This window comes from Giraffa tippelskirchi, chromosome 9 (genome assembly GCF_054371585.1).
Source record: "Giraffa tippelskirchi isolate mGirTip1 chromosome 9, T2T-mGirTip1v1.2.pri, whole genome shotgun sequence".
In the NCBI taxonomy this organism is placed as follows: domain Eukaryota; kingdom Metazoa; phylum Chordata; class Mammalia; order Artiodactyla; family Giraffidae; genus Giraffa; species Giraffa tippelskirchi.
Genome location: NC_137283.1, coordinates 58,074,553 through 58,146,097, shown reverse-complemented (window position 1 = coordinate 58,146,097; position 71,545 = coordinate 58,074,553).

Here is a 71,545-nt window from a genome sequence, read left to right as displayed (position 1 = left end):
GATCCACCTGGCTTCTGTGTGTGAGTTTGTACTTGTGTGTGTGCGCTCTGTGTCTCTGGGTGAGTGTGTCTCTTTCCATGAACACAAGAATACATGGATGCCGTGTGTGTTGTCCGTGGCTCGTGGGTGCTGTGGGCACACTTCTCGGGGTAGATGTTGTCTGTGGCTTGTGGGTGGGGTCCCTGTGTTTATGGCCTGAACTCTGTGTGTGTATCTGGAACGTGCGTGTGTGTGGCTGAGGTGTCCCTAATCAGCAGTGCTTGAAGTATGTGTGTTTGCGTGTGCGGCACTGTTTCCACATGGGGACAGAGGCTCCTGCCTGGCAGCCCAGGCCCACCCCCCCCCTCCTGGGCATGCTTGCAGCTTCTGCAGACACCGTCAGACTGAGTGGTGAGGGTCCCTAGCAGAGCCTTCCTTGGGACCTTCTGGGCAGCCCCTACCCAAGTCCTCTCACCCATCGTGGGACCTCCAGGGCTTGTTCTTATAGGGCCACCCTGACATTTTACGGCTCGCCCACTGTTGTGAATGAAAATCACCACTGATGGTCACACAGGGCAAGGGGCACCAACCAGGGCGGTCTTGGGCACATTGGGCGACAGTCCCTCCTCTGTGTGCCCATCCAGTCCCCTGCCCCATCCCGGGATCGGCAGAAGCAGATGAGCTGGAACCTGTCCCTCTGGGTCTTTCCCTGGCCTCTCCCCTCCTCTGGAGGGTCCTGCCCCCAGCAAATGGCCCGCACAGGACCCCGTGGGCTCAGCCCCCAGGAGAGCCGCCAGCCGGCCCCCCACCATCGTTGCAGAGAGGAAGTAAGGAATGCATGCACTAGGGAGGGGTCTTCCCTGTGTGGCCTCTCCGTGAACCGCTGGGGGGGGTGGTGAGCCACGGCTGGGGGTCTCTACAACAGGGCTCACGAGAATTAGATGCAGGCGGGGTCTGGCTTCCTCTTCCGGAGGGAAGAGGGCTTGTACGCATATGCACGCCGTAACTGGGGACTCGACATGGTGGGCGTTGGCTTTAGGTTTCCTTTGGAGCCTGAGGCCCAGGTGCGAGGCCTTCTCCAAGGGCACGGACCCCACCCCAAACGTGGCACCTGCCACCGGCTCCCAGAAGGACGGCCCGGCCTTGAGCCCGCTGGGCGCTGTCCTTCCTTGAAAAGCCCTGTTGGGATCCTGTAGGCGTGCTGATGCAGGGAGGCGTGCTGATGCAGGGAGGCTCCTGCCGCCAAGCCGGCATGCGGAACAGACCGCGTGTCCCCGGGGCCAGCGGCCACCGCCGCGAGCAGGAGCAGAGGAGGCAGGGTCCTGGGGTGTGTTTGCTCAAGCCGCGTGTGGACAGACCCGGGCCGGGCGCGCGAGCAGCAGCACGCGGGCGTGGTCCCCAGCTGCCGCGGTTCTGCTGGGCCACCCTGGGCTAGAGGGCAGCCTGGAAGGAACTGGCCCCGAGCTGATGTGTGAGGACATGCAGGGTGTGCATGTGTGTGTGTGAACACACGTGCACACATGCACACCGCAGCCCCAATCGGAGGAGCCAGCTGTCAAGCAGTGTGTTTTAAAATGTGCTGATTTATTTGGCTGATTTGCGCCCTATCTCCTCGGCTGCCTTGATAAATATTTATCACTGTGGTTGCAGCGACGTGTCCTGGGGGGAGGGGAGAGAGGGAGGGGTGGAAGGGATGGCCCAGGGGAGCTGACCAGCTGAGGGCGCAGCGGTGGGGAAGGAGGGAGCCGGGCCCAGGGCCCAGGACCCAGGAGAAGGGACGGGAGACCGGGCCCGAGACTCAGCAGTGTGGTTCACGAGTGCACCAGGAGGAGGCAGGACTGTGAAAGCCAGATGCCTGCTGTGGAGTGACAAGGCCCTTCACCGTCCATGTCCAGGCCAAGCCGTTTTGCTCAGTTATGTCTGAGTTTTTTGCAAGCCCCTGGATTGCAGCCCTCCAAGCTCCTTGGTCCATGGAATTTTCGTGGCAAGAATACTAGAGTGGGTTGCATCTTCCTCCTCCAGGGGATCTTCCTGACCCAGGGATTGAACCCGCGTCTCCCGTACTGGCAGGCAGATTCTTTACTACCACGGCACCTGGGAAGCCCTCACCACCCCCGTAGTTGTTTATTAGAGACCAATAGTTAGCTTTGGCTTAACGTATGCCAGGCGCTGTTCTGAGTACTCACTTATTTAAATCTTACAAACAACTCTCTGATGAAGGGATTACTCTCCCCATTTTACAGACTAGGAAACAAAGGCCCTGAGATTGAGCCATATGCCCAGGTCATGCCGTCGTGCACAGAGCTGGAATCTGAACATACTCAGCTGATTGCAAAGCCCCAGCCCTCAGTCGCTGCTCTGTCTTCAGTACATGCAGTAAGCTCTCAACAAACGTCTCCTGCATGGATGGATGGGTGGATGGATGATGGTGGATGAATGGGTAATGGATGATGGATGGATGGATGGATAATGGATGGATGGATGATACATGATGGATGGATAATGGATGGATAGATGGATGGATGGATGATAGATGATGGATGGATGAATGGGTGATGGGTAGATGGATGATTGGATGGATGGTTGGATGGGTGATGGATGAATAATGGATGGATGGATCGATGGGTGATGGATGGATGAGGGATAATGGATGAATGGATGATTGGATGGATGATGGGATGGATGGATGGATGAATGGTGGATGGATGGATGCATGATGAATGGGTGATAGATGAATTGATGGATAATTGATGGATGCTGGATGAATAGATGCTGGATAGATGATTGATGGGTGATTGATGGATGATTGCTGGATGGATGGATGATGGATGGATGAATGGATGGATGGATAGATGCTTACATGCAACTTATATGCAGAGTACATCATGCGAAATACTGGGCTGGATGAAGCACAAGCTGGAATCAAGATTGTGGGAGAAATGTCAATAACCTCAGAAATGCAGATGACACTACCCTTATAGTAGAAAGCCAAGATGAACTAAAGAGCCTCTTGATGAAAGTGAAAGAGGAGAATGAAAAACTAGCTTAAAATTCAACATTCAAAAAACTACGATCATGGCGTCTGGTCCCATCACTTCATGGCAAATAAATGGGGAAACAATGGAAACAGTGACAGACTTTATTTTCTTGGGCCCCAAAATCACTGCGGATGGTGACTGCAGCCATGAAATTAAAACATGCTTGCTTCTCAGAAGAATAGTTATGACCAACATAGACAGCATATGAAAAAGCAGAGACATTACTTTGCCAACAAAGGTCCGTCTAGTCAAAGCTATGGTTTTTCCAGTAGTCATGTATGGATGTGAGAGTTGGACTATAAAGAAAGCTGAGTGTGTAAGAATTGATGCTTTTGAACTGTGGTGTTGGAGAAAACTCTTGAGAGTCCCTTGGACTGCAAGGAGATCCAACCAGTCCATCCTAAAGGAGATCAGTCCTGAGTGTTCATTGGAAGGACTGATGTTGAAGCTGAAACTCCAGTACTTTGGCCACCTGATGCAAAGAACTGACTTATTGGAAAAGACCCTGATGCTGGGGAAGATGAAGGCGGGAAGAGAAGGGGACGGCAGAGGATGAGATGGTTGGATGGCATCACTGACTGGATGGACATGAGTCTGAGCAAGCTCCAGGAGTTGGTGATGGACAGGGAGGCCTGGCATGCGTCCATGGGTCGCAGAGTTGAACATGACTGAACGACTGAACTGAATTGGATGGATAGATGGATGGGTGATTGATGGATGAATGGATGCTTGTAAGGTCCCAATCATTCGCTGCTCACTGTAACTTTGCTCACTGTGTAACTTTGGTCACTGTGTAGACTTGCTCACTGTGTAACTTTGGCCAACACGTGCCCCTTGTCACTCGAGGGTGGTGGGGATGTTCTGTAACATGGCAACCTGTTAGCCCAGGCATGAGTTTTGTTTGGCCCGCCCAGTGTTATAACATCGATAAAATATGGAAACTTTGTGTAAAGATCCGGATTCTAGCCGTATGTGAGAGAAGACGGTCCTCTTGCTCTGGGGGGCTGCTGTCTCTCTCTGGGGCTAACCTGGCTTCAGCAAGGGGGCTGCTACACCAGCCAGCCCTCCCCGTCCCCCCTGTCCTGGGGTTCGGGGGAGACCCTGCTCTAGAGTGTGCCCTCGAGGAGAGCTTTTCCTGAAAGAGAAGAGCGGACACTCGCTGAGTGCTCCCCATGAAGCTGAAGCTATGTGTTTCTTCACGCCTCTGGCCTGCCCATCAGTTCCCTGTGGTCAGCCAGGATGCTGGTGTCATGGGTCGAGGGACCAGTGATGGGCATGGTCTGCCAGTCTGATAAGGAGAGCCCAGCGCAGGTACAGTGGCCAAGACGGCCTTGCCTGTTTGTGGAAGGAGATGCTGAGGCCCCAGGGCTTGCCCAGCTTCACACTCGTGAGTGGCAGGGCTGGGCTCGGGTCCAGGTTGGCCTGACTCTCCACCCCCAGTATCAGCTGCCTTTGGTGAGGAGGCCTGGGCCCTTCGGGGAGTCCAGGCTGTTTCTGGCTCTGCATACGGGCCTCTCTGCCCTGCCTTCTACCAGAAGGCTCTGTGACTTGACTCCCTGTCGCTGACCCTTCATCGGGGAGCTCTGAAATGTTTAATCAAGGCGTTACACGCAGGGAGCAAGTCCCCACGTGTAAGTGGGCAGCTCAGAGCTGCTCACCCGGGTGGACTCCGGCACATGCTTGGGTCAAGGTGCTGAGCACATCTCACGGTGACTTTTGAGGCTGTGTGTGTGTGTTTAGTGTCTTTGGCTGTGTTAGGTCTTAGTTGTGGTGCGTGGCATCTTTAGTGGTGGCACGTGGAATCTAGTTCTCAGGCTGGGTCTCGAACCCCAGCCTCCTGCACTGGGCTCGCAAAGTCTTTGCCACTGGGTCACCAGGGAAGTCCGTGACCTTTGTGCTATTAGTATTATTTTAATTTGGTATGGGGTCTGTCGCCCATCTGTGCAGCTTTGTTTTATTTTATTTTTTGGCTGCACTGGGTCTTCCTTGCAGTGCGTGGGCTTAGTTGCCCCGTGGCCTGTGGGATCAGACCCATCCATTTCCCCTGCACTGGAAGGCGGATTCTTACCCACTGGACCACCAGGGAAGTCCCCCTTTGTGTTATTTTTAGATATTGCTGCCTATTGATAGTCCAGCTAGCTCTTTGTCCCTGTCACCTTGGGGGTGCCTGATCTCCTCCAAGAATGACCCTCAGTCCTATTTGAGCAAAGGTGTAGGAGCTCTCTTGGGGTCAGAGTGAGTCTCCAAGCGTCTGTGGGACGGTCCAGGGCAGGGGTGGACCGGGCCTGGGGTCTCTGATGGGGCCGCGGCAGGACCATTTCTTCCTTCAGTAGCTTCAACCAAACGTGCTTGTCTTTTGCTTGGACTTTCGGCGTGGACATGGTCAGCTAACACTGAAGCCCATTGACTGTTATCAAATCTGTGTTCAGAGGCTTCTCTGTGAACGGGGTGGCAGGGGGTACGTTGTCTGAAACACAGTCCCAGCAGCACAGGCTGTAAGATGCTGGAGGGGGTGAGCGTGTGGACATTGGCATAAGGGCTTCCTTGGGTTAAAGGTCGCTGAAGAAGGTTCGCGGATGGGCGGGGTGTCTATGACATCTGTCCGGTGGGTCCTTACACCCGGCGGGGCGGCAGGTGCATGCAGGGTCCTTCAGGAGGTGGGAGGCCGAGCACACGAGGGGGGTGTTGGGTAGTCAGAGAGCAAACTGGCCCCCTGATAACGTGGAACAATCCCAAAGTCAGCGCTTGGTGTGAAAAAGACAGCCTGACGCTCATGCATAGGGCTGTTCGCGTAAATTAAAATATCCCTGGACAGCAGCGCTCACTTTAGAAGCACGCACACAAGGCACACCCACTGAGCCAGGCGGGTCACCTTGGGTGGAGGAGGGACGCTAGAGAGGAGTCTCCCAGGGCCAGACGGTGCCAGAGTCAGCTACATGCAGACCGGGGTGGGGTTAACACAGGCCCCTTCCGCCAGTGCCCGAGGTCCAATCCCTGAAACAAAACGATTCCCAGAGTTGCTGCAGGATTTTGCCGTGAATTTAATAGACTCACTCTAAAATTTGTGTGCAGAGTGCGGTCGTTCAGACAGTGACGCTTATTTTCAGGAAGCAAAGCACAGAGGCCCGACTTGCTCCACAGGTTTTAGCCTGTCCAGACCAGCTAGGGGATGGCAGGACCTCTGCCCAGGGAAGCTGTCTTCTGCACCCTGCCTCCTGGCTCTGCACCCTCTGGGCTTCAGCCCCGTCCAGCCGGGCTTGGTGTGGTATGATGGCGATCACAGCTAACTGGTCTGTGCTTAGGGGCCCCCGGGGCAGGGGCAGGGATAGCCACACACATGCTTTCAAACCGTAATAATGAGCCATTACGAGACAGTGGGGGGCTTGGGGCAGGCAGTGGGGGAGGTAGTCCAGGAGGGCTTCCTGGAAGAGGTGGCATTTTCTTGTGAGCTGAGTTGTGAGCTGAGCTAGGTTGGGGTGGGAGGTGGAGGTGTTCCAAGGACAAGAGGAGCATGCTGGTCTTGTGTAGTGGGTGGGTGGGGATGGGTCTGGGGGGTGTGGTGGCCCCCACTTTGAGGAGGCCTTGCCTGCAGCTTGGGCAGGTGTCCTGAGGGCTGTGAGCCCCTATGTCCACATTTAATCCCCTCACCATCCTGTGGGATGGCCTTTCTCCCCACGGCTCCTCTAAGAACCGTCAACAAACTCACAGGGTTTCGGAGCCGCAGGCCTGTATTCCGGAGGAGAAGAGGTGGTTCTGTAGGGGGTGACACTGTGCCTGGGGCCCCCCAGGATTTCCGGCCCCCGATCATCCTCTCGGCGCCCGGCGGGTGGGACCCCAGACTCTTCCACCCTCAGGAGGGGCTGCCAGTTTAAGCAACACTGTTGAGTGTTTAAATGCCTGCATTGATTATCGTAAGTGGGCTTATGAGCCTTATCGGCTTAGATTTGTATCTGCGGGAGAGCCGTTTATCTTGAATAAATATGTTTTTAATAATCTCTGAGTATTTATGGAGCATAAAGCTGTCAGACGGAACGGAGGCGGAGGTTCCTGGAGCCGCTCGCTGGCTCCGCCCTGTGCCAAGCCGCCATCCAGACGCCCCCAGCGGAGTCGCCACCTTGGGCGTGGGGTCATCCTCCTCTGGTGTTCTAACGCTGCAGCGCCACTGATTACACTGTAGCAGCCACTCCATGAACACAACGAGTCGCCCCCAGGTTCAGAAACATTCCCTTTGCCCCGGCCCTCCCGGGACCCCCTGTGTCGCGAGGTTTGGATGGGAGGTCCCAGGGAGGGTGTGGTGTTCCAGCCCGTGCCGCAGTGGGCCTGGGTTGTCCAGGCCTCTGACTTGCGATGAGGGGGAGGTCTGGGGTCAAGATGGGGGCCTGGGTGGGGCAGGGGCCTGCCGGGGGCCCTGCTCTGCTTTGTGTCTTGGGCTGGGGTCCACGCCCCCCTCCCAGCAGAAAGGCGAGGTGACATCCAGGAGGACGGGTCTCAGGCTGGTCTGAGAGACCCACCGCGACCCCAGCACCCTGGGCTGGACCACCCCAACCCCCAGCACCCTGGGCTGGACCACCCCGACCCCAGCACCCTGGGCTGGACCACTCCGACCCCCAGTACCCTGGGCTGGACCACCCTGACCCGCAGCACCCTGGGCTGGACCACCCTGACCCCAGCATCCTGGACTGGACCACCCCGCCGCCCCACTGGCTGAAGCTCCTGCCCAGGCTGTCCTCCACCTCCCTCCTGCACAGCAAGCTGTCCCTGCTGCACACCCACCCCCTTGTCCTGGCTCAGACCCCAGTGATCTCAGAGAATGTTGTATAATCAGTGTGAAGTCGCCGCTGCTCCTAAACCCTCGCTGTCACCGAGGGTCTGCTGTGTGCCCGATGCCACTCTGAGCGCCCGACACAGGCCCACCCCGCATATCCTCCTCACCGACTGTGACACAGTGGACAGCGTTCTTAGTCCCACCCTCCAGGTCAGAGCCTGGCGACTGGCTGGGACTACACTCTGGCCTGAGCATCCCGAGTCCATGCGGCCACCCGCCTCCCGAGGCTGCCGACACTCTGTATCCCCCAAGAGAGCCCCAGTGGACCACTTAGGGGCCCCAAAGAGGCGCATGTCCACCCTGGAGCCCCCTGGCAACCCATGACACTGCAGGAAGATAGCATTAGAATTTTCTCATAAGGAGCAGCCTAAATTAAACTGTACGTTGACATTAGCACTTATACTGCTGCTCACATACTGATGGGCATGCTCCAATTTTTTATCTGCTGGGGAAGTGACACCAAATGTAATAGACATCAAGGAAATGTAAATTAAAACTAATGAGATACTGCCACACCCCAGATTGTTATCATTGTTGTTCAGTCACTCAGTTGTGTCCGACTCTTTGCAACCCCATGGACTGCAGCACTCCATGTGTCCCTGTCCTTCACCATCTCCTGGAGCTTGCTCAGACTCACATCCATTGAGTTGGTGATGCCATCCAACCATCTCATCCTCTGTTGTCAACTTCTCCTCCTGCCTTCAATCCTTCCCAGCATCAGGGTCTATTCCAATGAGTTGGCTCTTCTCAGCAGGTGACCAAAGTATTTGAGCTTCAGCATCAGTACTTCCAATGAATATTCAAAGTTGATTCCCTGTAGGATTGACTGGTTTCATCTTCTTGCAAAAAATAGCAAGAAGAGATAAGAAAGCCTTCCTAAGTGAACAATGCAAAGAAATAGAGGAAAACAATAGAATGGGAAAGACTAGAGATCTCTTCAAGAAAATTAGAGATACCAAGGGAATATTTCATGCAAAAATGGGCACAATAAAGGACAGAAATGGTATGAACCTAACAGAAGCAGAAGATATTAAGAAAAGGTGGCAAGAATAAACAGAAAAACTATACAAAAAAAGATCTTAATGACCTGGATAACCACGATGGTGTGGTCACTCACCTAGAGCCAGACGTCCTAGAGTGTGAAGTCAAGTGGACCTTAGGAAGCATTACTACCAACAGAGCTAGTGGAGGTGATGGAATTCCAGCTGAGCTATTTCAAGTCCTAAAAGATGATGCTGTTAAAATGCTGCACTCAATATGCCAGCAAATTTGGAAAACTCAGCAGTGGCCACAGGACTGGAAAAGTCAGTTTTCATTCCAATACCAAAGAAAGGCAATGCCAAAGAATTCTCAAACTACCACACAGTTGTGCTCATTTCACATGGCAGCAAGGTAATGCTCAAAATCCTTAAAGCTAGGCTTCAACACTACAGGAACAAAAAACTTCCAGATGTACAAGCTGGCTTTAGAAAATGTAGAGGATCCAGAGATCAAATTACCAACATCTGTTGGATCATAGAAAAAGCAGGAAAATTCCAGAAAAACAATCTACTTCTGCCTCATTGATTATCCTAATGCCTTTGACTGTGTGGATCACAGCAAGCTGTGGAACATTTTTAAAGAGATGGGAATACCAGACCACCTTACCTGTCTCCTGAGACAGGAAGAGGTCAAGAAGCAACAGTTAGAACTGAACATGGAACAACAGACTGGTTCCAAATTGGGAAAGGAGTACTTCAAGGCTGTATATTGCCACCCTGCTTATTTAACTTATATGCAGAGTACATCATGAGAAATGCCACACCCCAGAAGGATGGCTCATAGTAAAAGGATGTATCTGCTCTCTCCACTTTGGGTTGGAGGTTGGGCTCACTTTGAGTTGGGCTCAGTCTCTCAGCTTTGGGTTGGAGATTCTAGCCAGGGAAATAGGCAATAAAAACAAGGAAAGGAATCTAATTTGTAAAGGAAAAGCTAAAACTTCCTATCCGTAGACAGGTAGACAATGTGATCTCGAGTAGAGTAAACCCCAAGGAATCCCCAAAATGACTAAAGAAGTTCAGCACAGTTAAAAGATGCCAGATCAAATGTATTTTTCTTTGCTAGAAATGAACAATCCAAAAATGAAATGCATTAAGCAATTTGTTACAGTAGCATCAAAAAGAATAAAATGGTTAGGAATAAATTTAACTAAAGAAGTGCAAGTCCTGTACACTGAAAACCACTGAACATTGTTGAAACAAATTTATGAAGACCAAAATCAATGGAAGGACATCCCGTGTTCATGGCCTGGAGGACTTACTATTGTTCAGAGGGCAGTCCTCCCTAAATTGCTCTGTGGATCAAGCACATTCCTAAGGAAACCCTCACTGCCTTTTTGGAGAAGTTTACAGGCTGGTCCTAAAAGTCTGTCTTAGTCTGGGTTCTCCAGAGACACAGAACCAATAGGGTGCGTATCTATATCTATCTATCTGTCTGTCAGTCTATCTAGATAGGTGGGAAGGTAGGACTTGGCTCACGCGATCCTGGGGGCTGGCCAGTCTCCCCTCTGCAAGGCAGGCCCTCAGGCTGGAGACCCAGAGCAGAGCTGGTACTGTACCTTGAGTCCAGAGATATCTGGAAGTGATTCCTTCTTCCTCTGGGCCGTCTGTCTTTTTTCCTGAAGGCTTTCTACCCACTGGATGAGGCCCATCCATTTATGGAGAGTAATTTGCTTTACTCAAAGTCTAGTGATTTGAATGTTAACCTAAGACACATCCTCACAGCAACATCTCGTTTGGTGTTGGACCAAAACCTGGGTTGGACCAAAACCTGGGTACGGTGACTACTGTAGCCCAGTCAAGTTTACACATGAATTAACCACCACAAACTTATGGAAATGCTAGAGATCCTAATAGCCAAAGCAATCTTGAAAAGTTGGAAGGCTCACACTTCCCAATTTCAAAACTTACTGCAAAGCTGCAGTCATGAGGACCGCGTGGTGCAGGGTGAGGGAAGACGTACCGACCAACGGAATGAAGTTGGAAGTCCAGACACGAATCCTTGCATCTACAACAGACTGACCTTCCACGGAGATGTGAGCCCGTCTTTCCCAAACTATCCTGGGACGACAGCGGGAGGTCCACATGCAAAACACTGGAGCTGCCCCCCCCCCCCACCGCCGACAGCATGTGCGGAGACCACCTACAGGGCATGAGAGCCACGTGTACACAAGGCTGGGACTGACCTTAGACCTGGTGGTGGCTTCCGTTTGACAAAGCAGTCTCATTTGTTTTGGCTGCACTGTGCTCGGGCCTTCTCCGGGTGCAGAGAGTGGGGGCCACTCTCTGGTTGTGGTGAGCGGGCTTTTCACCGCAGCGGCTTCTCGTGTGGAGCTCCAGCTCTGGCGTGCGGGCTTCAGTAGTTGTGGCCCATGGGCTTTGTCGCTCTGAGGCATGTGGGATCTTCCCAGATGAGGGATCAAACCTGCGTTTCCTGCCTTGGCAACTGGATTCTTTATCACTGAGACACCAGGGAAGCCCCAATGTTTTCTTGTATATGACACCTAAAGCAAAAACAGCCAATGAAAAAGTAGGTGAGTTGCACTTCGTTGAAGTAACTTCTGAAGTTCAGAGCACATTATAAAGAAAGTGGAAAGACAGTCCACGAAATAGGAGAAAATATTTGCAAATCATGCATCTGATAAGGAACATGTATCTAAAATGTATTTAAAAAGCTCTTACCACTCAACTATAAAAACAGACAAATAACTCAATTTTAAAACGGGCAGAGGACTTCAACAGACATTTGTCTGAAGATGTCAGTTCAGTTCAGTTCAGTTCAGTCGCTCAGTCGTGTCCGACTCTCTGCGACACCATGAATTGCAGCACGCCAGGCCTCTCTGTCCATCACCAACTCCCGGAGTCTACCCAAACCCATGTTCATCGAGTCAGTGATGCCATCCAACCATCTCATCCTCTGTCGTCCCCTTCTCCTCCCGCCCCCAATCCTACCCGGCATTAGGGTCTTTTCCAATGAGTCAACCCTTCGCATGAGGTGGCCAAAGCATTGGAGCTTCAGCTTCAACATCAGACCTTCCAATGAACACCCAGGATTGATCTCTCTTAGGATGGATTGATTGGATCTCCTTGCAGTCCAAGGGACTCTCAAGAGTCTTCTCCAACACCACAGTTCAAAAGCATCAATTCTTCAGCGCTCAGCTTTCTTCACCGTCCAACTCTCACATCCATACATGACCACTGGAAAAACCATAGCCTTGACTAGACGGAATTTTGTTGGCAAAGTAATGTCTCAGCTTTTAAACATGCTATCCAGGTTGGCCATAACCTTCCTTCCAAGGAGTAAGCATCTTTTAATTTCATGGCTGCAATCACCATCAGCAGTGATTCTGGAGCCCAAAAAAGTAAAGTCTGACACTGTTTCCACTGTTTCCCCATCTATTTCCCATGGAGTGATGGGACCAGATGCCATGATCTTAGTTTTCTGAACGTTGAGCTTTAAGCCAACTTTTTCACTCTCCTCCTTCACCTTCATCAAGAGGCTCTTTAGTTCTTCTTCACTTTCTGCCATAAGGGTGGTGTCATCCGCATATCTGAGGTTATTGATATTTCTCCCGGCAATCTTGATTCCAGCTTGTGTTTCTTCCAGCCCAGTGTTTCTCATGATGTACTCTGCATATAAGTTAAATAAGCAGGATGACAATACACAGCCTTGACACACTCTTTTTCCTATTTGGAACAAATCTGTTGTTCCATGTCCAGTTCTAACTGTTGCTTCCTGACCTGCATACAGGTTTCTCAAGAGACAGGTCAGATGGTCTGGTATTCCCATCTCTTTCAGAATTTTCCACAGTTTATTGTGATCCACACAGTCAAAGGCTTTGGCATAGTCAATAAAGCAGAAATAGATGTTTTTCTGGAACTCTCTTGCTTTTTCGATGATCCAGCGGATATTGGCAATTTGATCTCTGGTTCCTCTGCCTTTTCTAAAACCAGCTTGAACATCTGGAAGTTCACGGTTCACGTATTGCTGAAGCCTGGCTTGGAGAATTTTGAGCATTACTTTACTAGCATGTGAGATGAGTGCAATTGTGCGGTAGTTTGAGCATTCTTTGGCATTGCCTTTCTTTGGGATTGGAACGAAAACTGACCTTTTCCAGTCCTGTGGCCACTGCTGAGTTTTCCCAATTTGCTGGCATATCGAGTGCAGCACTTTCACAGCATCACCTTTGAGGATTTGAAATAGCTCAACTGGAATTCCATCACCTCCACTAGCTTTACTCGTAGTGATGCTTTCTAAGGCCCACTTGACTTCACATTCCAGGATGTCTGGCTCTAGGTGAGTGATCACACCATCGTGATTATCTGGGTCGTGAAGATCTTTTTTGTACAGTTCTTCTGTGTATTCTTGCCACCTCTTCTTAATATCTTCTGCTTCTGTTAGGTCCATACCATTTCTGTCCTTTATCGAGCCTGTCTTTGCATTAAATGTTCCTTTGGTATCTCTAATTTTCTTGAAGAGGTCTCTAGTCTTTCCCAATCTGTTGTTTTCCTCTATTTGTTTGCACTGATCTCTGAGGAAGGCTTTCTTATCTCTCCTTGCTATTCTTTGGAACTCTGCATTCAGATGAGAATATCTTTCCTTTTCTCCTTTGCTTTTTGCTTCTCTTCTCTTCCCAGCTATCTGTAAGGCCTCCTCAGACAGCCATTTTGCCTTTTTGCATTTCTTTTCCATGGGGATTTTCTTGATCCCTGTCTCCTGTACAATGTCACGAACCTCTGTCCATAGTTCATCAGGCACTCTGTCTGTCAGGTCTAGTCCCTTAAATCTATTTGTCACTTCCACTGTATATTCATAAGGCATTTGATCTAGGTCATACCTGAATGGTCTAGTGGTTTTCCCTACTTTCTTCAATTTAAGTCTGAATTTGGCAATAAGCAGTTCATGATCTGAGCCACAGTCTGCTCCTGGTCTTGTTTTTGCTGACTGTATAGAGCTTCTCCATCTTTGGCTGCAAAGAATATAATCAGTCTGATTTCGGTGTTGACCATCTGATGATGTCCATGTGTAGAGTCTTCTCTTGTGTTGTTGGAATAGGGTGTTTGCTATTACCAGTGCGTTCTCGTGGCAAAACTCTATTAGCCTTTGCCCTGCTTCATTCTGTACTCCAAGGCCAAATTTGCCTGTTACACCAGGTGTTTCTTGACTTCCTACTTTTGCATTCCAGTCCCCTATAATGAAAAGGACATCTTTTTTGGGTGTTAGTTCTAGAAGGTCTTGTAGGTCTTCATAGAACCGTTCAACTTCAGCTTCTTCAGCGTTACTGGTCGGGGCATAGACTTGGATTACCGTGATATTGAATGGTTTGTCTTGGAAATGAACAGAGATCATTCTGTCATTTTTGAGGTTGCACCCAAGTACTGCATTTGGACTCTTTTGTTGACCATGATGGCTACTCCATTTCTTCTAAGGGATTCTTGCCCACAGTAGTAGATATAATGGTCATCCGAGTTAAATTCACCCATTCCAGTCTGAAGATGTACAAAGGGCCAATAAATACATGAAAGCTTGCCCACATCATTAGCTATCAGGGAGATACAATCCAAAACCACCTAGAATACTTCCTCATACTTGCCATGGTGATCATAGTTCAAAAAAATGAAAAGCAGCAAGTGTTGGTGGAGATTCAGAGAAATCAGAGCCCTTGTCACTGCTGGTGGGAATGGAAAACGGTGCAGGTTCTGTGGAGAACAGTCTGGCAGTTTTCAGTCTTCGAGAAGTTACAGAGTCTCCGGACAATCCAGCACTTCCACTCCTAGATACCCACTTGAGAGACTTGAAAACATATGTCACACAAGGACTTGCACATGGATATTCATAGCAGCATCATTCATTGCAGGCAAGTAGCGGGAGCAACCCAAATGTCCATCAACGTGGGACTTCCCTGGTGGTCCAGTGGTTAAGACTCCACGCTCCCAATGCAGGAGGCATGAGTTCAGCCGCTGGTTGGGAAACTAAGATCCCATATGCTGTGTAGACCAATCAAAAAAAGAAATGTCAACTTACGAATGGATAGCTCAGTTCAGTCGCTCAGTTGTGTCTGACTGTTTGCGACCCCATGGACTACAGCACACCAGGCTTCCCTGTCCATCACCAACTCCTGGAGCTTGCTCAAACTCATGTCCATTGAGTCGGTGATGCCATCCAACCATCTCATCCTCTGTCATCCCCTTCTCCTCCCACTTTCAATCTTTCCCAGCATCAGAATCTTTTCAAATGAGTCAGTTCTTCGCATCAGGTGGCCAAAGGATTGGAGCTTTAGCTTCAGCATCAGTCCTTCCAATCAACACCCAGGACTGATCTCCTTTAGGATGGACTGGTTGGATCTCCTTGCTGTCCAGGGAACTCTCAAGAGTCTTCGGCACCGCAGTTCAAAAGCATCAGTTCTTCGGTGCTCAGCTTTCTTTATGGTCCAACTCTCACATCCATACATGACTACTGGAAAAACCATAGCTTTGACTAAACGGACCTTTGTCAGCAACGTCATGTCTCTGCTTTTTAACATGCTGTCTAGGTTGGTCATAGCTTTCTTCCGAGGAGTAAGTGTCTTTTAATTTCATGACTGTAGTCACCATCTGCAGTGATCTTAGAGCCCCCCCAAAATAAAGTCTCTCACTGTTTCCATTGTTTCCCCATCTATTTGCCATAAAGTGGTGGGACTGGATACCATAATCTTAGTTTTTTGAATGTTGAATTTTAAGCCAGGTTTTTCACTTTCCTCCTTCACTTTCATCAAGAGGCTCTTTAGTTCCTCTTCGCCTTCTGCCATAAGGGTGATGTAATCTGAATACCCGGAGAAGGCAATGGCACCCCACTCCAGTAATCTTGCCTGGAAAATCCCATGGACAGAGGAGCCTGGTAGACTGCAGTCCATGGGGTTTCTAAGAGTTGGACACAACTGAGTGACTTCACTTTCACTTTTCACTTTTATGCATTGGAAAAGGAACTGGCAACCCACTCCAGTATTCTTGCCTGGAGAATCCCAGGGATGGGGGAGACTGGTGGGCTGCTGTCTGTGGGGTTGCACAGAGTCAGACATGACTGAAGCGACTTAGCAGCAGCAGCATCTGCCTATCTGAGGTTATTGATATTTCTCCTGGCAATCTTGATTCCAGCTTGTGCTTCATCCAGCCTGACATGTTGCATGATGTACTCTGCATATAAGTTAAATAAGCAGGGAGACAATATACAGACTTGATATACTCCTTTCCCAATGTGGAACCAGTCCATTGTTCCATGTCCTGTTCTAACTGTTGCTTCTTGGCCTGCATACAGATTTCTCAGAAGGCAGGTCATGTGGTCTGGTATTCTCATTTCTATAAGAATTTTCCACAGTTTTTTGTGATCCACACAGTCAAAGGCTTTGGCATAGTCAATAAAGCAGAAGTAGATGTTTTTCTTTTGAACTGTGGTGTTGGAGAAGACTCTTGAGAGTCTCTTGGACTGCAAGGAAATCCAACCAGTCCATCCTAAAGGAAATCAGTCCTGAATATTCATTGGAAGGACTGATGCTGAAGCTGAAGCTCCAATCCTTTGGCCACCTGATGCGAAGAACTGACTCATTTGAAAAGACTCTTATGCTGGGAAAGATTGAAAGTGGGAGGAGAAGGGGATGACAGAGGATGAGATGGTTGGAAGGCATCACCGACTCAATGGACATGAGTTTGAGCAAGCTCCAGGAGTTGGTGATGGACAGGGAAGCCTGGTGTGCAGTAGTCCATGGGGTCGCAAAGAGTCAGACACGACTGAGCAACTGAACTGAACTAAGATGTTTTTCTGGAATTCTCTTGCTTTATTAATGATCCATCAGAGGTTGGCAATTTGGTCTCTGGTTCCTCTGCCTCTTCTAAATCCAGCTTGAACATCTGGAAGTTCATTGTTCATGTACTATTGAAGCCTGGTTTGGAGAATTTTGAGCATCACTTTGCTGGCATGTGAGATGAGTGCAACTGTGTGGTAGTTTGAGCATTCTTTGGCATTGCCTTTCTTTGGTATTGGAATGAAAATTGACCTTTTCCAGTCCTGTGGCCACTGCTGAGTTTTCCCAATTTGCTGGCATTTTGAGTGCAACACTTTAACAGCATCATCTTTTAGGATTTGAAATAGCTCAACTGAAATCCCATCACCTCCACTAGCTTTGATCGTAGTGATGCTTCCTCAGGCCCACTTGACTTCACATTCCAGGATGTCTGGCTCTAGGTGAGTGGTCACACCATCGTGATTATCTGGGTTGTGAAGATCTTTTTTTGTACAGTTCTTCTGTGTATTCTTGCCACCTCTTAATATCTTCTGCTTCTGTTAGGTCCATGCCATTTCTGTCCTTTATTGTGCCTATCTTTGCATGAAATATTCCCTTGGTATCTCTAATTTTCTTGAAGAGCTCTCTAGTCTTTCCCATTCTATTGTTTTCCTCTATTTCTTTGCATTGATCACTTAGGATGGCTTTCTTATCTCTCCTTGCTATTCTTTGGAACTCTGCATTCAAATGGGTGTATCTTTCCTTTTCTCCTTTGCTTTTCACTTCTCTTCTTTTCACAGCTATTTGTAAGGCCTCCTCAGACACCCATTTGCCTTTTTGCATTTCTTTTTCTTGGGGATTGTCTTGATCATCACCTCCTGTACAATGTCATGAATCTCCGTCCATAGTTCTTCAGGCACTCTTTCTATCAGATCTAATCCCTTGAGTCTATTTGTCACTTCCACTGTATAATTGTAAGGGATTTGATTTAGGTCATACCTGAATGGTCTAGTGGTTTTCCCTACTTTCTTCAATATAAGTCTGAATTTGTCAATAAGGAGTTCATGATCTGAACCAGTCAGCTCCCGGTCTTGTTTTTGCTGACTGTATAGAGCTTCTCCATCTTCAGCTACAAAGAATATAATCAGTCTGATTTCAGTATTGACCATCTGGTGATATCCATGTGTAGAGTCTTCTCTTGTGTTGCTTGAAGAGGGTGTTTGCTGTGACCAGTGTGTTCTCTTGGCAGAACGCTATTAGCCTTTGCCCTGCTTCATTCTGTACTCCGAGGCCAAATTTGCCTGCTACTCCAGGTGTTTCTTGACTTCCTACTTTTGCATTCCAATCTCCTATAATGAAAAGGACATCTTTTTTGGATGTTAGTTCTAGAAGGTCTTGTAGGTCTTCACAGAACCATTCAACTGAAGCTTCTTCAGCATTACTGGTTGGGGCATAGACTTGGATTACCATGATATTGAATGGTTCGCCTTGGAAATGAACAGAGATCATTCTGTCATTTTTGAGGTTGCACCCAAGTACTGCATTTGGACTCTTTTGTTTACTGTGATGGCTACTCCATTTCTTCTAAGGGATTCTTGCCCACAGTAGTAGATATAATAATGATCTGAATTAAATGCAGTCATTTCAGTCCATTTTAGTTCACTGATTCCTAAAAGGTTGACGTTCACTCTTGCCATCTCCTATCTGACCACTTCCAATTTACCTTGATTCATGGGCCTAACATTCCAGGTTCCTATGCAGTATTGCTCTTTACAGCATCAGACTTTGCTTCCATCACCAGTCACATCCACAACTGGGTATTGTTTTCGCTTTGGCTTTGTCCCTTCCTTCTTTCTGGAGTTATTTCTGCACTAATCTCCAGTAGCATATTGGGCACCTACTGACCTGGGGCATTCATCTTTTGGTATCAAATGTTTTTGCCTTTTCACAGTGTTCATGGGGTTCTTACGGCAAGAATACTGGAGTGGTTTGCCATTCCCTTCTCCAGGGATCACGTTTTGTCAGAACTCTCTACCATGACCTGTCCTTCTTGGGTGGCCCTACATGGCTCAGAGTTTCATTGAGTTAGACAAGGCTGTGGTCCATGTGTCAAATGGCCAAATGGCCAGACTGTGGTACATCTGTACAGTGGAATACTGTGTAGCCCTAAAAGGACTGATGTACTGACACACGCAGCACTGAGGAACCTCAGCACACTCAGGGACAGAAGCCTGGGGAAAGACCACATGCCGAGTGATGGCATTTACAGGACGTATCCAGGGTTGAGACAGAGGCGATGAGGGGCTGACCAGCATGGAGACGGAGGCAGCCAGTGTCACTGCCGGGGAGGGGGCAGCGTTCTTATCAGGGCTGGAAATGTTTGCCAGGTGGGTGGTAGTGATGACTGTGCAACCTTGTGAGTATTCTGAAAACCACTGAACCTGTGTGCTTCCTAAGGGTGCCTTGTATGGTATGTGAATTATAATCTCAATTTCTTTAAAAAAAATATTTATTGGGCCTTCCCTGGTGGCTCAGTGGTAAAGAATCCACCTACAATGCAGGAGACATGGGTTCAATCCCTGGGTCAGGAATATCCCTTACAGAAGGAAATGGCAACCCACTCCATTATTCTTGCCTGAGAAATCCTGTGGTTAGAGGAGCCTGGCAGGTTACAGTCAATGGGATCATGCAGAGTCAGACAGAGTTTAGTGACTGAACATGCAGGCATGCAGGGAACCAAGATCCCTTATGCCATGTAGCATGGCCTAATGTGTGTGTGCGAGCATGTGTGCATGTGTGCGTGTGTGTGTGCCTGTGTGCACGCGTGCACGTGTGTGCGCACGTGCGTGTCTGTGCGCGTGTGTGTTTGGTTGTGTCAGGTCTCAGTTGCATCATGCGGATCTTTCTTTGTGGCTCATGGACTCTAGTTGTGCTGCGCTGGCTTAGTTGCCCCACGACACTTGAATCTTTGTTCCCCGACCAGGGCTCAAACCCACGTTCCCTGCATTGGAAGGCAGATTCTTCACCACTGGTCCACCAGGAAAGTCCTGTATGTCAATTGCTTTAAAAAGGAATGACAGGTGTTGGCAGGAATGAGAAGTGACTGCTTGGTGACAGTGTGAAGTCATTCAGCCATGTTTCTTAAAAGTTAAATAATAAGACTATCACATGACCTACCAGCTCTGCCCACAGGAATATGCCCAAAGGTCCTGGATGGGGCTTTCTTTGCCAAAATATCACGGACAGTGTTATTCTTAGCAGCGTTACTCACCATGGCCCTGAAATGGAAGAAACCCAGAAGTCTAGAAACAGCAGAAGGGGAGAAGTACTGTGCTCTAACCGTGCAGTGTGGTCTACACAGAGTGTGGTGTGTCTGCGCAGCAGTGACCCAGAGTGAGCTGCTGCTCCGCATGACCCGAGGTGTCACAGATGTGGAAGAGCACTCAGTCGGCGTACGTCCGCTCCGGGTAGGTAACACAGCGGTGGAAGGGACGCCCGGCGTCCAGGGCGCAGAGAGCCGTTTCTGAGTCCTGATCTGGTGGCAGTGACGCAGGTGCACTTCTGTTGGACTTCAGCATGTTGTACTTCGATCGGTTTTCAAGTATTGGGGTCACTGGGTGCCGGGCAGTTCCTTACAGGAAGCAACAAGGAGAGGACCCCAAACTCCCTGCTCTGGAGCCACCACCTGCCTCGGGGAGGCGGCGGTCAGCCAGGAGGGCTGCCCGTCCATCACGCACCGAGCAGTCCAGCCCGGGACCATGCGCCCTAATCACCGGGAGGGGTCATCCTGGCAACACTAGAGCCAACCTGCAGTGGTCCCTGAGCCGGCCAAGAACTGGACGCAGCCGGCGTCCTCGGGCGGGTGGCTGACGGCCTGTGGGGCCCCCTTGACCAGAGCTTCGGGCCTCGTGGGTGCAGCTGGTGGCCGATTGGCATGGGGCCACGCCAGCCTGGCTCCTCTGCCTGCAGCCCACGGGCACTGGGCGGGGACGGGCACAGGGGAGGCAGGAGTGGGAGGCACCCAGGTCCCAGGGGCCTGGGGTGGCCTGCGGAGCTCCCAGGGGCTCTGGACCTCCCACCTCTGGTGTGATCTCCAGATCTCCCCTCCCCACTGAGGCTGTGACTCTGATGAGGGCCGTGGGGCTCTCATCCCCCGTCCCGGGGTGCTGCTGTGGGCCATGTGTCTCCAGAGGCAGCGCCTGCTACCTGCCTGGGCTCGGGGGCTGGGGAGTGTGTAGGGGGTGGTGTTTCATCCCCTGGTGGCCCAGCCATCAGCCAAGTGCTACGGGGAAGGCGGGAGGCATCCCTCACAAATGTCAAGGGTGCCCACGCCAGGGGGTGACACGTGAAGCGGAGTGCTGGCCTGGCTGGCCTGGCCAGGGTATGTGTCTGCAGGAGAAGGGGCAGGGCCCTGGTGGGCAGGGGGCTGGGGCAGGGTCATGGGGACCAGACACAGGGACGGCAGGGCTGCCTGGCCAGGTACACAGGGCACCAGCTTGGGACACAGTGGGCAGAGGTGGCGGTTCTCAGGACTCAGGTCCTGGCAGGGCAGGTCAGGAGCCGTGCCTCGCTCAGCGGCTCTGGCTGCCGGCCATGTCTCTGTGTGTGCGTGCGTCCCTGTGCATGTGTGCCTGTGCATGTGTGTGCGTGTGTGCGTGCGTGTGCCTGTGCATGTGTACGTGTGTGTGCCTGTGCATGTGCACGCACATGTGTGCGCGCCAGTGTGTGTGCATGCGTGTGTGCACCTGTGGGTGTGTGCATGCGTGTGTGCCTGTGCATGTGTGCGTGTGTGTGCCTGTGCATGTGTGTGCATGTGTGCCTGTTCATGTGTGCATGCATGCGTGTGTGTGCCTGTGCATGTGTGCGTGCATGCATGCCTGTGCATGTGTGTGTGCATGTGTGTGCCTGTGCATGTGTGTGTGTGTGTGTGCCTGTGCATGTGTGCATGTGAGTGCCTGTGTGTGCCTGTGTATGTGTACGTGTGTGTGCGTGCGTGTGTGTGCCTGTGCATGTGTGCATGTGTGTGTGCGTGCGTGCATGTGTGTGCCTGGCAGGTCTCGCTCAGCGACTCTGGCTGCCAGCCGTGTCTCCGCGTGTGCGCCTGGTGGGTCTCGGCCTCTCATTTTCTCACCTCTGCTTCTCTTCCTTCTGCAGTTGATTCTTCCTCAAACCACTTCAGATTTTACATTTATGTCTTATTAAAAATATTATCAAAATAAAATTATCTTACTAAAAAATATATCACAGATTCAAAAGTGTGTAAAATATTTGTGTCTGGTTTAGAGATGAGTAAAAAGAGCACATAACGGATAGAACACTGCAGATCTAAGGGCCCCTGTGTGCCCTCTCCCCACGCCCCCACCCCACACATCACGACGACCGTTGTCAGGTTGCGTTATTCACCCCCATGTGTGCACTCTGGAAGGTGGGCCGTCAAGGCTTTCTGGCTGTTTTTTTTTAACTTCATATAAATGGAATAAGACCTGCGTGTGTGTTCCTCTGTGACCTGTCTCTCTCTCCAGCGACACTGATTCTGAGTCATGCACGCGGACATGTGTTCCCGGAGGTCAGTCACTTTCCACGCCTTCTGGACCCCGGCTTCCCTGTCTGCTCCGTGGTGAGTGGATATGTGGGTGGCATCCAGGACACTCTCCTCTGTTCAAGAGCACTGCTGCTGGGACGTCCTTACACTCACTTCCTGGGGGCACGTATGTCTGCGGGGTGTGGGAGGGAGCTGCAGGGTCACTGGGATGAGACTGGTCCCAGCACCCCCTGCCCGGTACACATGGGGATCCCGGTGTGTGCTGACGGGCTGGCTGCGTCCCTTCAGAGCAGTCACATGCGGCGTGTGGGCTGAGTCCTGTGGAAAGTGGCTGTGATGAGATCTGGTGTGTGAGTGAGGGGGGTCCAGTGACCACTTCGGTGGCCCCCACGTCGGGCTGTCCCCCAGTTGAGGACCCCTTGACACTCCTGTCCTGGGCACCACCTCCCCCATGGGGTCCAGTCTGGAGCAGAAACGCCCCCCACCTCCACACGCAGCCTCAGCTCCGACCCTGTGGGGCTGGCTGGGAACATGGTGGGAGGGGGGGCAGGCTCTCGGTCGCTGGTTTTCCGAGTGGGCTGTAAGCGCTCCCAGTGGGAAGCTCCTGGTGATGAGTGAGGCCCCGAGCAGGCTGACGCATGCGCAGTTGACCCCTCCCGCTGGCCGCCGGGGTGCCCCTGCCCCCCTCAGGAGGACGCTCAGGACCCCCTGGCCTCCCCCACCTGGGGGTGGGAGCGCCAGGCCGGGGCGGATGCTGGCGGCTCACGGGGGGCCCTCCGCCGCACTCCTGAGAACACACCCAGCCTCGTGCAGCTGCTCCCTGGTGGCTCCTGAGGCCATGCAGCCCCATTTGAGGTCACTGGGCAGCCTGTCCCCCCACCGTGTAGGTTTCTGTGGGGCTGGATGGGGGGGCAGACAGCTCCCGCTAGCGTGTGTGGATGTCTCAGTCACAGCCACGTCAGCCCAGTGATCAGACGCGTCTGTGCCCGGCAGAGAGTCATGGGGCAGGGGCCGTTCTTCCCCTGAGACTTTTCATAAGGCAGGGGAAATGCTTGCCAGAATCCCCAACCCCTGGGACTGGCCTGTGCCCCTCCCACTGCTATGGAGGCTGGGAATGTGAATATCCAGTGTTTTTCAGCCTTGAAGTTGGAAGGCAGACTCTGCATCCTAGGAGGAGTGGGATGGTTGTGGGACTGTGGGCAGGTGGAGTTGGGCCTTGTAGGTTGTGTAGGAGTTCACCAGTACAAAACAAAGGAGGATGGCACAGGCTGAGGGGACAGCCCGTGGATGCTCACGATGCCTTCCGGTAATAGTGAAGTGCTGGGGAGCTAGAGTGAAGAGACGAGAGGGGGCTGGAAGGCCAGGGAGGGGACTGAGGGGGTTGGGGACTTCCTCTGAGTCACAGAGAACTGTCTGTCCCATTTTCCCAGGGCCTCAGGAGCCCTGGCCCACCCTCCTGTTCCTTTCCAAGGTCTCAGCAGTGTTTCCTGTGGTCATCACCCCCATCTGGCAGCACCCACTCCAGGCTCGGGCACATGGTCGAGAACAGGACGTCGGGGGACCCTCCTGGGGTGACCGTTCCAGAGAGAGCCCCAGGAAAGTCAGCAGTACAGTGTGTCAGGAGCTGGGGAGGGCTGGGTGTCCTCTTGGGCGTCCAGGAGGGCTCCTCAGAGGAGGGGGCAAGGGCTGAGACCTGAGCAATGGGAGGAGGCAGCAAGCAGAGATCGGGGAAGCTGCAGGACACTCTGGAAAGCCAGGCACTGGCCGCAGCCAGGGCTGGAGTGACTGTCCTCCACTGCCCGTTGTTGTGAAGGCCTGAGTCCACGGGGCTTGGGAGTCTCAGCACGGGGCCGGCCCAGCCCTGTCCAGGGTGCTGAAAGGCCAGCTCTGCGCTCTCCCCTCCCCATGGGGGTGACTGCACCCTGACCGGGGGTGTCAGGAGAGAGCAGGCCCCTAGTGCAGGTCCGCGGGGGTGTCTGATGCCCCGCCCCCACTGCCCCAGCCCACCACCTGGGCAGGTCTCCCCTCCCCCACTACAGAGGTGGGGGCCAGACGCATGCTGACTCCATGCTGGCAGGACGAGGTGGGCCTGGGTGCCAAAGCTGGGCCCTCCCCCGGGGTAGGGAACGCTGGCTCCCAGCTCCAGGCCTCTGCAGCCTTCCTGAGGTGTGGGGGGGTGTCCAGGACCACTGGCCTTGTGGTGGGGCCTCCCCCTTCCCTGTGAGCATGTCCTTCACGGATTGGGGCTGCTGCCCTGCAACCCACGGCTGGACTTTAGGGTGCAGGTGGGGTGCTCCAGGGAGCAGCTGCTCCCCCCACGGAGCATAAGTGGGCGTCTGGGAGTAGCCAGAGCAGCAGGAGAAGGCGTTAAGGAAACGCCAGCGAGGAGAGCGTGAGGCCTGCTCGCTCCCATTAATAGCTCACACAAGAGGCTCTCTGCCATCGGATTCAATTTATTCCCATCTGGGCCGTGCTGTCTCCATCAATTCGGCTAATAAAGAGAGGTGGACGGCCGTGACCTGGGCTGCTGCGGAGGCCTCTTCTGAGCTAATTAACTGGCCTGAACAATCCCTTTTAATACTTCTGTGCTTAATGCCCTAAAAGGAAAAAATGAACTGGAGATGGGGGGAGGGAGCAGGGGGCTGGGAGGCTGCAGCTGAATGTGGGGGAGGGGGGCAGGCTGGTTACTCAGGACTCCCCTTGGGGAAGTGGGGGGGGGCAGGAGCCCAGCCCTGCTCTGCACCCAGAATGGGCAGCCTTGCTGTCTGAACCCTGCTTTCTCCTTTACCAGGTGGGGAGGCTGGGGGTGGACACTGAGCCCTCTTCTCGAGAGACAGACCCCAAGGAAAGGGTGCGAGTGTGTGTCTCGTGCATGGAGGTGGTCCCCGTGGGGGGCTCGGGGGGCTCAAGGGAGACGGGCTGTCCACCAGGGCTCAGCACACCCCCACCTCCCATCACTGTCCTTGTCTGTAAAGTGGAAGTGTGAGCAGGGCGGGCCCCAGGCTGCCTGAAACAGGGCTGGTAATGCCCCCAGCTGCTCCTAAACACGTGCTGTGCTGGTCGCTGTGACTGGAGGTCTTGCCTCGCATGTCTGTTAACTGTGGAGAGGCATCTGTCACTTACAGAGCACTGAGTGTGTCCCACAGTCGTGGGGTTCACCCAGCCAGCTCCCTAGGCCGTATTATACATGTTCCCAAAAGTAGCCTCACCTGTTCTGTGTTTGCTGTTTTTCATGTGGCTGCTGGAGAATTCTGTTTCCGTTGGACACGGCTGTTTGAGAGCGGAGTGTGACCTGGCTTGGGTTCCTCTGGCTCGGTTTCCTTTGCTGGGGGCCTGGACCCCTCCCCCTGAGGAGCCGACCCTGCCTGGGTCTGGGCCGGGTCGGCCTGGGTGAGGCCATGGAGCTGTCCACACTGCAGTGCTGAAAACTCCCAGGCCTGCAGCTGGCAGAGGACTCACTGGCAGGGGCTGACCCTGCAGCCAGGCCACCGACCTGCTGAGTGGCCAAGGGGCCCCGAGGATGCCCCTCCCCCATGCTGTCCACAAGCCCATTCTGAGTCCTGGCCATGGGCTCTGTGCCAGGCACACAGCAGAGGACAGGGGGCTTCCTGTCCTCGCCAGCTCACTCCCTGGGGAGGGCACGACTTTCGCAAAGGAAACCTGGGAACACAGCCTGTCATTACAGCGGTAAATTGTGTGGCCTGATCACAGTCACGGAAGGAGATGAGACACAGGAAGCCCCCAGCAGGCTGTCGAGGTCAGTGCGTCCGTCTTTCCGGAGGACCAGATGGGCCCTGCACACGGTGGGGTTCAGACGGCCGACCCTCCACTTGGCTTGCTCTGTTACACATCCATGTGCTGCTCTGAGTGCTGGGGACCCTTGGGGCTGGCATCAGGGGAGCCCCAGGCCCCTTTCAGGGTGGGCATGCCTCCCTTCCCACCTGCGTCCTTCCCAGCCTCAGTCTCCACCCACCTGGGGTTCCTGGGGGGTGAGCAAGAAAGGGGGGTGATCCAGGCCTCCGTGGACATAAAATTCCAAACTAAATCCTTTAACTGTCCTTTAGGATGATTTGCTAAAATATTTTCAAACCACTGTTTACATTTTTATCAAAGTTAAACAGTTAATGACTCAAGTTATTGCATGACTTCTGAGCAACTGGCCCCCACCCTGGCCCACCTGCTCCCTCCCTGGAAGGAGTCCTCTTGACCCCGAGCTGAGGGCATGTCCTAGGCAGAGGTAGTCCATCATATCTGCTGGTTTGCACCCCGAGGAGGGCTTTGCTCTCCCCTGCACTTCCTCCCTCTCCCATGGGGGGTTGGCCCCCTCCTGCTTCTCTGCCTGAACCTGGGGAGTCTTCACACTTTTATTTCCTGCTTCATTAACTGCAGGTAGTGCCAATAGGGTGACTTCTTGTAGCTTCTGCCTTGTCCCTGTTGTGGAACCTCTAACCAGGAGCAGGAGGGGCTTGTTGTCTGGGCTTCCATCCTGCCCCAGAGCCCCAGGTCTGCTGGGATGGGCCCAGATTCCTTCCTCCGCATGCAGAGAGCCCCACCTGGGACTCAGCTGTGCGGCCCTGTAGCCAGTCCCTCGCTGTGCTTGGGCAACAAAGCCAGAGAGATAGACGGAGGCCCTGACCCTGCGGAGGAAGAGGGTGAGGCCGATGCACTGTGTGTGAATGCAGTGTGTCTGCAGGATGGTGGGCTCTGCAGACACTGTCTTGTTCAGCCCCCTCTCCTTGCTGTGAGAAGGTGCTGCCTGCCCCTCCTTTGTCGGGGGGAAGCCCCCCGTCCTCTGCTGTGTGCCTGGCACAGAGCCCAACGCCAGGACTCGGAACGGGCTTGTGGACAGCACGGGGGAGGGGCATCCTCGGGGCCCCTTGGCCACTCAGCAGGTCGGTGCCTGCCTGCGGGGTCAGCCCCTACCGGTGAGTCCTCTGCCAGCTGCAGGCCCGGGAGTTTTCAGCACTGCAGCGTGGACAGCTCTGTGGCCTCGCCCAGCCAGACTCGGCCCAGACCCAGGCAGGGTCTGCTCCTCAGGGGGAGGGGTCCAGGCCCCCAGCAAAGGAAACCGAGCCAGAGGAACCCAAGCCAGGTCACACTCCGCTCTCAACAGCCTGTGAAAGGCAGGGCAGGGCGGGTGGGCAGGAGTGGGTCACAGAAGCCCCTCCTCACTGCCTCGGGCGTCTGCAGAGCCTCCAGGAGAATCTCTTGGCCGGAGCAGGGGCCTCCTGCATTTCATCTCCCTTGTTTGCCCTGAGGCCTGGCATGGAATGTGTGCCCGGTGAACGGTTATGAATGTCTGGAAAGAAGGGCAGAGGCTGACCCGGGAGGCGTGGAGAACCTCTCTGAGAAAGTGGCGTTTCTGTTGTTGCCTTTGTTGTTATGATATGTGTTATGAGATAGCACATGTCTACCATTTTCATCGTGTTAGCGTGTCCAGCTTAGGGTCATTCACACGTTCTGTGACCATCCCCACCATTTGTGCACACAACTCCTTCATCTTGTAAAACTCCAGCTCTGTCCCCATTAACACCAATTCCCCACCCCCTCCCCCAGCCCCCACCATCTACTTCCTGCGTCTGTGGACATGACCCCTCTAGGGCTTCATGTAAGTGGGTCATACGGTACCTTGTCCCTTTGTGTCTGCCTGATTCCACTGTGTCCTGTGTCCTCCAGGCTCGTCTGCGCTGCAGCAGGTGTCAGGACGCCCTTCGTTTGAAAGGCTGAGTCACACTCCGCTGTCCGTATGGACCAAGCTTTGCTTATTGTCTCAGCTGGCGATGGCCAGCTGGGTGGCTTCCACCTCTTGGCAACGGTGAAAAACGCTGCCGTGAGTGTGTATGTAGAGGTGTGTCTTCGACTCCCTGCTTTCAGTTAGCTCCTTCGGGTAAATACCCAGAAGTGGAACTGCTGGGTTGTATGACTCTATGTTTGGTTTTTGAAGACCTTTGTGCCATTTTCCGAAGTGGGTGCACCATGTGCTTCCCCAGGGCTCCAAGAACACTGCCCAGGGCTCTGGCTGCACCCCGTCGGCCAGAGCAGCCGCGGGGCCCCCGCCTTCAGTGGATGGAGACAGGGTCCAGCAGTTGTAGGTGCGGGGCCAGCAAGCCAGCTGCAGAGGAGCCCTGGGGGGCGGGAAGTGAGCCCCCGGGTTGGGCGTGGTCGTGGAAACATAGGGCTGTCAGAGGAGGAGAGCTGGGGAGAGAAGCGGGCGAGTCTGGTGTGAGCAGACGGTGGGGAGGGGCGGGTGAAGGGAGACCGCGGTTTGGCTCCGGCGCCCGCGTCTCCCGTGATTTTACTTGCCGAGGTTCCGGTGTCTCGAGGCTGTGCGGACTCTGGAGGGTCCTAGGGACAGAGGGCTGGCTCATCCCTGAGCGTGCCTTTCCATCCACACCAACCCCTCCTCTTCAGGGCGCTCACATGCAGGGCCACGATCCCCCTGCCCTTGTTACTCCTTCCCAGGGCCAGGGGCTGGACAGCTGGGGACGGCCCTGCACCCAGAGCCCTGTGGTCACTCAGGTCCACCGGGCCCAAGGCTGCTGCCCTGCCTGGGAAAACCCCAGTAGAGGCTCTCACCCATGCCCCCCGCACCCTGGCCCCCTGACCGACCCTGGTGCCTCACCATGTGGCCCCCCCTCTGGGGTTCTGCAAGTGTAACGAGCTGTCTGCTCAGCGGCAGTTATTTATGGTCTGTTGGACCCACTTAGCTGAATGATGACAAACCCGAGTTAGGTACTTGGGCAGCCTGCCCCTCTAGCCCTTCTCCCCTGTCTTTCCAGGTTGAGCCCTCACCCTGCACCTGTCCATCGCCCCAGGGGGAGAGTGTTCCCATGGCAATCCAGCAACAAAGCCCAGCCTTCCTCTCTAACAGGTCACATTCGGCCACCGCTGCCCGGACGGTCAGGGCCCTGGAGCCAGAATAGTGCACCACACGCAGCCCAGCTGGCCCTGGCCCTGGGCCTGCTGACTGCTGCCCACTCGGAGGCATTGTTTCAGACAGCTCGGTGGGGAGGGACGCAAAGGCTGTTACAGAACAAAAGAGACTCTCGCACAGTGACCAGTTGCGGCTCCTCGCGCTTCTGTGCTTCCTTCTTCCCTCAAACTGGTCCTGAAGTGTCTAAAACACGTGGAAAGATCGGGCACGGGCGGTGAACTAAACGATGTTAAAGAATTTACTATTGGGTGTGATGAGGTGATAATTAGACTTTTAAAAACCTTATTTGCTAGGGATGCAAGCTGAAGTATTAATGAACAAAATGAAATGTTGTCTGGGATTCCGTTCATACTACTAAAAGGCGTGTGCAAGCGTGTGTGTGTGGCGGGGACATGAACACTGTCTGTGAGCTGAGACAGTTGGAACTGAGGATGGCACATGGGCTCATTATCTTATTCCCTCTGCTTGTGTGTGGGTTGACATTTTTCATAATACATCACGGAACAGTGCTTCAGCCAGTATATCCTTGTTCGTGGCGTTTCCGCTTTGCTCACGTTGTTTCCTGAGGATTCATCCCCAAGGCTGGGATCACGGATGCCGAGCTTGACACTTCTCCCGGCCCGGGGCGTGTGCTTCAGAGGGACCCGCGATTTACAGGCTGGAGCATGGGTGTGGGGCGGGAGGCAGCCTTGCCATCCCTTGTTTCTGTTCTCAACCTGCACAATATCAGTAGGTGTACAGTATTGTTATTTTGTTTCTGGCTCCCGGCTCAGCCTCTAGGACCCTTGGAATGAGCACCTTTGGCCTGTGGGGGCTTCCCTGGTGGTTTGATGGTAAAGAACCCACCTGCCAGTGCAGGAGACACACGAGACTCTCGTTCACTCCCTGGGTTGGGAAGATCCCCTGGAGGAGGAAATGGCAACCCACTCCAGTATGCTTGCCTGTAGAATCCCATGGACAGAGGAGCCTGGTGGGCTATAGTCCCTGGGTTCGCAAAGAGTTGGACACGACTGGAGTGACTAAACAACAGCAGCTGGTGTTGGACAAATGCTTGTAACCCATAGATGATATCTACTGTTCGACGTGAATATCTTTTAGTCTTTTAAAAAAAATTTGATATCCAAAAAGCATTAATCACTTTATCAATTCTATTGTTTCTTCTTTAATTTCCTTGATTTCCAAGTCAGGTGTTGATACCTGCAGGTTTCTGCCCAAGCTGGACTCTTTCTAGGGGCTCCTCTGATCGGATGGCCTGCAGTCAGGTCTGCGGGTCACCTGTAATGGAGTCTCTGGTGTAAAGCTCAGATTCGGCTTTTCCAGAATTGGTCTCCAGATATCTCAGCATTACTTTGTAAATTAACTCCTTGGCATTGTTTGGTCTTAACACTTCCTGTGAATGAGGGCCCTCCTCTACCCAAGGGGTCTGTTTCAAGGCTCTGAATTCTTTCTTCAGCCGAGTCTCCCCTTGGGGCCAGCACCATACTCTCTCAGTCACTGCCAGCCGCACTGGGCTTCCCGCCCAGCCCCGTGAGCAGCCAGTGTGGCTCTTTCAGCTGGTCCCCGACACCCTGGACCCGGAGTCAGAGGATGTGGTCTGAATTCCAGCTGTGTATCTTGGAAAGGTCTCTTAGCCTTTCTGAGCCTCGCATGTGAGAAGAGGCTGGCAGCCTGTGACGTGTCAGCCAGGTGAAACGCCTGCGCTTACAGGTCCTGTGAGTGCTTGCTCGTGGGGATGTGCACCTGTGTGGGGCGCTGGACTCGCACGTGGGTGGGCCATGGGGAGCCGACGTGTCTCCTCCATCCCTCTCTGCTGGCAGGCTGGCACCCCCAGACGGGGGACCCCCGCCGACCTTCTCAGCCAGGATTTGTCCCCCGCACCTCACACTGCACGCCAGAGCTACTCACGGCCGTTTCCATGGTTACTGCCTCAGGGTGACATCAGCATCCTGCCTGCAGTCTGGGGGCACCAGGTGCCCTGCCCAGGGGCCCTCCCGGCAGGTGGTGTCAGCGTGACTGGCCGGGGTGGGGGCAGGCTGCGCTCTAAGCCACTCCTGGGAAGCAGGGCTGGGTGGAACCCCAGGGCACAGGTGGGCTGTCCCTGAGCTGAGGCAGAGGACAGAGCTTGTCCAGGGTCTGGGAGCTGGTCAGCTCTGGTCCCCAGGGAGCAGACACCAAGAGGTAGTGAGATGTGTGTGGGGCTCACGGGGAGGCAGGGGTGGGGAGGGGGGAGGAGCGGGGTGTGGGGCTGAGGCCTGGGGGGGGACGGGAGAAGGGGGAGGGAGGGGAGTGGGAGGTTGGGGGAGCGGAGAGGATGGGAAGGGAGGAGGGAAGATGGGAAGGGGAGCCTGAACAGTGCAGGGCAGAGACAGCGAGGCAGCCGGTGCAGACCCCGAGCCCACACTGCCCGCGGGGAGACCAGCCCCTCTGGGCTCAGCCCCGAGCCTCCAGTGAGGCGCAGGGGGCCCGAGGCTCGGGAGCTGCGGGCTTTTGGCCGGACCCACCCCTCCAAGCAGGCTCCTTGGCCACGCCAGCCCTCGCTCAGCATGTGGTTTTCCCTGTGGTTTGGGTGTGAGGGGTGACCCATCCAGGCCAAGCAGCAGCACCAAGTCAGGCCCGAGAGGGCCGCCCCCCCTTCCAGGGGCTCCGCCTGGGCCCCAGTCCTACGCTGGGAGATGCTGGCGCCCACGCTGGTGGCTCCCAGGCTCTGGGTGGGGCTGGGGAGGTGGGGAGGGGGCCCTGGGACAAGAGGCCCTGCCCTCCGGCTTACACTGTGTCCACAGTGGGGCACCGGGACCCCTGCAGCAAGTGGCAGAGAGGAGGCCACTGGCCGTGGGCAGGGAGGGGCAGAGGGGCAGGAAGCGGGGCTGTGGCAGAGGTGCTGGGGAGGAGGACAGGGGGCGGTGATGAGCTCAGACGTCCAGGAAGTAGGGGGGTGGCCGAGCTGGGGAGCACGTCACGGGGGTCTTGGTCTGGATTGACCCGCCTCCGTCGGCCTCTGGCTCGGCTGCTCCCGGTTGGTCCGCCTTGCTCCAGCCCTGAGCTTGGCCTCTCCGGGGGCCCAGGGCCTTTGCTCACGCTGTCCCCGCCGCTGGGACAAGTCTCCTGGGAGGGGCCCGCTCCTCCTTCAGGTCTGGCCCTAGCATGTCCTCCTGGCCAGTCTGCCGGGTCCGCTCACCCCTGGCCAGCTGGGCAGGGCAGGCCTCGGTGGCCGGCACTAGCCTTGCGCAGCTCAGGGATGGCACGTCCTCGATGGATGAGTGGATGGAGATGAAGTCTTTCTCCTGGGGTGTTTCTGGGCCTCAGAGAGGGAGAACGGGCTGAGGGGCCAGGGAGTCCGCCCTGCCTCTAACGGTGTCCGTGCTCAGAATTCCGGTTCCTCCTGAGGTTCACGTCCCGGGGCCCCGGCATCTCACGGGCAGAGCGGGCACCATACAGATGCCCTTTGCCATCTGGTCCCTGAGTGTCCCTCTCTTCTTCCTCATCCGTGGGTGTGTGTTTCTCTGCACAGCTGGGAAAGCACCCCCTTTCTGGTGTCCTTGCAGCTAGGGGTGGGCCCGGGACCCGACCCACCCATGAAGCATCAGCAGGATCTCCTGGGAGCTCTGGGGAGCCCCCGACACCCATCACATGTGTCATTCATGGTGTCGGACCCCCCTATGCTTTTATTTACTTCATACATCCTCTGCAAACCCGTGCATTCAAAAACTGCAACATATGTGTCCGTGGATCCGCACAAAACACTGGAAAGCTTGTACCACTTGCCGTCACTGGAAGGTAAGTGTAAACCAAACACAAGGAACACCTACAACAGCAAGCAGCTCCTGCCAAGGCCCTGGACGCGGTGTCGGTGGGTGCTCGCCGTCAGAAAGGAGGTTCTCGAGCGCTTGGTGGTGAAGATAGGCTCCAGGGAAGCCGGGACTTCCCAGGGATGCGTGAAGAAGGAAGGGAATTAAAGGGCCCCGACGAGCTCAAGACGCAACGGCGGATCCAGGGATGGGTTGGCCAGAGACCCGCGGCAGAGTCGCCGCAGTCGTGGGGCTGGCTCTGAGCAGGAAGAGAGTCGGTGCATGTGCCTGAGCCCCGAGGCAGAGGGAGGCAGGCGCCTGTGTCTGTGGGAGGACGGGAGTCAGCGGGGAGGGGACAGACACAGCACGGAGGCCGGCTCTGCCTGCCTGTGGGGCAGGTCTGCTCGGGCTTCACGCTCCTCCCTGGGGGGAGACACCCCCAGATGGATGGGAGCTCCACGTGGTCCTGGACATGGAGACTGAGCTGGGGAGAGTGCAGGACAGACCCCAGGACCTCCTCACACGGAGAACAGAGGCAGAGGGCACGGAGACGGGCCAGTTAGAGGCTGTGGACACAAAACCCAGGCTGTTTCCCGTGAGGGACCAACAGACGGGCACCCTTCAGAGCACCCAGCACGAAGGAGTAGGAGGTGCGATGTTCGGAAGAGTGGCTGGGGAACACGAACCCATGGCCCTCGCCCCATCAGAAGAAAGCAAGACTGTGCGGACCCACTTGGCAGAGCAACACAACACAAAAGCAGACACACGGTGCTGGAGCTTCCCTGCACCGACGACAAAGGCCCACCCGAGCACCTCTGTGGACCCGGGGCCGTCTGCAGTGAGAGGTGCAGGCAGGAGTGCAAAGGTGGAGCTGAGGAGGAAGAGACGGCCCTGGGTGCTGAGACATGGGAGTGCCAGCAGCCACTCTGTGCTCTGACGGTGACCATGGGGGGAACCGGCCCCAGGGAGGGCTGTGGAGCGGCCTGCGGGTGACCGGAGGCCAGGAGGAGGCTGGGGCGATGGGCAGCTGTGGACGGCGGAGGACCCAGGGTGCCGCTTGGAGACAGCTGCTCAGTGACCAGGAAGACCGTCCCTGTCGGAGGACAGTGGTGACATGGGGAGGGTGGGTGAACTTGTCTCCTGACAGGTTAGGATTGACAGGTAGACAGGGATACAGGAAGGACGGAGTCGCAGTCCGAACCAAGGACCAAGCAGGACATGGGGCAGAGAAGCTCTGGATCTGCCGTGTTCCGGGAGGAGACACTTCAAAGGTTCACAGAAGAGCGACCGATGAAACAGACATTTGCTTACAAGGTATCGGTGGGGCTGAAGGAACCAGCAAGGGGGCTGAGCTCCCAGGGCTGCAGGGCAGGGGGCCGGTGGCCCCAGGACCAGGTTGTGCAGCCATAGGAGGGGCAGCGTTGGGTCTCTAAGGAACGTGCTGCGGCCAGCCCGCAGCCCCCAAGGAGGGGAGAACGCGGCGGGCCCAGGATACTGCCCTCTGGTGTCCTGGAACCAGAGAGGGTCGCAGTCCACTGAGGCCAGGCTCTGGGGTCCCACATGGGACAGAAAGGAGGGGCCCAGAGGTGCATTGCTGAGCTGTGCATTTCGCTCCGATTCAAGGAGCTGGCATGGAGGAAATACAGTGAGTGTGGCCCTCAGTATACAAAACAAACTTGAAAATATGTAAAGCAGAGTAACGAGAGAAGCGGGAGGGGGCAGGGGAGTGTCTCATGGCTCCCAGAGACAGATCCCACTGAAGCGCTGGGAGGATGGGAAACCTTCAAGACGCGAGCACAGTGTCCATGGAAACAGCTGAGCGAACCGGCCTGGAGTAGGTGCGAGGTTCCGATGGTGGCGTTGGGTCTGGTGCGGAGGGCTGGGGACTGGAGTCGCTCAGAGAATGAAAGGTTTGTCTATCAGGGGGTAAAGAATACAGATTTGGTTAATGCTAGAATTTGAACAATGTGTGTGTATGTGTTAACAAGGTAAAGATCATGCCTAGAAGAACAGAAATAAAAGGTGTCACTCTCAAGGCAAAATGAATTAAATGACCCATTGAATGTCAGGAGAGGAAAAATAGTAAAAAAAACTCCTAGTAAGTAGAAAAAAAAACTGGGCAGAATAGATGTAAATGGATATTTATTAAGATACAGAGACTCTCAAATTGGATTAAGACACAAAATCCAGGTGTACTTTATTTACAAGGGATGCACCTAAAATGCATGGAGAGAAAAGGGGGGAAAATGGGGGGAAGACAATACAAAAGGTACAAGAGACAAATGTTGACAGAAAGAAAGATGAAACAAAATTATGTGGAAAATATGATCCAGGGTAAAGTGTTCTGAGAGACAAAGTGGCCCACTTGGCTTTGAGAACAGAACACTTTTCCAGGAACAGATCACCTCCGCTGGCCTGAAGAAGCAGCTTCAGAATGTCCAGATGGAAGCCCTGTAAACGCGAGGGCTTCAACAGCACCCCATCAAGCGGGGGCTGATGAGGGGAGACACCTGCAGGAAGAAGGCGAGGCCCTTCCTCCCCACACGTCTGAGCACCTGTGCGTCCTGGGCGGCCATGGCTTCCAGGTCGTCGGGCCAAAGACCGCAGCCCCTCCCGTGGAAGGGACCCCAGTGCTGCCCTCATGGGGCTGGAGGCCCGGCTCCGGCCTCCGTCCGTTTGTCCGTCTCCCCTCCGCGTGGATTCTCGGGTGGGGCTGGTGGGGAGTGACCGTCCTTCCCAGCTCACGGGCACCCACTGTGTTCTTTCTTTCTTCGGGGCGTTTTGGACATGAGAGGGCGCTGTGGAAATACGGGTTCTTGGAGTTGATCTCACAGCAGTGACAGCCACGTGTGTCACTCTGCGTTGTTCCCCAGATCCCCCAATCCCGCCGGTTCAGCCTGGTGAGGGGTGGGGGGCACCTCACCGCAGTCCTTAAGGGGGTTGGCATGAGGTGGGTCACAGGTCAGGGCAGAGCCCCTTCCCAGGGCCAGGTTTAGGGGGAGCTAGCAATTTTATATCCTGAACTTGAATGGTTTTTAAGGGAGTTGCCCCCAAATTGCATAAATTCAGGCCTGATGGATGCCTGCTAAGTATGTTCCTCTCTGTAACTGCAGCAATACCCCTGTAGGGGGGCGGGAGCAGGGACCTGGGGAAGGGACCCCAAGAGGGCCTGGGGGCTCAGCGGCCTGCTGGTCCAACTCCATCGCCCTCACACAACCCCTGGCTTCCAGCCCTGCGAGTGCCTGGAGGGGTCTGGTGCCCCTGGGGCCGTGGGGCTGGGTTTTCCAGGCCCACGAGGCCCCCACGCCCTTCACCCCTTCCTCCCCGCCACAAGGGCCCCATCCCCACCTCTCCACCTCCAGACAAGCTCCAAGCCCCTCCCTTGTCTTTCCCTGACCTCTGATAGCCTCGTCAGCTGTGTACCCAGCCCCTTTCCTTGCCGACACTCAACACAGTTCCATTTGTTGTACCTTTATTTCTAGGATAAACCCGTAAGCAGATCAACCTAACTGGCTTCTAGCCAATGATGGTGTCACGGGGAGGCAGGCCGTTGACAGAGAATGCTGGTCCCACACTCTCCGTCAGAGTCACACTTGGTCCAAGCCCACCCTCCCCACCCCAACTCCTCCACCTCTCGCCCCTGGTGAACCCGGGCCCCTCCACCCCTGGATGAGAACAGTGATGTTGTGGGGGGGTGCTTGCTACTTGGAGCCCCAGAGCCCCAGCAGTGGTCGCCATGATGCCCGGGAGGTTCGAGGCCAGTCTTTCCAGGCACAGAGCCGGACAGGGGCATCCCAGAACTGCAGGTGTCCGAGGGTGACGAGCAGATTGTATCTGATGGGCTGGGGGCGGGGGACCCTGCTGCCTCAGGAGAAGGGGGTCAGCCCGCCCTAGGCAGAGGACTGCTGGCCCTTCCTGTTTCATGCTCAGCAGTTGAACCACAGTAGCTCTTCCCTCCTGACATCCCCTCACAAAGGCACCCCCCACCCTCCTGGCTACCTGCCCAGCGCCCCTGCCCTGAAGTTGTCTTTGAAACTGGTGAGGAGAAGAAAGGAGTCACAAACAAAAAAATACATTCACACGGTATTTTATTCACGTATATTTACCTGTGTTGTTACACAAACTGGGGCTCTTACTTCTCCATGTGCATTTGAGTTACCATCTCATGTCCTTTCATTTTGGCCTGAAGGACTCCCCCCCCACCCCGCCGCCCCGCTAGTATTTCTTGTAGAATAGATCGTCTAGCAATGAATCTTCAGTTTTTGTTGATCTGGGCATGTGTTAACTGATTCTTTATTTTTGAAGGATAGTTTTGTTGGATATAGAATTCTTGACTGGCAGGTCTCTGAACACCCCACCCTGAATGGCCAAGATTTCTGTTAATCTTGTTGAGACTCCTTTATACGTGATGAGTTGCTTCTCTTGAGCCACTTTCAAGATTTTCTCTTTGTTTTTGGGTTTCCCTAGTTTGATTATAATCTTTCCAGGTGTGGATCTCTCTGAATTTATCTTACTTGGAGTTTATTAAGCTTCTTGGACATGGAGATTGGTGTGGGTTTTTTTGGTCAGATTTGTCAGGTTTTCAGCCATTGTGTCCTCAAATATTCTTTCTGCTCCTTTTTTCCATTTCTGTCTCTGGGATCTCATCATGTCAGTGAATGTTTAGGTGTGTAGACACACATGGACCCACAGCTCAGATTAAGATGTAAATGACCCACAGCCCCAGAAAGTCCCATTTACTCCTTCCCCCCAGCCCGCTCCAGCCCACCCCAAGGGCAGCTTCTACTAGCACTCCTGTTACTATGGTTACCTTTTCCTGCTCTTGAACCTCAGACAACTGAGACCACACGGAATGAACTCCTTTACTCGTTGTGATGTTTGTGAGGTTTTTCCTTCTTGTTGCCTATAGCAACAGCACATTTATTTTCATTGCTGCATGTCCTTCCGTTGTATGAACACATCGCAGTGTGTTTATACATTTTACTGTTGATTGATATCTCAGTTGTTTCTGATTTTACCTTTTGTGAAGAAAGTTGCTAAAAGCCTTCTTATACATTTTGTGTGTGTGTGGATTCATGCAATCATTTTTTTGAGATATAAGCCTAGGAGTAGAGTTTCTGGATTACAGAGTTTTGGCAAGCAGTGTGTGCTGTGCTTACTTGCTCAGTCGTGTCCGACTCTTTGCAACTCCATGGACAATAGCCTATCGGGCTTCTCCGTCCGTGGGGATTCTCCAGGCAATAATACTGGAGTGGGTTGCCATGCCCTCTTCCTCTAAAGCACTATTCCAATTTAAAGTCCCGCCACCAACTTCAGAGGATTCCTGGTTCCTCCACATGCTTGTCAACACTGAATAATGTCAGTCTTTTTTCAGCATTTATTTTTATTTGCTTGACTGTGCCGGGTCTTTGTTGCAGCACTCAGGGTCTTCAGTCTTCGTTATGGCATGCAGGAGCCTTAAGTAAGACATGAGAACTCTTAGCTGTGGCACGAGGGATCTAGTTCTTTGACCAGGAATCGAATCCGGCCCCCTGCACTGGGAGCATGGAGTCTTACCCACTGGAGCCCCAGGGGGTCCCAGCGTCAGTCTTTTTGATGGGAGCTGCTCCTGGAGGAGCAATGGCACCCCACTCCAGTACTCTTGCCTGGAAAATCCCATGGATGGAGGAGCCGGGTAGGCTACAGTCCATGGGGTCGCTAAGAGTCAGACACGACTGAGCGACTTCACTTTCACTTTTCCCTTTCATGCACTGGAGAAGGAAATAGCAACCCACTCCAGTGTTCTTGCCTGGAGAATCCCAGGGACGGCGGAGCCTGATGGGCTGCCATCTATGGGGTCGCACAGAGTCGGACACGACTGAAGCGACTTAGCAGCAGCAGCAGCTCCTGGAGGTGTGTACTGGTCTTATCTGGCTGAGTTGTATTTCCCCGATGACTAATGCTGACACATTTCTGTGCTCCTGCTGATCAGTTGGATGTTCTCTGTGGAGTGTAACCCACTTCTAAACTTGGCTGTGTGTTCTTCTTGTGTTGATTTGCAGGCATTCTTTCTGTGTTCTGCACACATATCCTGGGCTGGGTACATGTATCACAAGCATCTGCCCTAGTTTTGTGTCTTCATTCTCTCTATTGTGTCTTCTGATGAACAGGCTTTAATTGTAAAGGCAATCAAACTTATCAGTCTTTTTTTTTTTGGTTAGTAACTTTAGTTTACAAATTACTTAATCTTTTGCCTATCTCATAGTTATAAAGTTATGCTCTTATTTTTTAAAAAATGTAAATTTAAACTAATTTTAGATTTACAGAAAAGTTGCAAAAATAGTGCAGAGAACTCACGTATATACTTCCTGTAGCTTGCTCTGATTTTAATATTTTACAGAACCACAATACCTTTATCAAAACTAAAAAATAGACATTGTTATTTTTTCCTTTATAAGCTTTCTTATTTTGTCTTTGAAATTAGGTCTGTGACCCATTTCAAGCTAATTTTGTGTGTGGTGTGATGTGTGGGTTATGTTTTTAATATGGATGCATCCATGTGCTCCAGGACCATTTATTAAAAGATATTTCAATTATTTGGTGAATCATTGGTAACTTAGCTCAGATCGTAAGTGGTTTTAGTTTAGAGAATCACTGTTTCGTTTCCATAACCTAACTGTCTGCTGCTTCATAAAACAACACTGACTGACTGACTTTATTGCTGTTGTTTAGTAGCATCTGACTCTTTCGTGACCCCATGGACTGTAGCCGGCCTATCGCTTCATAGTAGGTCCGAAAATCTGATAGTGTAAGTTCTCCAACTTTATTCTTCTGAAAGTTGTCTTGGCAATTTCTGGCTGAATCCCACTATAAATTTCCGAAATAGATTTTCTTTGGTGATACTGATGGTTCATTAATCAACATAATAAATGTTAATGCATTTTAAAACTGAAGAAAACAATTTGTCTTCAAATGGAAAGATCACACCAAGTGTGTATCAGAACAAACCCCCATGGAGCAAACACAGGAACCAAAATTGTGCTCCTGTGACGTGTACACTGTGAAAGGGCGAGTGGAGGAGGACCAGCCCTCCCGGTTGTCAGGAGACCAGTGCTCATGAGGAAAGAGATCTGAAAGACTCACCTTTCTCAGCAGCAGACATGGAAGCGAGAGGTTCACTAAACACTGATAACAAAGTGGTAAGACTGAGTGACTCTGGACCTGAGTCCTGTACCCAGCCAGCTGTCAATCAAAACTGAGGCTAAGTCTCCCCAGGTAGAAACTTTCCAAACGGTACCAAGTGCAGAATGAGTAACAGAATGGAAATGAGAGAATTGTGTGAATTGTATATTACATCATAGAATAAACATGTAAAAGGAGGTGAATCCAGAAAGAAAGTGTGTAAGTCATAGAGCAGCAGGGAACAGAGCCACTGGTGGAAGCTATTGTAAAATGTGAATAAGTAGTGATTAAGAAAATTACATACCAGCACTTCCTTGGTGATCCGGCGGCTAAGACTCCATGCTCCTAACGCAGGGGGCCCATGTTTAGGCCCTGGTCAGGAAACTGGATCCTACAAGCCGCACGTCAAGATCTCATGTGCGGCAACTAAGACCCAGCCCAGGCAAGTAAATAAATATTTAAAAAGTAAAAATAAAAACAATGCGTCATTAAAAATCTATACCAAGATCAAGCTATGGTTCCAAATATCAATATAGGGTATTAGTGATATACAAGAAGATTATACAAAAGCGATGCTAAGAATTTTGTTTCCTTAGAGGGAGAACACAGCTGTTGATATACTAATTTAATGTAAGCAAACCTGGTCGTGGTGGTTTAGTCGCTAAGTCACGTCCGACTCTTTGTGACCCCATGGACCATAGCCTGCCAGGCTCCTCTGCCCATGGGATTCTCCAGATGAGAATACTGGAGTGGGTTGCCGTTCCCTTCTCCAAAGGATCTGCCCCACTCAGGTATCGAACCCAAGTCTCCCACATTGCACGCAGATTCTTTACCAACCGAGCTGAAGGAGGCCCCAAGCAAACATAAAAGTATAAAATGTATTTATTAAAAGATAATAGTGACATGTGCATGAAAGTCACTTCACTTGTGTCAACTCTTTTCAGCCCCCATGGACTGTAACCCCCCAGGCTCCTCCATCCATGGGATGCTCCAGGCAAGAATACTGGAGTGGGTAGCCATTCCTTTCTCCAGGGGATCTTCCTGACCCATGGATTGAACCCAAGTCTTCCACATCACAGGCAGATTCTTTACCATCTGAGCCACCAAGGAGCCCCCTGATGCCAAAGAAACTAAGGCTGATTGGTTCTTTGAAGACTTGCAAGATCTTCTAGAACTAACACCAAAAAAGGACATCCTTTTATTCCAAGGGGACTGGAATGCAAAAGTAGGAAGTCAAGGGACACCTGGAATAACAGGCAAGTTTGGCCTTGGAGTACAAAATGAAGCAGGGCAAAGGCTAACAGAGTTTTGTCAAGAGAACATATTGGTCATAGCAAACACCTGTTACAACAACACAAGAGATGATTCTACACATACACATCACCAATTGGTCAATACTGAAATCAGATTGATTATATTCTTCACAGCCAAAGATGAAGAAGCTCTATACAGTCAGCAAAACAAGACCTGGACTGTGGCTCAGACAGATCATGAACTCCTTAGTGCAAAATTCAGGCTTCAGTTGAAGAAAGTAGGGAAAACCACTAGACCATTCAGATATGACCTAAATCAAATCCCTTATGATTATACAGTGGAGATAATGAATAGATTCAAGTGATTAGATCTGGTAGAGAGAATCCCTGAAGAACTATGGACAGAGAGGTTCATAACATTGTATAGAAGTCAGTGACCAAAACCATCCCCAAGAAAAAGAAATGCAAGAAGTTCAAGTGGTTGTCTGAGAAGATTTTTCACACTATTCATGGGGTTCTCAAGGCAAGAATACTGAAGTGGTTTGCCTTTCCTTTCTCCAGTGGACCACATTTTGTCAGAACTCTCCACCATGAACCGTCGGTCTTGGGTGCCCTACATGGCATGGCTCATAGTTTCATTGAGTAAGACAAGGCTGTGGTCCATGTGGTTAGATTGGTTAGTGTTCTGTGATTGTGGTTTTCAGTCTGTCTGCCCTCTGATGGAGAAGGATAAGAGGCTTATGGAAGCTTCCTGATGGGAGAGGCTGACAGAGGGGGAAAATGGTCTTGTTCTGATGGCTGGGGCCATGCTAAGTAAATCTTTAATTCAATTTTCTGTTGATGGGTGGAGCTATGTTCCCTCCCTGCTATTTACCTGAGGCCAAACTATGGTGGAGGTAATGAAGATAATGGTGATCTCCCTCAAAAGACCCCATGCATGTACTGCTACAGCCCATGCCCCCAGCCCTGCAGCAGGCCACCACTGACCCACGGCTTCGCTGGGACCCCCGGACACCCACAGGCAAGTTTCCTGTGGGGTCACTGTTCCTTTCTCCTGGATTCTGGTGCACAAGGTCCTGTTGTTTCCTCCAAGAGTCTATTTCCCAGTCCTGTGTAAGTTCTGGCAGCTCTGTGGTGGGGTTACTGGTGACCTCCTCCAAGAGGGCTTATGCCATACCCACACCCAGAGCCCCTGTCCCTGCAGCAGACCACTGCTGACCCTTACCTCCACAGGAGACACTCAAACTCAGTTCTGTCTCAATCTCTGTGGAGTCCCTGGGTCCTGGTGCGCACAAGGTTTGTTTGACACTCTGAGTGTCTCTAGTGGGAATGAGGTTTGATTCTAAATGTGAATTTGCCCCCCTACCATCTTGCTGGGGCTTCTCCTTTGCTCTTGGATGTGGGGTACCTCCTCACAGCTGCTCCAGTGCCTACCATCTTACTGGGGTTTCTCTGACCTTGGACATGGGGTATCTCCACACGGCCGGTCCAGTGAAGCCCAGCCACTGCTCCTGACCCTGGAGGTGGGGTATCTCCTCTCGGTCGCTCACTTGACAGAATGATCTCTGTTCGTTTCCAAGGCAAACCATTCAATATCACAGTAATCCAAGTCTATGCCCCAACCAGTAATGCTGAAGAAGCTTCAGTTGAATGGTTCTATGAAGATGTACAAGACCTTCTAGAGCTAACACCCAAAAAAGATGTCCTTTTCATTATAGGAGACTGGAATGCAAAAGTAGGAAGTCAAGAAACACCTGGAGTAACAGGCAAATTTGGCCTTGGAGTACAGAATGAAGCAGGGCAAAGGCTAATAGAGTTCTGCCAAGAGAATGCACTGGTCATAGCAAACACTCTCTTCCAACAACACAAGAAACAACTCTACATATGGACATCACCAGATGGTCAATACTGAAATCAGATCGATTATATTCTTTGCAGCCAAACATGGAAAAGCTCTATACAGTCAGCAAAAACAAGACTGGGAGCTGACTGTGGCTCAGATCATGAACTCTTCATTGCCAAATTCAGACTTAAATTGGAGAAAGTAGGGAAAACCACTAGGACCATTCAGGTATGACTTAAATCAAATCCTTAACAACAATACAGTGGAAATGGAAATAGATTTAAGGGACTAGATCTGATAGACAGAGTGCCTGATGAACTATGGACGGAGGTTTGTGACATTGTACAGGAGACAGTGATCAAGACCAGCCCCAAGAAGAAGAAATACAAAAAAGCAAAATGGCTGTCTGAGGAGGCCTTACAAATAGCTGTGAAAAGAAGAGAAGCAAAAATCAAAGGAGAAAAGGAAAGATATACCCATTTGAATGCAGAGTTCCAAAGAAGAGTAAGCAGAGGTAAGAAAGCCTTCCTTAGTGATCAATGCAAAGAAATAGAGGAAAACAATAGAATGGGAAAGACTAGAGAGCTCTTCAAGAAAATTAGAGATACCAAGGGAATATGTCATGCAAAGATGGGCACAATAAAGGACAGAAATGGTATGGACTTAACAGAAGCAGAAGATATTAAGAAGAGGTGGCAAGAATACACAGAAGAACTGTACAAAAAAGATCTTCATGACCCAGATAATCACGATGGTGTGATCACTCACCTAGAGCCAGACATCCTGGAATGTGAAGTCAAGTGGGCCTTAGGAAGCATCACTATGAACAAAGCTAGTGGAGGTGATGGAATTCCAGTTGAGCTATTTCAAATCCTAAAAGATGATGCTTTGAAAGTGCTGCACTCAATATGCCAGCAGATCTGGAAAACTCAGCAGTGGCCGCAGGACTGGAAAATGTCAGTTTTCATCCCAATTGCAAAGAAACGCAATGCCAAAGAATGCTCAAACTACCACACAATTGCACTCATCTCACATGCTAGTAAAGCAATGCTCAAAAGTCTCCAAGCTAGACTTCAGCAATACATGAACCGTGAACTTCCAGATGTTCAAGCTGGTTTTAGAAAAGGCGGAAGAACCAGAGATCAAATTGCCAACATCTGCTGGATCATCAAAAAAACAAGAGAGTTGCAGAAAGACATCTATTTCTGCTTTATTGACTATGCCAAAGCCTTTGACTGTGTGGATCACAACAAACTGTGGAAAATTCTGAAAGAGATGGGAATACCAGACCACCTGACCTGCCTCTTGAGAAATCCGTATGCAGGTCAGGAAGCAACAGTTAGAACTGGGTATGGAACAACAGACTGGTTCCAAATAGGAAAAGGAGTGTGTCAAGGTTGTATATTGTCACTGTGCTTATTTAATTTATATGCAGAGTACATCATGAGAAACGCTGGGCTGGAAGAAACACAAGCTGGAATCAAGAATGCCGGGAGAAATATCAACAACTTCAGATATGCAGATGACACCACCCTTATGGTAGAAAATGAAGAAGAACTAAAGAGCCTCTTGATGAAAGTGAAAGAGGAGAGTGAAAAAGTTGGCTTAAAGCTCAATATTCAGAAAAGAAAGATCATGGCATCCAGTCCCATCACTTCATGGCAAATAGATGGAGAAACAGTGGAAACAGTGGCAGACTTTGTTTTGGGGGGCTCCAAAATCACTGAAGATGGTGACTGCAGCCATGAAATAAAAAGACACTCCTTGGAAGGAAAGTTCTGACCAACCTAGACAGCATATTAAAAAGCAGAGACATTACTTTGCCGACAAAGGTCCATCTAGTCAAGGCTATGGTTTTTCCAGTGGTCATGTGTGGACGTGAGAGTTGGACTATAAGGAAAGCTGAGCACCGAAGAATTGATGCTTTTGAACTGTGGTGTTGGAGAAGACTCTTGAGAGTCCCTTGGACTGCACGGAGATCCAACCAGTCCATCCTAAAGGAGATCAATCCCGAATGTTTATTGGAAGGACTGATGTTGAAGCTGAAACTCCAACACTTTGGCCACCTGATGTGAAGAGCTGACTTATTTGAAAAGACCCTGATGCTAGGAAAGATTGAAGGCAGGAGGAGAAGGGGATGACAGAGGATGAGATGGTTGGATGACATCACCAACTCAATGGACATGAGTTTGAGTAAACTCCGGGAGTTGGTGATGGATAGGGAGGCCTGGTGTGCTGCAGTCCATGGAGTTGCATAGAGTCCGACACGACTGAGTGACTGAACTGAAGTGAGAAGGCTTTACAAATAGTTGAACAAAGAAGAGAAGCGAAAGACAAGGGAGAAAGGGTAAGATACACCCAACTGAGTGCAGAGTTCCTGAGAATAGCATGGAGAGAAAAGAAGTCCTTCTTAAATGAATATTGCAAAGAAGCAGAGGAAAACAATAGAACAGTAAAGACTAGAGAGCTCTTCAAGAAAAACAGAGATACATCAAGACTGTATATTGTCACCCTGCTTATTTAAGTTATATACAGAGTACATCATGCAAAATGCAAGAATGGATGAATTACAAGCTGGAGTCAAGATTGCCAGGAGAAATATCAACAACCTCAGACATGCAGATTATACCACTCTGATGGCAGAATGCAAAGAGGAACTAAAGAGCTTCTCGATGAAGGTGAAAGAGGAGAGTGAAAAAGCTGGCTTAAAATTCAACATCAACAAAACTAAGATCATGGCACCTGTTTCCATCACTTCATGGCAAAGAGAAGGAGAAAAACTGGAAGCAGTGACAGATTTTATTTTCTTGGGCTGCAAAATCACTTCAGATGGTGACTGCAGCCATGAAATTAATCCTTCCTTGGAAGGAACGCTATGATAAACCTAGATGGCATATTAAAAGGCAGAGATATCACTTTGCTGACAAAGGTCTGTCTAGTCAAAGCTATGGCTTTTCCAGTAGTCATGTATTGATGTGAGAGTTGGACTATAAAGAAAGCTGAGTGCTAAAGAATTGATGCTTTTGAACTGTGGTGTTGAAGACTGTTGAGAGTCCCTTGGACTGCAAGGAGATCCAACCAGTCCATCCTAAAGGAAATCAGTCCTGAATATTCACTGGAAAGACTGATGCTGAAGCTAAAACTCCATTACTTTGGCCACCTGATGCGAAGGGCTGACTCATTGGAAAAGACCCTGTTGCTGGGAAAGATTGAGGGCAGGAAGAGAAGGGGATGACAGAGGATTAGATGGTTGGATGGCATGAATGGACATGAGTTTGAGCACACTTGGGGACATAGGGAGGGAAGAACAGGGAAGCCTGATGTGCTGCAGTCCATGGGGTCAGAAAGACTCCAACATGACTTAGCGACTGCACAACAACAAATACTGTTGTATTAGTTGTCAGATAACACTGACGACTCCACAAGAACGTGTGTGGTGATGGGGGCATCAGAAAAAATGTGAATCAAGGCAAAGACTGTTCTGAAGACGCCGGGGAAGGGTACCTCTCAGGACCCTTGTGTGATGCATCAGTGTTCATTGGAGAACATTTGCTGCTTAACCATGAACTCTTTTCAGAGGCCTGGGAGGAGGTGAGGGGAGCACCCAAGGGCTGGAGAGTGGGGGCGGTCCTCCCCATTCTGGTCCTGAAAGGACAGGGCTGGTCAGTGACCTCAGTGCCCACAGGGAGCCCGGCTGTGAAGGAGGCCACCCGAGGAGGGCGGCAGGGTTTCGTCCAGGATCCATCGAAGTCTGATGAAGAGTCGTGCAGAGCTGCCTTCATGGAGGCGTCTGCAGGTACACAAGCATCGGGGGTGTGGCCTGGAGGCCTGCACCCTGGAGCAAAGCACCTCAGCATGAACGCCGCCCTCCAGCTCCTGGGGCAGCCTCACCTGTGGAACAGGAGGGGAACCTCGTCCTGACTGACGCAGTCCCTCAGCTCAGCCCGGGCCTCCTCCTGGAGGAGTGGCCACTCCACCACCTGAGGCCTTCAGCTGCGTCCAGCCTACATCTCCTCTTTCCCCGGGGGCTTCTCCTTCCCCTGAGGATTCCCTGTCAGCTTTGCATATGGAGAAGGGCAGCCCCAGCTTCTCCGCAGTTGGACTGTCCAGACCCCACTGGTGTGCTCTGCGGGGCTCGCAGGACGATGTGAGGGTTGAAAGAGTTACTGCCGAGCTCGGCACAGAATCAGCTCTCGCTGTGCATCAGACAGGAAGCGGCCATTGCATGCAGGTCTGAGCAACTGGACCCAGCAGAGCCGGGCCTCCGGAGCATGCGGTCTCATCCTGGTTATGCAAGTTCAGGATGGTCCCAGCTCCCTGGTAGAGAGTCATCTCCAGGCCCCCAAAAGGGCCTGGGAGGGGCAGCCGCTGCTTCCGGCTCCAGCCTCCTGCCTTCCTGCTGGGCCTCTGGGCCTCTGTGTCTAACAGCCGAGAACCGTCAGAGTCAGGGACAAGCCAGGTCTTCGGGCCTCCTCCCTGACCTCCACCCGAGGAGCAGGCCTCTTCACTCGTGGTGACGGCCGGCCCATGTCGGACAAGCCGTCACCCCATCTAGTCACACCCTCACTGAGGTGCGCCCCTGATCCCATCAGGCCCCTCCAGAGGATCGCTGACCACATCAGCAGGAGGCTGCCATTGGCCGAGGCTCAAGCCCCACCCAGCCGGGTCCTGTTCAAGAGAGGCCACTTTCCTCAGAGCAGCCCCCTCGGGTGGGCAGAGGGGCTCGGCCTGAGCTGCAGCACTGCCTGAGACCTGAGACCTCCTCAGACCTGAGACCTCCTCAGACCTGAACCTCCTCGGAGCTGAGACCTCCTCAGATCCTCTCAGACCTCCTCAGACCCGAGACCTCCTCGGAGTCGAGACCTTCCTGGACCAGAACCTCCTCAGACCTGAGACCTTCCCAGACAGGGACCTCCTCCAACACCTCAGCTGCTACGGCCTAAGTGTGAAGGGCGCTCTCTGAGCCTTGCTGGACAGAATCAGCCACACAGGGTCAGGTGAGGACGAGGTTATGAGAGGGTGGCCAGGCGGTTAGTTCTGCCGCTTCCCCTCTCGTCTGGTCCCTCCCTGCCCCTGCCCTCTTTCAGCCATTGAGCAGCCCAGGGGTCTTCCTCCCCCACACCCCACTCTGGAGCCAGCCCTGTGCCTCCTGCCCTCCCCTGAGCCAAGCCCTGGGAGCAGAGGACCCCCCACCCCAGCCCCTCCACCCCACAGGCTGGCTCCCCTGAGCACCATCCATTGCAGCGCCGGCCTCCAGAGCTGGGGTCTTGGGGTCTGGGCCTCAGAGAAGGGGTGGAGTGCCACAGGAAGCTGTTGCCCTGAGGATTCTGCCCTGAAGGCCCCAGGCCCCCTCACAGGGAGCCCAGTGGCCGTTGGTGTTCTCCAGTCTCTGTCCTCTGGCCTGCATGGTGGGGTCGAGGGACTAAATGCTTGATGGCCAGATAACTAAAGGCCACTCAGGTACCCTGGGCAGGGTCACTCCTGTATCACCCTTTCGTCATCCTCTGTGCTTTAACTCAGCTCTCCCCTCCCCTCACCCCCGACCTCTCCTCCAGCCCCCCAAACCCTCTCTGACCCTCTTGTCTGCTTGCCTGCAGGTTCCAAGGAGCTGCCTAGGCACCCCGAGGAGTCAGCCCGTGGAAGGACAGCGTCTCCCCTGAGATGGACGCGTGTTCATCCAGGCAAACAGCCATGTGGAGTGTTGGCCATGCACCCCTGGCCCCCTTGGCAGTCATGGGCCCTGCCTGCGCCTACTGTCACCTCTGGGGAGCCCAGCATGTAACTGACCCCACCTGCTGGCCTGACTGGAGGGCCCCCTGGCTGGAGGGCCCTGACCCTTGCAGTTCCACCTGGGTGCCCTTTGCCAGCCATCCTTGGACGGGGCACCCCCCTCCGGCTGTCTCAGGGCCTTCCATCTGGGCCTAGGGTGTTTCCAGCTTTGATCCCCTTGTGGGGAGCCAGCCCTCAGGCCCTTGGGCTCCCAGAGTGTTTCCTTACCCTGTGGGACCCCCACCCCCATACTCCTCAGTCCTTCCAGCTCTAGCTATGGGTGCCCTGGGGCCTCATGCCCAGATGGGGTGTGTGGGGAGCCAGCCCTTGGCCCCCTGGACCTCCAGGGTGTTTCCTTACCCTGTGGAGCCCCCACCCCCATACTCCTCAGCCCCTCCAACTCTAGGTGGGGACACCCCCGAGCCCGGTGCCCAGCGGGGGTGGCAGACTCCACCCAGCTCAGCCCTCCTGAGTGCAGTGGGGACGCCGTCCAGAGCTGCTTCCCACGTGAAGATGACGCTCGAAGTCCTTCCATCAGGAGGGGTGTCCAGGTTTAACATCTGGGCCCCCAAACCACCCTGCAGCCCAGAACTCTGCCCCCTGCCCTCTTCCCCCAGCGGGGACCCTCAGCCAGAAGCCCACAGTCCCCGCTCCCCCCGTCCACCCTCCCGGGCCCGCCGCCGCCTCTTCTAGCTCTGATATATGCTTGGAGACCACACTCTCCAGTGATTAGGGGCAATGGGGTCCAATGAGCCCTGCTGTGCCCACTGCCCAGATAACTTCCAAATCTGCTGTGACAGATGGGGAGCACTGGGCATTCTTATAAGACATGTAATAGTGAGCGTCTTACATTCAAATAAACGATGCTGTGCTGTCAGCTGTGTTTATGCTTCACTCATTAGAAAGACCCAGCCTCACTTACATGCGTACACATCCGTCTCATTTTCAAATTTGTTACCAAAAGTTTTTCAGGTTATTATTTTCTACTATGTTGATTATCTGTGATATGCCACTTTTCTTTCTTAATATTGCATATATTAAAAGAAGAAATCTTAATGTAGGTCTCTTGGTTTTATTGACCCCACTGCTCACTCAGCAATTCTTTCATGTCTTCTGAAGGTGCTCTCTGGTCCCTGTATTCATTGTGAGCAGATTGTTTCATAACACCATGTAGGTGGTGCTCGCTCAAATCATTTTTAGCCTTTATTCTTTTCTAATATAATTTTTAATGCCATAAAATTTTCTTTAAATGTATCACTTGAGATGTATTCCATAGTAATATGTGATGTTTTATTTCTGTATCTTTTAAAACAATTCTTACTAAGGGGAAAATCAAGTAAATATTATTTGTCTTCTTTCTGTCAGCAGATAAACCAGAATCTTCTTTGTGGTTCTAAGTGTCTCATAGGTCTCTCTATAATCTTCCATTACTGTTCTGTTCACCATAGGTGTTATAATGGAGTACTAATAAAAGTGAAAACAATATTCATATAATACAGCTTGAAGGTTAAGCGGAAGTTATTCACTTAGAGTATTTATATACTGATAGTATGTGCACTTACCATGGAAGCTACAGTTTCTCAAGCAGCATTTTGTACAACGTTTGAATCTCTGAAGCAGAAGTATTTTCCTTTACTGATTCCGAGAGAAATCATTAAAAGTGCATTTTGAAGGGGGTAAAACTGAAATGCTCAAGTTGCTTGATACAGTTTTGGAATCTGGAATAATCACTGGTGTTAGAAGGTCGAGTTAAGCTTGAAGAACCACATCTCCTGGGACCTGAAGGTGATGGTGTTCAGTCCTCACCCTGGAAGTGGTTTCTCCATCAAGTGTGGAGGTCACACCTCCTGCTCCTCACAGTGCCCCAGCCCCGGGCTCTGGATGATGCTTCTACAGAGGGTGCACGTACCTCTCACTCCCTCAGCTGAGCTGTCTCTTGGACGGGATGTGGATGGTGCCTTCCTCTTTTTGCACTGATTGCAAAAGTCTGGACAAATCTGAGACTGCTGGTGACAGGTGCCCAGGGGACCGGCCCCTGGGGAGGCCACAGAGGGTGGGCGTGGCCTCAGGTGGCTAGGCTGCTAGGTCACTTGTCCCACAGTGTCCCAAGGACCAGCCCAGACCGGGTTGCGGAGCCCCGTGGTGTCACCAGGTTCCGCCCCAGGTACATCAGTGCCCAGAGAACGGCAAACGTCGCCTGCCCGCTGGGCCAGGGCCCTCAGGGGAGCGGCTTGTCGGGGTCTGCGGGCCAGAGACCCACAGCTCCTCCACAACCCATGCCCCCATGGTTTTCTTGCCCCTGCTTCCTGTTTGTGTTTGGAGAATTTCAACGGTAGGAGTAGCAGGAAGAATGGACGCCCATGTACCCTCCACCTAGGTGGACTGTTCCTCCTGTGAATTTTTCTTTAATTTCTGTCTCTAGTCACATAAATATTCTTACAAGTGATGTCCCCTGTGTCTGTTCATCAGACCCCCTCTCAGTCTGTCCTCTCCCCACTAATCTGGCAATGGAGTCACAGTAAATTACGGATGCCTGACCCTTCCTCGTGCGTCTCTACAGAACGAGGGCACTGTCTTGTGTGGCCTTGCCGTCATCACTCCTGACAGCACCTAGTCTGCAGACCATACACACATTCTCAGTTGCCCTAACAGTGTAGGTTTTCCCTTGAGAAGTGTTCAAAAGTGTGTGTTTTTATTTTTTTCAATTAAATTTTCTTAATTTTAAAATTTACTTTTGCCTAACAGTGTATTTTATACCTGGCTTTTTGGGGGGAAGGGATTAGGGTAGATCATATGGTCATTTGCATATCCTATTTGGAGAAGTGAGAGTTCCTCACATTTCCCTTGGGTTGGGGCTGTGCTGTTTGAGTGTGCCTGTTTACAGCAATCCCACTGTTGGGCATACACACCGAAGAAACCAGAATTGAAAGAGACGCGTGTACCCCAATGTTCATCGCAGCACTGTTTACAATAGCCAGGACATGGAAGCAACCTAGATGTCCATCAGCAGACGAATGGATAAGGAAGCTGTGGTACATATACACAATGGAATATTACTCAGCCATTAAAAAAATACATTTGAATCGGTTCTACTGAGATGGATGAAACTGGAGCCCATTATACAGAGTGAAGTAAGCCAGAAAGAAAAACACCAATACAGTATACTAATGCATATATATGGAATTTGAAAGATGGTAACGATAACCCTATATGCGAGACAAAATAAGAGACACAGATGCATAGAACAATTTTATGGACTCTGAGGGAGAAGGTGAGGGTGGGACGTTCTGGGAGAACAGCATTGAAACATGTATATTATCATATGAGAAACAGAACACCATTCCATGTTTGATGCATGAGACAAGGGCTCAGGGCCGGGGCAATGGGATGGCCCAGAGGGATGGGATGGGGAGGGAGGTGGGTGGGGGGTCCAGGAAGGGGATCACATGTAGACCCATGGCTGATTTCATGTCAATGTATGGCAAAAACTATTACAATATTGTAAAGTAATTAGCCCCCAACTAAAATAAATAAATTTATTTTAAAAAAAAGTCAAAAAAAAAAAGTTCTTTATATATTCTATAGAAAAGTCTTTTGTTAGATCCAAGTGCTGATTAAATATTCTTTGCAGCTTTTTTTTTTGGCTGCACTGGGCTTTCTCTAGCTGCAGCTCGCAGAGGCTGCTTTCCCTTGCGGTGCACGGGCTTCTCATTGCTGTGGCTTTTCTTTCTACGGACCATGAGCTCTAGGGTGCGTGGGCTTCGGTCGTTGCGGCTCCTGGGCTCGGTAGCTGCGGTGTGTGGGCTCTAGAGCACAGGCTCAATAGTTGTGGTGAATGGGCTTAGCTGTCGTGGGATCTTCCCAGACCAGGGATCAAACCCGTGTCTCCTGCAGTAGCAGGCAGATTCTTTACCACTGAGCCACCAGGAAAGCCCTCTTTGTGGCTTTTTAAATGGCGCCTGTTGGTGAACAGAAGTTTTTAACTTTATGGAAGTCTGATTTGTCAATATTTTTTTATTAGTGCTCTTCAATCTGTTTAAAATTCTTAAACTGTTTAATTCTTTGTCTACTTCAAAGTCATGAACATATTCTCGTATTTTTTTCTTGGAGTTTTATTGTGTTACCTTTTATATTTCCATCTCAAATTAATTTTTGGGACATAGTGACTCTCAGCTTTTGGCACAGCATCTGGTGTATTTTAGTAAACGTTTTTGTGTACTTAAAAAATTCTTCACCTGTTTGGTATAATATGCTACATATATCAATTAGGTCAAGTTAGATAATTATTTTGTTCACATCTTCTATTTTGTCATGTCTTCTTGTTCTATTACTTATTGAGAGAATTAAAATCTATGGTTTTGCATTTTTCTATTTTTCCTTTTAGTTCTGTCAATGGTTGATTTACATTTTAAAGATGCTAGTATCTGTTTACAAATTTAGGATTGTTTTATTGTCTGGACTATTTGTCCCTTTTATTCTTATAGCGTGTCACACTTGACATTGTTCAATACTTCTTGCATTAAAGTCTGTTTTGTCTGGGAATTTATCTGTTCTTTTAGGTAGGGTTTGCTTTATTTGCACTTTCTGCTATTATACTCAGATGTGTTTCTTGGGAGCTTGTTTGGAGGTTCTAGCAGGGGAGTACAGCTACTCGTATACCCTTGATGGAAGGCGGTCCTCCTCTACCGGGAATGGTCGTCCTCTTTGACACAGAGAGAAGCTTCAGGAGGGATGCACATGGGGTGGAGAGGGAGGAAGTGGACACCTACCTACCAAGCCAGATCAGCCTAACCAACCCTGCGATCAGTGGGGTGACAGATGTCGCAACCAGATCACCCTCACGTCCTCAAATATGTTTCTTATAAACCTCAGAGAGCTTGAAAAACCCCGTCTCATTATCTGTCTTTTAACAGGATTGTTTAGTCCACTTATATGTAACGTGATCCCTGATACAGTCGCTCTTGTCCACCATCTCACTATGCCCTCTTGTCCCTTACCTCCTCCTGGACCTTTTGTATACTCACTTTTTAAAAAATTTCTCCACTGTATCTCTTTATTACTTTTAAATTATACTTCAGTGTATCATTCTTTTAGCAGTTACTCTAAAGATTAAAAGGCGATTACTCTGAAGATTAAAATACAGACCCCCTAAAAATGGAGACTAAAGAAAAATAAAATAAAATAAAATACAGACCCTCCATTGATTACTGTCTACTTGATACATGTATTTGTACCAGTTTCCAAACCATGCAGTTCAGCTCCAGTCTCCCACTTCTCTCTTGTGGGCTGTTGTTAATTCCTGTAACATACTCTGCACTCTACACCTCTATTATAAACTTCACAAGACAGCGTTGTTAATTGCTAAGTCTTAAATAATCATTATTTTTACTTTTTCCCATTTGTTTCCCTTTCCTGCATTCTTTCCTTCCTGAGTCTCCACGCCTGCAACTGGAATCATTTTTCTCTTCTTCCTGTGTTTCTTTGGCTTCAGGTTCTTGTAAGTTACTCCCTCAGCTTATGTTTGCCTGAAAAATGTCTTTTTTTTGGTCCTTCACTTTTAAGGGATATTTTGCTAACCCTTTTTGCTAAGTTGGCAGTTATTTTTCTCTTTTAGAAAGTAAAGCGTCACTTCATTTCATTTTTTAGTGGGAGTCTAAGTCAGAAGGAAGACTTGTACACGTTGGACAACTTTGAGAGCAAAGCATGTGGACATCCACCCTGAGAAGCTTACTACAGTTAGTTTCTATTATTGATTGTAACCTGATTCCCCTGCTGGAGAATGTGGCCTGTAGTAAACCAGTTCTTCAAAATACATTGCTGTTGTAAACCCAGTAAATTCTGTGGATCTACTCTCAGGCGCAGAGGCTGATGGCAGAGTTCCACATACGTCCGTCAGATCACACCTGCTGACTGTGTGGCTCACCTCTTCTACCTCCTTGGCTAATTTTTGGTTTGCCTGATCTCTCATCGTCTTAGAGAGGCATGCACTGAGTATATAGGCTTTATCAAATTCAGCATTATTCCTTGCCATTCTATTTTTCTGAGAGTTCTAAAACTTACGAATGTACTGAAATCTTATCAAACCTTTTCTCTGTATCTGCCAAGTACAATTTTGTGAAATCATTAAGATAGTCATTTTTTATCTTCTGTAGCCTAACAATGTAGTGAATTATTTCATGTGGAAAATCATCTTTGCATTGCTGAAGTAAAGTATGTCTCGTCACAGGTTTTATCTTGTAAGACATTTTGCATTTGGTTTGTTCCTGTGCTATTTAGTATATTTTACATGAAGGGAAAATAACCTAGATGTGTTTTCTTGTGTTGACTTTACCAGTTCTGAATTTAAAGTAATAATAACTTCCAAAAATTAATTTCAAAATTATCCTCTTTTAAAGATATATTCTGGAGTGTTCTTGTGAGGAAGTTTGGAAAATTCATCTGTAAAACTGTCTGTGCCTGGGGCTTTTTAGTAGTAAGGGTACTGTCATTTTGCTTATGACATTTACTTGGATGTTGCAGTTCATGAATTGCTTTTGTAGTTCTGTATTTTGCCTACGTATATCTTCTCTCGTTTTTCTTTTCTTCCCAAAGTTTTGGGTATTTTTTTAAAAAAAACAAATGCTGTTTTGGTTTTTTACCTTTTCAAATCATTTCATTATTCTATGTTTGTGGATTTTGTCTTTGTATTTTTTTTTCTTTCGTTTTGTTTCCTTGGGTTTCTTCTGTGGCCGCTTTTCTAACTTCTATTGGACCTCTCGGTCTCCTCTGTGATGAACCTGAAGTTTGTCCCAGAATACCTCTTTAGAGGTGTCTCACTGACTGCACAGCTGCTGTGTTTGTTATATCTGTCCTGCAGGGTGGAGAGGTCCTCCTGCCTGGTCAGGGGCCAGCTTCCACAGCTTAGCCCACCCCATGCGGTGATGTCTAGATGGATGTTCAGACACTCAGTCCTGACCTCTGGTCATTCCTATGCCAACTTTGAAGGCTTTCCACGTTCCTGTGTGTAGTGTGTTATTTTAAATTCACTCTTGTTACTTCAGCTAGTGTTATTTTTAAAGGAAGTATCACATATTAAGTATAATCACTAAAGTACTTCGGAATTTGGTGTCTCTCACCATACGTTGAATATAAACTAGATGTAATGAGGTAGAACAACGTGATGAAACTGGCTGGAAGTCACTGTCTCTGCATGTCTCACCACCCCCGACTGCCCGCCAGCCTGGCTTTGTGCATTGGGGCCGTCCACCCTGCCCCTGGCTCACCCTCTGGTGTCCCGAGGACGCTGCTGTCTTCGACCCTAATGTTGCAGAGCCTGGGCCGGTGGAGGCTGCACCTCGGATGCTGGACGTGGGGAACCCACCTCTGCCTTCCCCCCACCCCCCGCCCCCGCACTGCCCCAGCTCCTCACGCACAGTTCATGCTCCGTCTGGCACACAGAGGTTGGAAATGGAGCCGAGCTACACCCCTGGGAGACCCCATGTCCCTTCCTCTCTGGCTTCTGACTCGGGCTCCCCACTCCTGCTCTGTCTCCTGCTGGACCTGAAGCCAGCCAGCCCTCACTAGTTGTTTGTTGTTGGTTAGTTGCTCAGTCGTGTCTGACTCTTTGCAATCCTATGGACTGTAGCCCACCAAGCTCCTCTGTCCACAGGATTCTCCTGGCAAGAACACTGGAGTGGGATTCCATGCCCTCCATGATCCTCCAGGGGATCTTCCCAACCCAGGGATCGAACCCACGTCTCTTGCATTGGCGAGCAGATGCTTTACCACTGAGGCACCTAGAAGCCTGGCCCCCACTAGAGCACCACCCACACATGACTCCCCTCGTTGGTCCCCTCCACTCACTCCGAGTGATGCCTGCCTGGGCCAGCGCTGCCCTACTGGAGATTCAGAGTGGGGACAACCCTGAGATCCATGTCCTTCCCTGCTCTGTGCTGCCCCACAGACTGCGTCTCCCGGCTCTCCTGCTCCCCGAAGGGTCAGCAGTGGGCGATGCTGGTGAGACTGGAGGGTGGGGAGGTGGCAGAATTGATCCCCACTCTGTCTGCCCCCCACCCCCACCCCTGCTGCCCTGGACAGCCCTGCCGAGGCCACATCCCCTTTGATGTCCTGAATCTCAGGCCGGCACATCCCCTCCTCCCGTCACAGCCCTGAGACTTCCTGCCGGTGGTTCATTGTCCCACAGCTTCTCAGCACCTCCTGAGTGACCAGTCCCCAGCAGTAGGCCCCTCAGACCACAGGTTGCAGGACCTCCAGGGCTTGTGTCCTGTGGGACCGGCTGAGGGCCTGGAGGGGGTCCTTGCAGGCTGAGACACCTTGGGAAGATGGGGAGGGAACTTTGGAGCCCTCAGCTTGGCTGCCTGCCGGTCACCATTCACTGCGATGTGGGCATTGGGGGCCTGGATCTGGCTGCCCCAGCAGGCTCTGGAGGCGTGCCCGCTCATACGCTGGCTCATCGCTCATCTCCAGCACCGAGGATGCAGCTCACGGGGTCACTCAGTGAGCAGACAGGCCCACGGGGGGTCAGCTGGGTCACCACAGGCTCAGGGCCGGACACTGACGTGTGTATGCACCGAGCTCTTCATGTGCCTGTCGAGGTCTCGACCAACTCAGGCCACAGGACCCTACAGGGTGGACAGTGCGAGCGCTTCTGCTGAGCGGCCGATGCTCCCAGTGGTCTGACTGCCCTGAGGCGCTCGGTGTTGGCCAGGGCAGGCGCTGGAGGAACCTGAGGGTCACAGCTGACTTGGATCATCACCCTGTGCAGAGCTTTACGTGGATCAGGAAGTCAGGTGGGAAACCGAGGCCCAGAAGGGTCAGGACCTGCTCACTAATGTGCCAGGAAGTGCCAGAACCAGGCTTCAGACCCACGGTCACCAGCCCTGCCCAGGGCTCTGGTCGGCCATCATCCCCACCCGGACTCTGTTGGTCTGAAAGGGGACGTCTTCATGATCAACGCAGGGCTTGGCATTGACTGAGTCATTGGCAGAAGAGCATTTATCTTGGATTTAAGGAGAATGTTTCCAGTGTATTTACTTTTTTTACAAAAGTTATTTTTCGTTGAAGGATAATTGCTTTACAATATTGTGTTGGCTTCTGCCATAGATCAACATGAATCAGCCATGGTATACATATGTCCCCTCCTTCTTGAACCTCCCTCCCACCCCTCTGGGTTGTCACAGAGCTCTGATTTCAGTTCCCTGAGTCATACGGCAAATTCCCACCGACTGTCTCGTTTTACACACGGTAGTGTAAGCTTCCAGTCTATTCTCTCCACTCGTCCCAGCCTTTCCTTCCTTCCCCCAAACCATGTCCATAAGTTTGTTCTCTCTCTGTCTCCACTGCTGCCCTGCAAATGTTCATCAGTACCATCTCTAGATTCCATATATATGCATTAATATACAATATTTGTTTCTCTCTTTCTGACTTACTTCACTCCGTATAATAGTCTCTAGGTCCATCCACCTCATTAGAACTGACTCAGATGTGTTCCTTTTAATGGTTGAGTAATATTCCTTTGTATATATACTACTTCCCTGGTGGTTCACATGGTAAAGTGTCTGCCTACATTGCAGGAGACCCGGGTTTGATCCCTGGGTTGGGAAGATCCCCTAGGGAAGGAAATGGCAACCCACTCCAGTACTCTTGCCTGGAAAATCCTGTGGACGGAGGATCCTAGTAGGCTACAGTCCATGGGATCACAAAAAGGTGGACACAGCTGAGCAACTTCACTTTTACTTTCTTTTCATATATACCACAGCTTTTTTTTAAATCCATTTATCTGTTGATAAATCTAGGTTGCTTCCATGTCCTGGCTATGGTAAATAGTGCTGCAATGAACATTGGGGCACATGTGTCTTTTTCAATTTTAGTTTTCCTCAGGGAGGCCTGGCATGCTGCAGTCCATGGGGTTGCAAAGACGTGGACACAACTTGGTGACTGAACAACAACAGGGTGTATGCCTGGTAGTAAGATTGCTGGGTCATATGGTAGTTTTATTCCTAGTTTTTTAAGGAATCTCCATACTGTTTTCCATAGTGGCTGTACCAATTTACATCCCCACCAACAGTGCAAGAGGGTCCCCTTTTCTCCATACCCTCTCCAGAAATTATTGTTTGTGGATTTTTTGATGTTGGCCATTCTGACTGGCTATTCTGAGCCTCTTGATGAAAGTGAGAGAGGAGAGTGAAGTGGCTTAAAACTCAACATTCAAAAAACTAAGATCATGGCATCTGCTCCCATCACTTCATGGCAAATAGATGAGGAAACAAAGGAAACAGTGACAGACTTTATTTTGGGGGGCTCCAAAATCAGTGCAGATGGTGATTGCAGCCATGAAATTAAAAGACAGTTGCTTTTTGGAAGAAAAGCTATGACAAACCTAGACAGTATATTAAAAAGCAGAGACATTACTTTGCCAACAAAGGTCCATCAAGTCAAGGCTATGGTTTTTCCATTGGTCATGTATGAATGTGAGAGATGGACCATAAAGAAAGCTGAACACTGAAGAATTGATGCTTTTGAACTGTGGTGTTGGAGAAGACTGCTGAGAGTCCCTTGGACTGCAAGGAGATCCAACCAGTCCATCCTAGAGGAAATCAGTCCTGAATATTCATTGGCAGGACTGATGCTGAAGCTGACACTCCAATACTTTGGCCACCTGATGCGAAGAAATGACTCATTGGAAAAGACCCTGATGCTGGGAAAGATTGAGGGCAGGAGGAGAAGGGGACGACAGAGGATGAGAGGGTTGGATGGCATCACCGACTCAGTGGACATGAGTCTAAGCAAATTCTGGGAGATGGTGATGGGTAGGGAGGCCTGGCGTGCTGCTGTCCATGGGGTTGCAAAGAGTCAGACACAACCGAGCAACTGAATTGAACTAAAAAGGAGCGATGTTGAGCAGGTGGGGTAGGGCCCCAGGGGAGGATGGGAAGCATGGGGCTCAGGCTGGGCTCAGGCTGCCTCTCCGGGCTCAGAAGGAACACAGCTGAGGGAGAAGGAATATTTGAAGAAACAGTCACCACAATTCCCCAGAATTAAAACTTAAAAGATTGAAAATCACCAGAAGGAACAGAAGGAAGCCTCTGCCCTCCACTCACGTGATGAGGCTTATCATCCTCGATAGAAAGAAACCTCTGAACCTCACGATGCATTTGCATCTCTGAAATAAAGCGTTAGCTTTCCACTCCTGGGAATGAAATCACATACTCCTAAATCACCCTTTGAATTAACGCAAATCATGAAATTCTTAGAATTAAAGGACAACGCTCTACATACAAAGTCACAGGATATGGCAAAAGGGTGCCCCAAGGGTGAAACGCTGATCACAAACCAGGGGTGTCAGGAGGAAAAGAGCTCAGTGTCCAGGTCGGGAAACTGGGGCACGGAAGAGTATGAATCTGGGGAAGTAACGAGAAGGACGCCCGGAAACCACAGAAACGGTGCTGCCAACACTTGTCACCGTCTGATCTTCCCAAGTGGAGAGGTGGCCCTGAGAGGGCGGTCAGACACCTTCTGATGGGAAGGACAGAGGAGACAGTGTATTTCCAACCAGACTGTGAGCAGGAAAGATGCCGCCCACACAGCTTACCTTCCCTAGTCCCCTTCAGTACCCGCCCGGCGGTCCTGCTGAAGGGGGACAGGGGAGCGGCCTGGACGCCACAGACACACAGACAGACAGACACGCAGACAGACAGACAGGGAGGCTCTGAACCATGCCAGGGAGGCTCTGAACCATGCCAGGGAAGAGGCACATGGATGAGGCCCTGGGCTGAGAACCACATGGCGGTGGGCTCCCTCATGGACCCCAGATCCACTCTGAGAGAGGCCAGCCCCCAGAGATGCAGACGGGGTGGGCAAACCACCCAGATAGCTGTAAGAAAAGCCACCATCTCTAGGCAGAGGCCCTGGAGTGGGCAGCCCAGGAAAACAGCAGACTGGAGACCACATGGCCCATCCGGTCACCAGAGGCCTGTGGCAGGAGGTGGGGGCGGGGCCGGGGGTCAGCTTCTGGCTTCGCTACGAGGGGGGAAGCCTCCCCTGCCCCTCCCTCAGCCCCAGTCCCGCTGAGAGGGGAGCCCAGACAGCCACCCCGCCTGGCAGGAAGCAGGCCCCAGCCTCAGGCATCCGGAAGCCATGTGCAAAGTCCGGACTTCCGCCACCCTGGCCTCTCAGCTCTGTCTCTGCAACTTCCTGGGAGTCTGTGATTTCAAAATTTTTTAAAAATCACCAATTATCACTTCAACTCGTATCTCGCAGAGCTTCGTACCCTTGTATACGCAGGAGAGGATATATGTCATCACGTCGTCGACACCTGGGTGACATCCCAGGATGCGTGACGTCAGCAGATGTCACACGGTTGTGGAGAAGTTAGGATTCGAGGGTAAGGTTGGAGCCATTTCCTTGAGAAATACGGGAAGTGGAGGCCGGAGGGCACACCCACTGTGTTCAGTGCACTTTCAGCCATGCAAACACACCCTGTGTTTCTGTGCAGAAAAAGCTCGCTTCCAACCTTCGGTAACTATCAGCCAATTTCCACCTCCATGAGCCCTGGTGGGCTCCTAAGGCCGGTGAATTGGAGCAGCTTCCTGTGGGGGATGGCCCCACCCCCAACAGAAGCCAACTGCCCTCTCCCCACACCATGCCCATCAGAAAAGCCCCCAGACCTCTCAGACGTTCCCCAGGGATGCACGTTAGTTCCATGAAGCTCAGCCTCCAGAGAGGACCCTCCCCCCAACCGGGGGACGGTGCTGCCCACAGTCCCCACCAGTGGCAGCCGATTTCCCTCCTGGGTCCCCTGGACTCCTTGCCTGCACCGCTACTTGCCCGTATATTTCCGTAGACCAACCCTTGCTACACCCCCTGGCCTTGTCCTCTCCCCCATTTCTCACGACTCTGCAGCTGGGCTGGTCACGTCTTCACCATCCCTCCTGCCTTGTTCCTCCTGGCCCCCACGTCCACCTGGACGGGCCTCCCAGCAGCTCGCCTGTGTCTCTAGCTCGTCCCTGCAGCTGCCGTGTTCCCTGACCCACCCCCGCGGCCGATCCCACACCTGGCCACCTTGGACCTCTATCTGCCCCTGCGTCAGGTGGGGCCAGGACCTGCTGCCTCCCTGTGCGCTGGCTCTGCCCAGGTCGTGGCTGCGCTGACCTGCAGAGCGGTATGGAGACCAGAACCAAATGCACGCAGCTGGGTGGGCAGATCGTACACACCGTGATGATGGGCAGAGAGCTGAGAGGCAGAGTTATTAGAGCATGTGGTTTATAAAATCTAAAAACAGGTGTGCAGGCCCGTGACGAGGCCTGGGGAGGGGATGGGGTGTGGGCAACAGGGTTGAAGGGCAGAGGGCAAAGAGGAAAGTGAGGACACGTGACGCGTGGGGGCCCGACGTGGGTTGTTAGGAACACGCTGGGCCCTGAACAACAGTGAGCCACTCGCATCTGAGGCCCTTTAAAAAAGTAAACTCTGAAACCTAAGTGTCTGGCCAACCACAGTTCCCTGGGCAGCACACCGTGTCTCCTCTGGTTGGGGTAGCTGGCTGGGGATTGATCAGAGCTGGAAGAGGCTGCGGCGGGCCTGGGAGGGGGTGCGGGGGTGGCAGGGGCCATGGGGTCCTGGCTGAGGGTCCCCGCTGGGGGAAGGGGGCAGAGGGCAGAGTTCTGGGCTGGAGGGTGGTTTGGGGGCCCAGATGCTGAACATGGACACCCCTCCTGATGGAAGGATTTGCTGTGTCTTCGAGGGAGATGCACCCCTGGACAGCACCCCCACTGCAGTCCAGAGGGCTGAGCTGAGTGGAATCTGCCACCCTGCCTGGGCACAGGGCCCTGGGGTGACCCACCTGGAGGCGGAAGGACTGAGGAATATGAGGGTGGGGGTCCCACAGGGTAAGGAAACACCCTGGAGGCCCAGGGGCCCGAGGGCTGGCTCCCCATGAGGGGACCAAAGCTGGAGATGCCCCAGGCCCAGATGGAAGGCTCTGAGGCAGCCGGAGGGAGGTGCCCTGTCCAGAGAGGGCAGATGAAGGGTGCCCAGGTGGAACTCCAAGCTGGGAAGAACTCCAGCCAGAGGGCAATGACACAGGGGCCCCCATATCCGGCCAGCAGCGGGGTCAGTTAGAGGGGAGTTCCCAGTGTGGGTATGGATGCTGCAGACAGGCCCCACATCTGCCCCAGAGGCAGCTGGAGGTGCGAGGACTTCCTCTGGGGGCTGGTCGGGGGTCTTGCAGGTCTGTATGGCTCCTTCCAGGGAGGTGGCCACCCGCCTCCTAGATGTGGCCGGCCCAAAGCCCCAGCTCCCGCCTGTGGAGGAGGCACTGAGGAGCACTAGCCTGGTGGCCACCACTGCCTCCCAGACCCCAGCTGGGACCGGAACCTGGAGCAGAGTCTCGTCTGAGTCAGCAGAGCAGAACCCAGCAGGGCTGCAAGCTGAGCCAGGTTCGCCATGTGTGACTGGGGATCTTTGTTACACAGCATTGTTTTGTTAATAGATGACCAATACGCATTCCCACATGCCTGCCTTCCTACGAGTAGACAGACTTCAAGGGCTACGCAAGAAAAAGTCAGAGAGAAAAACACGACTGGGCCCCGTTTCCTTCCAGGACACCTTCTGAGGGAGAAGGGAGCAGTGTTCCTTCCTGCCCAGTAGCAGAGCAGCTGCGTGAGAACAGCCATGATGGGGGCGGAGGAGGACAGGGGAGGGAAGCTGGCAGGGGGGCTGGGAGAGCGAGCATGCCAGTGCCCTTCGAGGTGGAGGTGACCAAGGAGCAGACGTGCTGTGGCTGGGCCCACACACCAGCAGAGGCGAGGTCAGGGTGCGGAGGAGAGTTTGGATCGTGAACCAGACCCGGGTGGGGATACAGGGGTGTAAGTGAGCCTTCCACAGATGCCACAGACCGCAGAGGCTGGGGTGGGAGAGCAGATTCGGGGGATACCGCTGGTGCCCCAGGTGGAACCACGTGGTGCTTTGCACACGAGACCCGCCTGGACCTGGACATGGCTTCTGTGCCCAGAGCAAGGGGACAACCCACTGCATGGAGGGTGGGGGACACTGAGCACCTCGAATCACCAGAGAGAATGGTCCCTGACAACAAGACGGGGCAGACAGAAACTGTTCCGTCTTGGGGGGAAGTTCTTATTCAGTTCTCAGTTTAGTCACTCAGTCTAGTCTAACTCTTTGCGACCCCATGGACTGAAGCATGCCAGGCCTCCCTGTCCATCACCAACTCCCGGAGTCCACCCAAACTCATGTCCATTGAGTCGGTGATGCCATCCAACCATCTCATCCTCCGTCATCCCCTTCTCCTCGTGCCCTCAATCTTTCTCAGCATCAGGGTCTTTTCCAATGAGTCATCTCTTCCCATCAGGTGGCCAAAGTGTTGGAGTTTCAGCTTCAACATCAGTCCTTCCAATGAATACCCAGGACTGATCTCCTTTAGGATGGACTGGTTGGATCTCCTTGCAGTCCAAGGGACTCTCAAGAGTCTTCTCCAACACCACAGTTCAAAAGTATCAATTCTTCGGCGCTCAGCTTTCTTTATAGTCCAACTCTCACATCCATACATGACTACTGGGAAAACCATAGCCTTGACTAGACGGACCTTTGTCAGCAAAGTAATGTCTCTGCTTTTTAATATGCTCTCTAGATTTGTCACAGCTTTTCCTCTAAGGAGCAAGCGTCTTATTAACAGTATTGAAATAATGAGAAACAACTCCATGGAGAAATGGGAAAAGAACCTAAAAAAAGTCATAGAAAGTGGGGGTAGAGACAAGACACTGATAAATGTCCCCCAAAGATATTCAGACTAGTAGACAGAAGTTGAGTGCACAGATTCTCAAGTGCTTCCTCCCACACCCACTCACAGATGACTAAGTGAAAAAGTGAAGGTGACAGTTGCTCAATGGTGTCTGACTGTTCACAACCCCATGGGCTGTAGCCCACCAGGCTCGTCTGTCCATGGGATTCTCCAGGCAAGAATACTGGGATGGGTTGCCATGCCCTCCTCCAGGGGATCTTCCTGATCCAGGAATTGAACCCGGGTCTCCGCATTACAGGCAGATTCTTTACCATCTGAGCCACCATGGAAGCCCTGAGGGGGCTTTATTTCTAAAGGCAGGCAACAGGAATTACAATCACATGAGAGGAAATGGTAGGAATTGGGGAGCAGTAGGGGCCACACAGCCCTGAACTGGTGGAGGGGGAGCAGGAGTGGCCCCAGCCTGCGGCAGGCAGAGCCGAGCATCAGTCAGTTGTGAAGTTGGCGGCGGCGAGGAGAGGGGTGGAGGGGGCTGAAGACAAGAGGTGGGCTAAGCTTTCAAGGACTGACAAGCAGCCGATCCAGAAGGACTGGCAGAGGGGGCTAGACATCCCTTCTCTGCCTGGAAGTGGAGGCAGGGCTGGGGTGGGCAGGCGTCTGCCTTCTGCTGAGACCCCAGCCCTCCTGGGCACGCTGCGTGGGCCCCGGTCCCCTTAGGGAAGTGGACACGCCTCGTCCTCCTCTGGGGAGTTGGACTCAGAGGCGGGGGCTCTGGCGACTCCCCAGTATGAGGCCAGCATGTCTGAGCCGTGCTCACAGCACTTCAGTGCCCACTCCTGGTGAGGAGACCACGGCCAAGCTTGCTCGGCTTCCGGGAAACCCTGTGGCTACACAATAGAGACTGAACCACCACAATCAGACACAGAGACACCATCAAGGCAGCTGCCGCAAAGACAAAGAACAAAACACGACTGAAGAGACGAAGCTTGTAGGACAAAGATGACGTAGAGAGACAAAGTCAGAAAAGCCGTTAAAACTGTCCTCAGAGAGATAGACTGTACCCTTGAAACATGAACAAGATCTGGCCTTTCAAGGCATTTAGAGCAAAGACCTTGCAAGTTAAATGGCTGAGATGAGAAACACAGTGTTGGATGGTAAGGCTGAAGAAAGTCCCCCTGAGCATAGAAAAATGAGAGAGAAACTAAGAAAAGGGTTGTTAGACGTCGGTAAGAATTCAGGACTCCCCTGCTGGTCCCCTGGTTGAGACCCCATGCTGTCAATGCGGGGGTTGCCGGTTCCAGCCCAGGCTGGAACCATGTGCCTCATGGCCAAAGGGCCAAGACACAAAACAGAAGCAGTGTTGTAACATCCAATAAAGACTTCAAAAATGGTCCACGTCAGAAAAAAAAAGGAGAGAGAATTCTAGAATATAGACTAGAAAATGAGGGAGAGTTAAGCAAAGATATGAGTCAGGAAAACTTCCCAGAAGCTTGGAGTATGTCTGTGGCATGAACAGGCCGCACAAAGTGCTGTGAAACTTCAGGACCAGTACGGGGGAAAGCCCACATCCCCAGATAAAACAAAGCTGGTTTCAGAACTGCAGCAGCTTCAGACGTCACCCCTGTCTTGAAAGCTGGGAGAAATAGAGTAACAGCTCCAACATTTTAAAGGAAAGTGATTTTCCAGCTTAGAAGTCTGAGCCCAAGCAGAATATAAATTAGCTGTGAGGACAGAGAAAACGTACTGTAAGACTTGCAAGATGCTGAGTTCATCTCCTGTGTGTCTTTCCTCAGAAAACTGCAAGCATATCCGCTCTGCGGAGCTGTGGGTGCCCGCCTGGGAGGAGACGCCCGGGACACAGGTAGGCGGTTCATGGAGTTTCACTTGACTGCGCTTCCTAGATCTGCATTTTTTTTGCAAATTGAAGGCTTGTGGTGACTATGTCGAGCAACTTTTCTGGTGTTGTTTTTCCAACAGCCTTTGCTCCCTCTGTGTCTCTGTGTCACATTTTGGTATTTGTCGTGGTGTTTCAAGCTTTTGTGTTATCATCATGTTTGTTAAGGCGATCAGCAATCAGTGAACTTGGATGAGCTTTCTGAAGGCTTAGATGATAGCTGCGTATTCTAGCAGTCAAGTATTTTTATATTAAGCTGTGTACTTTTTTAGACATAATGCAATTTCACACTTAATAGGCTGCAATATAGTGCAAACACAAGCTTTATAAGCACTAGGAAACCAAAGAATTCATGTGACTCCATTTATTATGGTATTTGCTTTGCCGTGGAGTTCACATTTCTGGGACCAGGCAGGGAGGGCCTGATGACGCTGTGAGCCAGGCTGGCCAGGACCCGGCACGCTGGATGGATGCTGGGGTGGACATACTTGGGAGGACCCAGAGGTGTCTGAACACGGGAGGGGTGTGGCAGGAGATGGGGTGAAGGAGCTGAATTCTGTGTCACATGCAGAGCTGAAAACGGAGAATGGCATCTGGAGGAAGGGGACGCCAGAGGGGTTGGCCAGGGTGATGTCAGCTGCTAATATCTGCTGGGAGGGGAGCGGCTCCCCTTCCTACCACTCTGCGATGCTGGTCACTCCTGAGATCATGTAAGCCTTGAAGCTCTAGCTTGCACCATCACAGAGGCCCAGGGTTAAAAGGCTGACAGCACTGGCGGCAGGAGGAGGCACAGGGCCACTCCTGGAGAGAGTGAGAGGAACTCAGTGTCTCTGGAGGACAGGCTGGCAGCCATGGGGGCCATTAAAGGTGCCCCTGGCATCTGCCTACAATGCAGGAGACCCAGGTTCAATCCCTGGGTCAGGAAGATCCCCTGGAGAAGGAAATGGAAACCCACTCCAGTATTCTTGCCTGGAGAATCCCATGGACAGAGGAGCCTGGCAGGTTACAGTCCAGGGGGTCCCAAAGAGTCGGACACTTTAGAGCAATTATCCCACACTCACTCACTATTCACTTCTTCACCTCTGTTCACCTGTGCTCACAGAAATGCAGTTTTCAGTGAAATAGGAAAGAGTAGCTGTATTGCTTTGCCAGGCAGAGGGGGCTGCTGTGGGAACAGGGCCTAATGCCCTCAGGACTGTGTGTCCCCCCAGGAGTGAACAGTGAGGAGTCCGAAGTGCTCAGGGAGCAGGGCGTGGTCAGTTTGTCTTCTGATTGGCTGGTGGTGAGGTCATCAGGAGTCAGCATCATCCGCCTTCCAGTTCCAACCAGTCTGGGGTCTGCATGCTTGTGGGCAACATACAGTTAATGTCTCCCACCTGGGGTGGGTTTCAGTGTCTGCAAAACAGTTCAAGGGACACGGCTCAGAATAGTATCTATGGTCCTTGAGGAGGAATTAAAAGTCCTTGACTTTGTTTAATGGCTCAACTATTATTATTTTGTCTTGCTTGATAGTTTTCCTTTCCTTATGCATTTTCTCACTTCTCTGATTAAATTTACTTTTTGACTAAAGTTTTTCCGCAGACAAAAGTCAGGATGTGGGTGGGGGTCTATTCTGGGAAGAGCTCATCGGGTCCTGCCCTGCTGGGAGAAGGGGTCCGGGAGCCGGGGCCTCGGAGGCAAAGGAAGCCTGCTGACCAGGGCCCCCACGGGGACCACACCCCCCCCAGGCGCCCACAAGGCCAGTGGCAGAGCCCAAAGTCAGGGGGCTGGAGGGGCCGGTCAGGCGCCAGTGGGCCAGAGTGAGGGAGCCCCAGCGGAGCCGGGCTGGAAGGGGGAGGTGGGCACGAGTTTGAGTGACTGAGCTGTGTGCCATGTGCGAGCCAATGGACCAGGCAGACGTGGGGACAGCGGCCAGGAGGCTGGACAGTGTTCACTGAAAAAAGGTGGGGATAACTGCGAGGACAAAGGCGTGGGGCCGGGGAGGGCAATCGGGTGAGAAGGTGGCTTTGCAGGGACTGTTGAGTCACCCACGACATTCAGTTCTCTTAGCTTCCTCCATTTTCGTGAACTTGATTTGCAGTTTTCTGAGAAGCGAGTGTTAAAAAACCTTCCTTTATGACTCGGGATTTGCCAGTTTCTCCCATATTCTCATGGGTGTTTAGAACACTTGAAATTATTTATATAGCATTTATCAGGTGCCAGACGTTGTCCTAAATACCTTCCAAATATGAACTCATCTAATCAATTCAAACAATAGGAGATTATCTCAGAAAATTATACAGGGAGGGCTTGGAGAAAACTAATAAAAGTTTATTGATTAGCAAGGAAAATTTTCCATGATGTATTATGAAATAGAAAAGGCAGGTTACAATGCAGTTTATGCAAGCTGATTGCTTTTTTGATGAGTAAAAGAAACGTATCTGTGTGTGTGAGAACGGTCTTGGAGTGTGGTTCCAAACCGTGACAGATGGCCTGTGGGAGACAGAATCACAGCTCATCATAATTTCCCCGTTTCTGCTCTTACACATTTTCTGGTTTTGATAATGAGGATCTATTGATTCAGTAATTTTAAATGAAATAAATCACTTGATAAGGGTCCTGTTACTCACAGTATGGACTTGAGAAACTAAGTACATGGACTGAAAAGCCCCATTGGTTAGTGTCGCAGGCCCAATCTAAGGAGCACGGAGTTGCTTGCACAGCCGTGTGAGTTATGACCAAGAAGCACAGCATATTTTTCAAAAAAATATGGTAGTTTATCATCTTTCCCAAATTTTTTTGTGATGAACTACACAGGACATGAAATTCATCATCTTAATTTTTATTTTATTTTATTTTATTTTATTTATTTATTTGAAATGTCCAGTTCAGTGACATTAGTGACAGTCGCTCAGTTGTGCCCGACTCGTTGTGACCCGGTGGACTATATAGTCCGCGGCATTCTCCAGGCCAGAATACTGGAGTGGGGAGCCTCTCCCTTCAGTGACATTAAGTACATTCAAAATGCATAACCACCATCATCACCATCATCTCCAGAATGCATCCGTCTGGCAAAACTGAAGCCCTGCCCCCATTAAACGCTACCCCTCCCCCACCCCCGCCCCATCACCACTTCCTGTCTCCATGGACATGCATCCTCTAGGACCTCATATAAGTGGACCGTGCAGTACTTGTCCCTGTGTGACTGGCTTCCTCCACTGCGCGGCGTCCTCCAGGTTCATTTGTGTTGCAGCAGGTGTCAGGACGCCCTTCCTTTCAAAGGCGGAATCTGATCACACTGTGTGTGTGGACCACACTTTGTCTACCGTCCACCCGTCAATGGATGCAAGGTGCGTCCACATTTTACCTGGTGGAGTATAGCTTCTGTGCACGTGGTGTGCAGATGTCTCTGTGAGACCCTCTCTCAATTCTCTTGGGTGAATACAGTGCTGGATCGTATGGCTCTGTTTGTTGGGAAACCGCTGTCCTGTTCTCCGTGGAGGCTGCACCTCTGCATTGACACTCCCAGCAGCAGTGCACGTGGGCTGCGATTTCACTACCTCCTCATCAACACTTGTTATTTTCTGCGTTTTGCTTTGTTTCATAGCAGCCATCCTAATGGGTGTGAAGTCATACTTTGTGGTTTTCATTTGCCTTTCCTTCGTGATCAGGGATGTTGAGCATCTTTTTGTTTGCTCCATCTGTGTGTCTTTTTTGGAGAAATGCCTATTCCTGTCCTTTGCCCATTTGAAAGTATTTTTCCTTGCTATCGAGTTTTAGGAGTCCTTTTTATGTTCTGGATGTTAACCCCCATCAGGTATATGTTTTTCGAGTATTTTCGCCCATTCCTGAGGTTACCTGTTCACTCTTTTCATTGTGTCCTTTGATGCACAGAAGGTTTTAATTTTGACAAAGTCCAATTTATCTTTTTATTTTTGTCACCCATGCTTTTGGTGTCATGGCAAGAAATCAGTGCCAAAGCCAATGCTATGGCATTTTCCTCCACATTTTCTTCTCTAAGATTTTATGGTGTTAGGTCTTACCTTCAGGTCTTTGATCCATTTCAAGTTCCTTTTCATATGTGGTGTTAAGATAAGGGTCCAGCTTCATTCTTTTGCGTGTGGACATCAGTTTCCCAGCACTGTTTGTTGGAGAGATACCCTCAGAAAGGAAGGAGACAAGTCCAGAACGTGGGACAGTCTAAGGAAGTCTAAGTCTGCTGCACATCACCTGCTTAGAGACAAGATTGTAGAGACGTCGTCAGACCAGAGACAGAACCACCACGTATAATGCTGGACACCGATGCAGATCCAAACACCCAGTTACATAAGACAGTTCTGAAGTTATAGGGGAGATTTCTTTCTGGGTTAGATTCTCCCAGGGAACGATGTAACTTTTGTCAGCTGAGTAACAGCCTTGTGAGCATGTAGGTACAAACCAGGAGGCTCTTAATCGGGGTGGGAGATGGATGGGGTCTGGGCTGAGTTGGTGAGGGTGGTGATGTTCAGATGTTCTCGAGAGCAAGCAATGCCCACATCGGAGACCAGAGCTCCTAGGGTCCAGGCAGTGAAGGAAGGTGTGAAGCAGGCAGTGGGGGAGACAGTGCAGACTTGAGACGGTCCCTCCTGTGAGGCCCAAACCACGGGCCTGCAATGAAAGAGAAAAATAGGTCAGAGGTTTGCAGAAGCTTCACGAGAGAGTCTGAAAGCCAACAAGACCATGAACAGGCAACTGTGGAGACACACTGATGTCACAGTGGCCCCCACACACCCACCACGCGGCTGAGGTTAGCGTCTGACAACCCCCAGAGCGGGCAAGAACACCAGGGCGCTGACACATGGGTAGGAGTGCGGCAGGCATGGGCCCCCTGGAAGGTTGCTTGGTGAGGACAGAGAAGTAGAAGCCGGGGCTCCCAGCGATCTGGCAGTTCCACTCTCAGTTACATGCCTTCTGGGTCTCTGCCTCAAGTCCCGGGACTGTGGGGCCAGAGGGTAAGCA